This window comes from Caloenas nicobarica, chromosome Z, assembly GCF_036013445.1.
Source record: "Caloenas nicobarica isolate bCalNic1 chromosome Z, bCalNic1.hap1, whole genome shotgun sequence".
Lineage (NCBI taxonomy): Eukaryota > Metazoa > Chordata > Aves > Columbiformes > Columbidae > Caloenas > Caloenas nicobarica.
Window position 1 is genome coordinate 22706710 of NC_088284.1, and position 72089 is coordinate 22778798.

The 72089-nt window shown below is 41.0% G+C and overlaps 2 protein-coding genes and 1 long non-coding RNA gene across 4 annotated transcripts in view; 2 read left to right on the forward strand and 1 right to left on the reverse strand.

Moving 5' to 3' along the window:
- The window catches only part of LOC136001698 (uncharacterized), a 4311-nt gene extending 3228 nt beyond the window's left edge, over window positions 1–1083 (forward strand). The window contains exon 3 of one of the 2 annotated variants that reach the window (XR_010607833.1): window positions 307–1083. This is a non-coding gene — a long non-coding RNA (uncharacterized LOC136001698). The remainder of the gene's footprint in view (window positions 1–306) is intronic. The other variant, XR_010607834.1, reaches the window with a different exon arrangement.
- A 10739-nt stretch (window positions 1084–11822) lies between these two features.
- On the forward strand, window positions 11823–36307 carry C7 (complement C7). Its single transcript, XM_065656111.1, has 18 exons — window positions 11823–11992; window positions 12287–12342; window positions 13078–13153; window positions 14086–14227; window positions 16012–16153; window positions 16970–17108; window positions 17754–17888; window positions 19227–19470; window positions 20142–20255; window positions 20682–20848; window positions 21112–21340; window positions 21882–22053; window positions 22423–22510; window positions 24025–24157; window positions 25054–25245; window positions 27558–27654; window positions 32701–32885; window positions 34892–36307. Exons 1-18 carry the CDS (start codon window positions 11987–11989, stop codon window positions 35077–35079), a joined length of 2505 nt encoding a protein of 834 aa, XP_065512183.1. The 5' UTR covers window positions 11823–11986; the 3' UTR covers window positions 35080–36307.
- Window positions 36308–49193: 12886 nt separating this feature from the next.
- The window catches only part of C6 (complement C6), a 23082-nt gene continuing 186 nt past the window's right edge, over window positions 49194–72089 (reverse strand). The window contains exons 2-17 of the mRNA XM_065657268.1: window positions 71187–71343; window positions 68721–68865; window positions 67922–68063; window positions 66345–66483; window positions 64065–64265; window positions 61934–62174; window positions 61104–61226; window positions 59957–60123; window positions 58793–59018; window positions 57450–57621; window positions 55688–55799; window positions 55157–55289; window positions 53959–54150; window positions 53358–53448; window positions 51302–51543; window positions 49194–49375 (exon numbers count right to left, since the gene is read on the reverse strand). Of these exons, the coding sequence (XP_065513340.1) occupies window positions 49194–49375; window positions 51302–51543; window positions 53358–53448; window positions 53959–54150; window positions 55157–55289; window positions 55688–55799; window positions 57450–57621; window positions 58793–59018; window positions 59957–60123; window positions 61104–61226; window positions 61934–62174; window positions 64065–64265; window positions 66345–66483; window positions 67922–68063; window positions 68721–68865; window positions 71187–71343 (2665 nt within the window). The remainder of the gene's footprint in view (window positions 49376–51301; window positions 51544–53357; window positions 53449–53958; window positions 54151–55156; window positions 55290–55687; window positions 55800–57449; window positions 57622–58792; window positions 59019–59956; window positions 60124–61103; window positions 61227–61933; window positions 62175–64064; window positions 64266–66344; window positions 66484–67921; window positions 68064–68720; window positions 68866–71186; window positions 71344–72089) is intronic.

Sequence of the window (72089 nt, forward strand, 5' to 3'; positions counted from 1 at the left end):
TTGAACACTGCTGAAAACTTGTGTGTGGCATGTGCAGGAGTGATATCCAAGCAATTTCTGTCTAGTGTCACCATATGGCACGACTTATTTGTGCACGAGAGGAGCACCATTTGCACAAGTGGGGATGACTACAAGGGACAGGAATAACGAAGGTTGAAGCTTGATATATACCAGAAGCTAGTAGGTGCTTGATCCCAGTTATCTTCAGAGTTGCAGACAAAGTGAAGTCTTTATTTCTAACTGTGATCTCTTAGATCAAAGGAATGCCTTTCAGTATCCTCATGAATATTGGTCACTTTGATGTAGGTTCTTCTTCTTCTCAGGAAGGCTGCAGGAGAACTGAGGAATTCAAGGACAACATCTTCATGAGAGTCAGTTTGGATGCCTTTTGTTTCTGGGGCTGCAGAGGTGGACACCTCAGTTGGAATTAGTGGAGAAGAAACTACACTGAATATCTGTTACCAAGCAGCCACAAGAAACATAACTTTATTTGTATGGTGCCCAGATTCTTCAGTTTGAAAATAAAACTTTAATGTGTGAATTTGAACCAGAAACATTGGTCACCACAAGATGACAGTATAGTTCAACTAAAGCTTTTCTTCTAGACAACTCAGTAAAAACGCTCTAGACAGCAACAGTAAATTAGGTTAATAAATTGAAAACAATATCATCTGTACAGTTCTTAAATCTCTATGACAATAACAGAAAATATGAGCAAACAGCAATGCTTATGAAAAAAGCTGTTGCGTCCTGCTACAAAAGGCTTTCTACTTGTTTGAAATGGAAATAGAAGAAAATCAAACAGCTGTCACTAACTTATGAAATTGCTTGTTAAAATATAGTGTAAATGATTAAAAAAAATCAAACCTCTTTGTATAACAAATCTTATACAATATGTATGAAATACATTGGATACTGTTGCTTCCTATAGCCAGTCCTGAATGGGAAGGGAAGGGTCCCTTTGTCACAACTACATACTCTTTCCATGCATGGAGACTTTCCCATAAAAACCAGCACAAAATATGACCTAAGATGTAGCACACTGAAATCAATGCCAGAGCTTAATAATAAAAATAAACTCTTCCAACACTAGAGAAAGTCTCTTGAGTGTTTTTTCTCAATACTGAAGTTCTTGTAGTCAGTCGTCTTTTCTGTTAATGATGGCATCAATAGGTTCACACTGATGATCACATAACCTCTCTTCTGCAATGCTCAGTGCTCATACGGGTAAGTTGTATTAGAAAAGTGATACTTTTTTACCACCAGTCATTAGCATTGGACAGAGAGATCAGATAGTGTTCTTCAGACCACTGACAAATGCTTAGAGGGTGGCACTAATATTCAGTAGATCATGATTAAAGCATGACTACCATCACAAACATAGCAGGACCAAGAGCTCCTACTCACTTCTTCAGCTGTATTTAAACTTTACCTCACCATACCTGGAGGGATCCTGGGTCCTTCTCCACCAGAAACCCCACTAAAATCTTTCTTTGTTGTTCCATGTAGCCAGGGGAACTGGGGCAGATACCTCTGTATGGCAGAGGTAGCTACAAGCCTGGAACAAAACTGTGACAGAGTGCAATAGCATAATTCAAAATTTTAAAATTTCTCTATATTTTGGTTTTTATGCTTGGACTACAGGGTTGTAGTGCATTGTTGCACCAAAGCAGTACATCTCAGGGAGTTTTGCTGGCTAGCCTGAATCTTGCAGAGGTGGCTGCCTGACAGTTTGGACAGAACACCAGAAGGGGTGCATAGGAGAGAGCCACAAGTTCCTTTACAAGGTGACAGCCATTTTCTTCTCAGCTGTATAACAACTAAATATTCTTGTCTTGTTAGTATTGTTTTGATAACAAATAACCTAAGTTGTTTGATACTGTTGTCTTAAACCTTTGTTGCAATATTTACGCACAAATATATGCACACACAAGCCTAGAACAAAATTTTCACTGGAGATGCACAAAAAAGGATTTGAGACACCAAAGTCCAGAATTGTAGGCTGCATTGCATGCCAGGGGGAAAGGCCCAGCTTCTAACCACTTTCCCCTTACACTGCAGCAGAAAATATCTTACTTAGTCATTAGGAAAATTTTTGTACCAGTACAGGCTGCAAAGCACTGCACTTAATTTTCCTTCAGATCATTCTGGAGCTTTTGGGAAGAGACCGAGTAAATGTTTGACTGAAATGGCTTAGGGGTAGCAGATCTTGAAGTGGTAAGGCAAATAGGCTGGATGATCTTCTGAGGTTCCTCCCAGACATATTTCTGAGATTTATTATAAGAGACTTCTAAGTATAAAGACATAACTGTACCTCTCATCTCCCTGTCTGTCATGTTCTCAGACAAATGCATTTCACCAATTTTATGCTTGGAGAAAAAGGTCCAATCTTCACGAGTTCTGCCTTCGAATTTTGTCTGCTTTTCCCATCATGGCAGTTGGCCAAATAAATGCTACGGCCTCTGCCTTACAAGCTTGCCTTGTGCTGATGGGTCTGCATTTTAAACATCCATCCTTCCCAAGGGTAGTGTAGGTCTCTGACTTGTATTTTTTAGAATTATACTAAACCACAGTAAGCCCAAAAGATTTATTACCGACCGAAGCAAAACAAATGTCACCCAGTAGTATGTGTATGTATGTGTGTATCTCTCTGTGCAGGTGCATACAAATGGACTGTACACACTTAGCAGTACCAGCAATATTTCCTTCCTTCCTTCCTTTTTTTTTTTTTTTTAACTAAAAAAAATATCAAAACCTTCTCTGATTCATAGCGAGACACAGCCTATATTTAAGCCCAGACATTATTGCTGAAATTTGCTAACTTGGAAGGTGACTGTCTAAACAGAACTAACAATGTCAATTCTTTTATACTTCCAAATGTTCTGGTATGAAGGATACATGGGCATACTCTTTGGAAAATAAATAGAATTTCAACTGAATACAAAAAAACCCAAACAACAACCTTCCTGTGGAAATGAAGTCAATGTCTTTGCCAGAAGCTCAGGAAGAGAATGCATCTTAAATTTAAAGTTAGATTCAAACAGTTCGCTATCTTACCCTCTCAGTTTTCTCACTTTTTATGTGGAATTACATGCTTGCCTAGATATATCTCTGCAATCGCATTCCCTTCATATGTTACTCAGCTATGCTTCAAGTGCATATGTGAATGATTTTATCTTTAGTAAAAGTATGTGAATGATTTTACTTCTCACCAACCATTTCTTAGAATGTGACTCGATGTTGTTCTTCTCCCGGAATACTTTTGGGTAGCTGGAGAAACGCACACGCATGCCTTGTAGTGCCTTCTGTCTCCAAAGGTAAGCAGGTAAATCAATTTTTACATAGTCCATCCAGGTTTGCTACCTGTTAGTGTTAAAAGTGCTGGTGCAGTGTGTAGATGGTACAGTACATTTTCAAATTTTTCATGTATGTTGCAATTAGAAGCATTCAAGTGTGTGATTAAATACAAAGCTGTGCACAAAATGTGCATTAGGTAAATATAACGTATCTGATTTTCTTTCAGAAATATGTATTTACTTCTCACAGATGTTTACTGTTTATACATTCCAAGTTTTACTTTAGATATAAGATTCAGGGGAAAAATATGTATGTTTGCAGTAAAGTAGGTCAGAGAAGAAAACATTGGAGAAAACTGAGGCACTCGTGTTTAATCTGAAAACCGATAAAATAAGCCTAATATATTATTTGTTATTTATTTACTTTATCTCACATTGCAGTTCAGGCATCCTAAAGAATTTACATTTATCTTGCTCTGTGATTACTGCAAATGACTGCTTTCTCTGGTCACTCTGCCACTTCTCTAGAAATAAACATATAAGCTCACTTCAAAGTAGAAAAACCCATCACTTGTACAGCACTCTTCACCCTGTATGGAATTGCGAGATTTGCCTTTAATATTTGGATGTGAGACACAAACTGTAAGAAAAAAAGGCTTTGCAGTGAAACGAAATGGACAAATGCAAGTTCTATATTTATTGAAGATAAAGCCCGTTTCTCCAGGTAAAATAAGTTTTCCTTCCTTCATCAAAATCACTGTTGCATTTTATTATTTTTGCCAGCTGAGAACCTTCCCTAAGTACAAATGCTTTGCTAACAAAGGTCAGCTCAACTCTGCGGTTACAAATGTTATCTTGTGTTTATTCTGGAATATGTTTTCCCTGTATCAGGCATTTTCAGCTTTCCATTTACTGGAACTGAGGCACACTGTCTCTGTCAGGGAATTCCCCTAACATCCATACACAATTTCCCTTTTACACTATTTCACTTTAATAAAAATAGAGGACAAAACAGTGCCCGGTCTTATTAGTGTGTGCAAAGAGGACACAGAAAATAAATTGAGTTTTTGAACTTTTTCTTATCTGATCACAACGTGGAGGTCACGATCCTGTGGCCACAAGACCCGGATTAGACCAGCACATGCAGCACAGCCAGTCTTCTGGAGGGGGGCTGTGCACCATTCAGCAAGGCACAGGGAGATGCTGGTCCTGGTCTGCCTGCTGAGAGAGCAAATATGCAGAAAGATTTTCCAAAATCTCCCGTTGTTATGCTTGGAGCCACTACACCTTAGCACCTTTCCGTCTCTGCCTTTGGATGGAGCAGAGCAGACTCAGCTTTGCCAGCACTTGCGCTGATGGTGGAGAACATGCCAGAACTTATGATTTTAGATTTGACTTATTGTCTTACTTAGTAGTTGTTAACTAATTGCTGTAAATTAGAAATGTTTTTCAGTTGTGCTTGAACATATGTTAGGGAGAGATGTAGCCTAAAATGTGACTGCTTGAGAAGGGAAAAATGCCTGAGGTAATCTAGTGCTATAAAAAGGTCACAGAACTGTGACAAGTTGAAGCCTACTTATTCTGTCTTACTGTATTTTAACAGCAGAATAAAATGTGGTAATCCTTGAAGCAAGAATATTGGTAATTAACTTTCTGTTGAGTCTCTCAACCATTTTACAAGTTTGTTATCGATTTCAGTCAAAACTGACCATCAGCCTTTCTCAAGGTACCTTTCTCATGGCTGATGTGTTTTTTATCTGGCAGTATTTCCCTGCTCTGGCTTCATTACTGCCTCCAAAGACACGATATATAGTCACCAATAAATGGGCAGAGGTGCGTATCTCTCTTGTCATGAGCCCACAAAAACGAGCTAACAGGAAGCTTCCTCATCTGTTGCTATCCCAAACCTCACATTTTACATTCTTTCCTTGGAATAATCAGTGTCGTCTCTTTTTTTGATCTTTTATAAAAATCTCAAAGCCATTTACTAGCTCTAAAAAGTCTGGACATTGCTGTTTGCAGAATACTGTTTCCTAGCTATTAATTGTTCTATAGAACCTCTGCCCATATTAGAGACACCACACTTTCATTTATTCTCATTTATTCTCATTATTTCAACCAAATAAACACAGAATGTGTTTACAGGCTAATTAAGAACAAGCGCCATCTCCAGAAATGCATACTGTTTCTGAGATACTTAGTGATATAGTCTCCATTACCAGATAAAAACATTTCCAGTTTAGGCAACTCCAAATCAATTTTTTCTATACTAATCAAAATTGGTACATACCAGTAATTGCATAGCTTAATAGGCAGAAATTGTCTGAGAGTTTTATATCTGCAAATAACAAAGTGCATCATTAATACAGGCACAGAAGGAAATACGTATTCACCTACACACACAAAAAATAGATATGTATATAAAGGGAGTACTTTGACTATGCGTAAGTGCTGCTCCTTTGAACTGAACTGCAAGTATAGATGGAAGCCAGAGTAACTCACAAAAGGACATCACACCAATTTAAGGGCTTACAAGCTTGTTGTAGAAGAAATAACAAAAGTTGAACACAACTAAATTTCTCTGAAGCTCACATGAATCTCTGCAACTATATCAGCTCTTCTTTATTACTGGTATGTGTTTTCATTTATTTCTGTCTGATGTTTGTTGTATGCATAGCCAACCCAGAATCAGGGAGGGCAGAAGTCAATGCTATGTTATTTCTATTTCTACACAATCTTGTCCATCTCCATTGTCTCTATGAAAGTTTGCAAAAGCTTACTTTATTTGTTGAACTTTGGTTCCAGCAGAAAGATATCTATCAAAGCTCGTTCTAGAAAGTTTCACAGTAGCAGCTAGGGTTAATTACTGTCTTCTTGAATAAGCTGAACAAAATTTTAACGAATTTCAAATGGTCCTAAAAACATTGTAGCTCAAAAAGACATCCTAATAAAATCTGTTTCTTTGAAGTCCTGCCTTCATTTTCTTCCCTAACTATCCTTTCTAAGAGAGGAATTTTTGTTCCAGTTCTTGAAAAACATATTTAGGTTTTAATTTCAAGATACTTGGAAATTTTCAGAGGGAAACTGGTGGATTTTGATGTAAGATTTTTGTTCAAAGTTTGCTGCTGGAAGCATTTTAGCTTTCCAATGAGTTACAATAATAATTCTGAAATATATAATACACATACACCACTGATTCAGAAAGAACCAGAAATATAAAAGCATGGACAGGGTTGTTAATGGCTGATATTTGACATTCTGTTCACTCTACAAAGAACAATTAGAAAGAAATGACATTTTGAAAAGCACCAAGACATCAGGCTAGAAGAGACCTTCAAGGGGATCATCAGCTTGAGATACTGCTATCTTGGGCAGTCATATAAGGCTGCTTATGAATTTATTAAACAGTAAGAATTAAATTAAACAATCAAACAATGTAGAAGAATGCAAGAAAAACATCAACGAAAGCTTAAATCATCGGATATTTGTGAAAAATTGACCTTGCTTGTCTCTGAAGACCAATTGCTTGGAACATGCTCTGCGATCATCTATGTTATTTAACCTCTGATACACCCCTTCAAATACTATGTGTGGTTTTGTGTCACTATTAAAACAAATGCAATAATACTTCCACTTTAGCCCATTTCATGTGACTCTTTCACTGTTAGCTTATTAGAAGTGCTAAAATCATGAGACCAGCTCTCTGGTTCATGAAATTCACCTATTTTATGTATAAATGTACCTCTGTGCTGCTGGGCAGGCGTGTGGGAGCATGTAGATCTGTTGTAGACACAGAGCCTCTGCTTCTGCACACAGCTGGCAGCTGCCCCGGTGAGACCTCATCTGGAATATTGTGTCCAGTTCTGGGCCCCTCAGTTCCAGAATGACAGGGAACTGCTGGAGAGAGTCCAGCGCAGGGCAACAAAGATGATGAAGGGAGTGGAGCATCTCCCTTATGAGGAAAGGCTGAGGGAGCTGGGTCTCTTTAGCTTGGAGAAGAGGAGACTGAGGGGTGACCTCATTAATGTTTATAAATATATAAAGTGTGGGTGTCACGAGGATGGAGCCAGGCTCTTCTCGGTGACAACCAACAGTAAGACAAGGGGTAATGGGTTCAAGCTGGAACACAAGAGGTTCCACTTAAATTTGAGAAGAAACTTCTTCTCAGTGAGGGTGACGGAACACTGGAACAGGCTGCCCAGGGGGGTTGTGGATTCTCCTTCTCTGGAGACATTCAAACCCGCCTGGACGCCTTCCTGTGTAACCTCACCTAGGTGTTCCTACTCTGCCAGGGGGATTGGACTAGATGATCTTTCGAGATCCCTTCCAATCCCTGACATTCTGTGATTCTGTGATTCTGTGATCTCTCAGAAGAGCCCTGACTCCTGTGAGCAATGTGGGCTGGATTTTCAGTTGAGAAGGACTCAGAGTGGGCCTAAGCCTGCTCCCAGCCCTCAGTTATGAAGGCCATTGAAAATCTCACTCAAATTTGCTATCCATAATTTGGTTGTGGTCACCTCCAAAGACAGGTGGTCTGAACCTGAGCAGTTTTTACAATGAGGATGGTAAAACACTGGAACAAGTTGGCCAGAGAGGTGGCAGATGCCTCATCCCTGAAAACATCCAAGGCCAGGCTGGATGGGGCTCTGAGCAACCTGATCTAGTTGAAGATGTTCCTGCTTATTGCAGAAGGGTTGGACTAGACCTTTGGAGGTCCTTTTGAACCCAAACAGTTCTACGATTCTATGATTTTTCAGCCTGAAAGCGAGATGTCTCAGGGAGGCAAATATCAGTAATGGTAGAAATGAAAAAGAAATATTCAGCTTCAGTGAACACCTAAATCAGGACTGTCTGGGCAACCAATCAGTAGATAGAATGGTGAATTTGGATGCCACCATCCTGTCCAGGGAAGTTCTGTGAAGCAGCGAGTGGTGGGGTGGTCTATATCTGCTAGCGTAGGATAAGCAGCAACTAGAAGAGTTTGTGCAAGGTGGTGGTTCACTGATGCTTGCGCAGATGCAGCGGCTGGCTGCATATGCAAGCAGAAGGCTTTCCTGCTCCCCTCCCTCCGCTCACACTTCCCACCTATTTTGTCACCTCTCTCTCCTCCATGGCTCTATGGTTTTACCTTCTCCCTGGGTTTGTTGCCCACCAGACCTTCCTGGGAGATGATCTGACTCACTAAACCAGCACAAAAACACCCAGATTTTTTTTGGTTGTTGTTGGATTTATTTTCTGTCATTGTAATAAATTAAACTGGCTCACACAGGGGACTGAAGTGTGCCCAAGCCAGCACCAGATGTGCAGAAAGAACACATGGTGGGGATTGGAGGTGAAAGCAGAGAAAGATGTGGAAAAAACAGGATAGTAACTCACCATTTGGGGCAGTTTCAAGCTGCTAAATTTGTTCACCATGTCTTGTGTTCTAAGATCAGAACCTAACTCTAAAGTAATAATTTGTTTGCCCAGTGATGACCTGTGTATGCACATAGGCTGAAAGGTCTGTGCTTTAGACAAGTCTGATTTATTACCTATATACTACTAAAGCTCTCTGAATTTTGAATTATTTTAACATGAGCTCTTTTCTTCCAACCCAGTTCACACAGACCAGAACTCTAACAGCCCCTGTTTGTTTGGCGTAGTTTCTGCAGTGTTAGGATTGCAGTATCTGAGGCAATATCCTTGTACAAGGTCCACTGAGAGAGAATTATTTGCACTACATTTAGCACAGCATTAATGCTATTTGACATACTTCATTGATACACATCCCTAGGCATTGTCATTATTCCAAGAAAAGTGGCAAATACATTAAAAGCAAACCAGGCAATTAAAATTTTGTGTTATTTTTTTTTTAAGTGAGACAGCGTTAACAAACAAAAACAACTCCAAAAACTCTCCAAGTCAATTTCACAACTTAAAACCATAATGACAAGATGTTCTTTCTCCACTCAGTTGTCACTGGATCCTTGGCATTTGCAGCAGTCGCAGAGCACAGACTGTTTTTAGGGCTGTAACACATAATGAACTTGGACAATGAAGACACAGGACTATTTAAAGTTTGGTAAACTATTGAGTAACCTTAGCATCAATCCTATAAAAAGCTGGAAGTCTACAGGGAAATATTGCTGATATAATTATATTCTGGCTGACTTTAGTGTGAAGTAGAATACAGACAATACCATTTCATGCTGTCTCCACACCAGGCAGGATATCATTAACCCAGCAAGTGAAGCACTGCGTTAATCATTCTTGTGCTGGAATTATCATTTGGTGCAAGACAAGAAATGCCTTTTCTTATGGCTAACCCGTTGTGTCTCTCAAACTACTCCTCTTTTACTCCTCTAAACCATCATTTTTAAGCCTGAAGACAATTTGTGTCTGAATAGAAAGTAGAAATGTTGAGCAATAACTTAAAGTTGCTATGATAAAACAGATTTTTAACTCCAAAATGGTTAGTAAATTGTTGCCATTTTCACTAACAGTAAGGGAAAATCAGCCTCATCTTCTCTTTAAGTTACACTCTGTCCCTCAATACCACGCAGACAGGAGAGGTAATTGGGGACCTCCCTCAATCGGGCCTTTTATTATAATTTATGTAATTGTAGAAGTGCCTGTCAGTCAGACTGGGACTGTGCTAGGTGCTGCGTAGTCCCTCATCACAAAATTGCAGTGTAGATTATGATGCAACTGCACATAGCCTTAAGTACGGATAACACAGAAAAACAGGAAACTATCTAAATGGGCCAGAGCCTAAATGCTAAGTAGGAAAAAGTTACTATAAGTACCCTATTAAATGAAACAAGAATCAACCATTCACAGTCCCACTGTTGTAGAGGAGACTGAACATCCATCCACTGCAATTCAGTAAAGTGCCACAGGACCTGTGCACTTGCAGTCCAGGAACAACACAAGTCCAGCTCTAACCTCCCTCTCTTTTGCATCTTGTCAGTTCAGTCTTTTTGCTCTTGCTACTACTGAAGCCAGGATCAATAAAAAAAAGCAAGATCCTGTTTCCAAATGAAAGGAGACAAAGTCTTTAAGCTGAGGTATCTGAAAATGTGTGCTACAAGGACTATTATACAGCATCTGCCAAAGCAACATTTTTGTCTTGCTGAAATGCTTCTTGCAATAAGATATTCCATCAATATAAACTCACAGACTTTCTTTGCTAGGAGTATTTGCCCTCTTTTATGTTTATTTGCATGTTTCATTTGTGAGCAAATTAAGGTATATCTTTACCTTGAGGATTATTATAGCTAATGATGTACTTACAGAAAGTGAAATTGCTATCTAAGCCATTAAAACAGCTACCTGCAAGATCAAGATATATGCCTGGAGAATTAAAACATTCTTCAGAGTTCCTGTATTCTGGGCTGGCTATTAAAGGGCTTAACTCTGTTTTAATAATTTCATTCATAGGCAAATGACCACTGACAATGTTGCACAAATTGGTCATAAAACTTATTAGGAGCAGGAGGATTTCGATCAAAAGCAATAAAATATGTACAGAACGGATGAAAGCATATGAATTACCTTATCACAGAGTTTCATAGTTACTAAATCTGAAAAGTCTCAAAGACAGGCTCTGTCTGAGCTCTGGGTTTGCTTACTTCAGAGTATTTGACATAGGCATCCCTCTCATGGATGGGGTAATGTGATCCAAGATCTAGGCATCTTTCTTAAGGAAAGCAAACCATGCCAACAGAGTGCAGGGTTTGAAAGTCACCATGTACTGATGCTGTGACATGAAGCATTTAATTTTCTGAGGACTGTGTTAAACTGTCCAAAATAGATTTAGTATCTGAGATGTATATGAAGGGTTATCAGATAGAGATGCTGCTTTTCCATGGGGGCTTCATCCAGGCTCCACTAGGATAAATTCAAGTAAATTTCCGCAGCAGTGGCATTTTCTTGCTGTTACTGGAGTGGATAAGCCCTGGAAAGTGAAAAAAATACAAAAGAAAAATTAAGAAGGCATGGCAGGGTGAGGAAAAACTGAAGTGCTCTTACTTCTGCAAGAGCATCCCTACAAAAACCCAGCTATTGTGTCATTGAAACTAAGGGCCGTGTGTGATCTCAGGAAGTCTTTCACAGGCAGGACCATACCAAAATTGGCTAAAACTGGTATTTAGATCTATAAAATGATTTCCAGTGCAACACCTGATACACAAAAACCAGAATAACTACAGAAGTGGAGACTGAAGATTGATTATAAAAATTAAACCTTATGAACATCACCCTGATTCTGGAGTGTCTTTTCCTATTGAAGCTGGTGACTCAGCTCTGGTCCAGTGTATATGACACCAAGATGGGCCAAGGATCTCTCAAAAGTCTTGTTCAGAGGACAGAAGCTGTGAGAGAGAAGATACGGAAAAGTTAAACGTTTTTCCAGTAAGCTCTCCTCACAGCTTTGTGCCAGCCCCAGTCAGCACAGCCAAGCCTTGATTTATATGTCTTAAAAACACTGAGCAGGTCCCAAAGCAGACTGTGTCCCTGGAGAGGACTAGATGGATTAAGATAAAAATTCCTTGGCAATATTCAGCCTCTTTGGGAAAAGAAAAGCTGAATAGCAAGGCAGAGAGAGAAGAGATGTACAGTAGCAGACAGACTGACTGACTCCTTTGGCTGCTGAATTGAGTGGAAGTGCATTTTCTGTGGTAATTGCTGGATATCTGAGTATTTCATCTAACATGAAGGTAAGACAATTACTTACTTAATTTGTACTGATGAAGTGAATATAGTGAGTGAAATGAAATATTAATTTATATGGAGAAATACTTAGCTGAAAATGTAATTGGGCAGTATTGCAAGAAGGAAGAAAAGTAAAGAACAAGAGCTTGCACAACAAAGCTGAGGAAAGTCAGTATGATGCTGTCCTTTATTTCTTAAGCTGACTAATGTAAAGATTGCAGAAAGTTGGAAAAGCTACATGAGCTAATGGAGAAAGCAGAAAAGTGGAGTAAGTTTGCTTTTGCTTCTCTTTTATTCAGGTGCTGGGGATTTTTCTGTTGCTGGAAGTTTCAGGCTTCTTTCCCATTTTTTCCAGGTGAATATTTCTTCAGTAAATTACATGCTAAAAGCTAGGCATATGTAATCTAACAGACAGCTTCTGGTGCATGACATGGGACAGGGCTTGAAGGGGTTTTCAGATGTATTTAGTGGGAGAGAAGACACTGTTTGGTGTCAGCACTGCTGTCAGTGGTGACAGGAGCGAGGCATCAAGATGTCCCTTACCTCTGCCTGGAGGAGTCAGCTGCCCTTTGGGAGGAAAGCACATGGCAGTGGTGTGAGCCACAGCTGCTCACATCTGCCAAATGGGGCAGCTGACCCCAAGCCAGCCCTGATCCCCGGGGGCAGGTTGCACCCCGTGTGCCTCCCAGGAACACACAGGCTGTTTGGGAGCTCTGCCCCACGCCATGGCACGCACAGCCCCTGGCAGCCCCTTCCCGACTCTGAGCATGGTCTGGCCTCTCCTGCTTCGCCACTGAAGCTGGGCTTTGAAGCTGGCACGAGGTTGCACAGAGTTCTTGCTGATCTTCAGACTAGGTTGATGTGTCTCGTTTCTTCTGTTGTTCCATGACCAGAAAGCCCAAGTAGGAACTGCTTTCATTCCTACACATGACAAGCAAATCCCAATGGTTTTAGAAGGGGTCTGATCATGGACCTTATTTTTATTGGAGACTTATTTTGCTGTCTAGGATAGTTTTGCACTAATACTCATGGATGGCATTCCCTCATGATTTTTTTTCTTTTATAATGCAAAAAAATACTACCGGCACAGCCCATCCCGTCCAGTCCATTGCCGCTGGAATTCTTTTGGCCCTTGGTCCGAGTGTGATGGCTGTACTCAAAAACAGGTATAGATGGACGCACTTTTTCTCTACCATGACTTCACAAGACTATGCTTTTTTCCCCATAATTGAGGAGCCACTATATCTTTAAAATCACAAATCAAGTGTCAGCAGAAGCCTCAGAAGAACAAGAAGGAGCAACAACAAAGAATTCAGAATGGAAATCCTCCAGTGTATCTCCTTTTTGTTCCCTTTCAAAACTATGATATTCATATTATAAAATAATTTGAGCACTTTTCAGTTTGGTGATAGTTCCAAAAAGCTCAACTGAACTGTTTGGTAAACTGAGACATTCCTCTGTTGATGCTGGTTTGTACCAATTCCATTGATTTTCCATTAGAGGAGTCAAGTCTCAAGGAAAGAAAACTTGGTTGCAAAATATTATCTTAAATAAAAATAAATTGATGATTTTTAAAGTGCAACTCTCTTGATGTGCAAGCCACTTACTTGTGATTTTCTTTCTCATTTACTTTGATGTTGCATCAATTAGGGAGAGAATAGTCAAAATTAAAGATGCACCATGAGACTGTCCTTATTATTTTTAGAAGCAAAAAGTAGCCCACTTGATGTTAGATTTTATCATCTTCCTTGATGGCATTGTTTACTTTGAAGAACTTTAGGAAATTCATATTAAAAATGTAAAATAAAACTGGAATTTGTCAGCAGCTTTCTCTTGGTTTCAGTTATGTATGAGATTTTTGAACAAACCAGCCAAGGTTATGGTTCAGTCTAAAGAGCTTATAGACAAAATAGTTGTCTTTCTATTAACTTGAGAGTTTTTTAACATATTGTGGTAATACCAAGTGGTGTTGTTCTCAGAAAAAATGGTGAACGTCTCATTTCCTTATAGCAGTAGGATGGTAGCATTGTCTTGACACCAGTAAACTAGTCCTGCTCTGCATTTGGATTTTATAAGATCTCCCTTGATTTTCGTTCAGATTCGGAGACGGACAGTAGCAATTTATGGCCAGTATGGGGGAAACCCCTGCTCTGGGGCTGCCTTTGAAACCAGACCATGCACCCCAACAAGGGGCTGCCCAACAGAGGATGGCTGTGGTGATCGGTTCAGGTGTTTCTCAGGTACCATTCAAGACCTTTTTCACCGTTTTCTGGTCATAAAGTTAAGAATCTAACCTTGTTATCTTTGAAGTTCAGTAAATGGGTAATGGCTTTGCAAGAGCCCTGACCTACACATAAATTTGATTTAGCGGGATTTTTGCTTTTTTTCAACCTACTACAGGTTTTAATTTCATCTGAAGTGTTGCAAAGCTTTGCAGATAATACTCTGTAGCCCTGGTAGCCTCTTTAAGTCGTTCTGGTTTACTAATTTGCCCCAGAGTACAGTTTTTTTCATTATGAGAAGGTAATGGAGGAGGCAACCTTAGATCACAGAATCACAGAATGTTAGGGATTGGAAGGGGCCTCAAAAGATCATCTAGTCCAATCCCCGTGCTGGAGCAGGAACACCTGGATGAGGTTACACAGGAAGGTGTCCAGGTGGGTTTTGAATGTCTCCAGAGAAGGAGACTCCACAACCTCCCTGGGCAGCCTGTTCAAGTGCTCTGTTACCTTCACTGAGAAGAAATTTCTTCTCAAATTTAAGTGGAACCTCCTGTGTTCCAGTTTGAACCCATTACCCCTTGTCCTATCATTGGTTGTCACCGAGAAGAGCCTGGCTCCATCCTTGTGACACTCACACTTTATATATTTATAAACATTGATGAGGTCACCCCTCAGTCTCCTCTTCTCCAAGCTAAAGAGACCCAGCTCCTTGAGCCTTTCCTCATAAGGGAGATGCTCCACTCCCTTCATCATCTTTGTGGCTCTGCGCTGGACTCTTTCCAGCAGTCCCCTGTCCTTCTTGAACAGAGGGGCCCAGAACTGGACACAATATTCCAGATGAGGTCTCACCAGGGCAGAGTAGAGGGCCAGGAGAACCTCTCTGGACCTACTAACCACCCCCCTTCTAATACACCCCAGGATGCCATTGGCCTTCTTGGCCACAAGGGCACAGTGCTGGCTCATGGTCATCCTGCTGTCCACCAGGACCCCCAGGTCCCTTTCCCCTACACTGCTCTCTAACAGGTCATTCCCCAACTTATACTGGAACCTGGGGTTGTTCCTGCCCAGATGCAAGACTCTACACTTGCCCTTGTTATATTTCATTAAATTTTTCCCTGCCCAACTCTCCAGCCTGTCCAGGTCTCTCTGGATGGCAGCACAGCCCTCTGGCGTGTCAGCCACTCCTCCCAGCTTGGTGTCATCAACAAACTTGCTGACAGTGCATTCTATTCCCTCATCCAAGTCGTTGATGAATATATTGAACAATACTGGCCCCAATGATGCCATTGTTAGATGCCATTGTTCAAGGCTGTTTTAGGCTATATCCAAACATCTTGGAAATCGCTTGGATCATAGAAACTAATGCTCCCTAAAATAGTGGTAGTATCCAAGCAGCTTCCATTACCTTCACAAAAAAAACACATTACCTCAGTAGGTAGATATTTTTTCACAGAGGAATATGATAAACATGTTTTGGTGCTACCAGTGAGATAATCATAGTTAATCACAAATGATAGGGTCAAAGGATGAAAGCTCAGAAAATAAATCTAGAAGTCAAATGTTTCATTAATGTATCACAAACCTTGAATGGCTGTGATTCCCTCAAGTGTACTAAGCACTATTTCTTTCTGTCTACATTTACTGTTGTTTCATAAGACCTCCTGGGTCTAGACTCTTCATCATGTAAGTGGACAAGCTAATTAACATAGTACATAAGTGAGACTTTTTCTTTGGTTTTAGATTGTTTCTTTTCAAATGAACAAACTCTACTCCTTTCCCCATGCACTTTTGTTCTGATTTAGGTCAGTGTATTAGCAGATCTCTTGTGTGCAATGGAGATCAGGATTGTGAGGAAGATGGTGCAGATGAAGATCGATGTGAAGAGAAGACAACTGTATGCGATACTGATAAAACACCACCGAATTCAGAACTTACAGGAACAGGGTAACGTTCTGTGCTGGGCTCAGTAATACTGGTGCCAAACACGTTTACATTTTTGTTGTATTTACAAGCTCTGGCTCTACGGACAGACTCACTGAGCCTATGGGAAAACATCCCACGTGCAAAAGTGCAAAAGTAGAACAGCCTGCACCATGTCAGTGGCTCAGTGCAGCCAGGATGCATGTGCCCCTTAATCTGAAGCAGAGAATAAAGCTTTTTATCTTTCATTCCTGCTATTTAAAAACATATTTTAAGATGTGAAATGAAATGTCAACCAAAAAAACCATAATCATCAGCATGGAAAAATGAGCCAGCAATGCTTATTCTTTTCATTCATTGGTATTGCATTTAGTACAGTCGATCCGTATGGATTTCTGTTTATACATCCTATCTGCAACCTAGCAAAATAACTATCCTAAGTTTCTTTAGCATAGTTGTATCACTTGGTATGTGATACAATTCACATCTAATACAAAAACATTTTGGAATTCATGCCCTGTTGTTTCTGTGTTGCATTAACTGCTGCAACAATAAAATGTAATAAAATCAGTTATGATAGATATGAATGTCTTAAAGTTAAGAGGTACTGACATGTTCATTTTTGTTGACAAACCAAGAGCAACATTTTGCTTTCTATATTTTAAAATGCTGTGCACAATGAAGTCTATGAATCGATATCCCCTTTTCTTGGGTAAATAAGTTCATCATCTTAATCTGTAGATACAGCATTCAGTTATAATGGCTCTGTAATTTTCAGCTCCTGTAATATAATTTGCTGCCTCTCTGTCTTAATGATCTTCCATGTTTTTCTTCTCATAGCTTTGATGCCATTACTGGTGAGACTAGGGGAAGAGTCATTCACACAAAAAGCTTTGGAGGGCAATGCAGAAAGATCTTCAGTGGTGATGGGAGAGAATACTACAGGCTGAGTGAAAGCGTTCTTGCTTATACTTTCCAAGTATGTTTCCACTACGCACAGCTTTATATTTAGGGTCATGATTCAAACTGGGAGAGTAATGCGCAGCTTGTAGGGCCTCTTGGCAGGTAGGTTTCCCTAAATGCAGCTGAAGAACACCTGTTCCCTTCATGAAGTCTCTTATTATTTTGAAATACAAACTGGTGTATATCTGGCTAAAATGGAAGGAAAAAAAATGTAGTTCCTTGGATGTGATTTCTAATTCTTGCACAGTTAGACTGAATGTAAAGCCATCTCTTTAGCATAAGTAGTGGCCTGTTTCACCCTTAGAAGTTTTATGTGCACAAGGCTCCGTGGTGCTTTGTGGATACCTTCCAGATATATGCTTTGTTTGAAGTCACCGCCTCAGAGATTTGGGTTGTCTTACACTTATAAAAAGCATAGCAAGCAATCTGTAATGTAATTTACTTCATAGTGTAAGTACTTAATATACAGTTGTATAAAATATATGTATATGTAATGTTTTTCTAGTATCGTGTGGTACTTTTTATGAAGTCTGAAACGGATTCAGCCTGAAAAGCACATTGGATTTTTTGCTTCAGGAAGGACTTGCTCTATGCTATAAGTTACCATTTTAAACATCTTTCATAAGACTTTTTTTACAGAATTCTATCTTTCATCTTCTAGGTTAAAATTCAAAATGATTTCAGTTATGAGTTTTTCAACAGCAGCTGGTCTTATATGAAACACACAGAGAGGTATGAAAATTCAAACAGTGGACACCATTATTCACAGAATAAAATTCTGCAACACAGTCAAAAGGTGTGTAAAATTTGTCACTGTGGCTCAGTATTTTGCATAAATATTTTCATCATTTTTCTTCATGTGCTTTTATAGTGAGATGAAACTATTTATATTATCAAGATAGTTTTGGCACAAAGCATAAAACACTAACAAAGAGATCACTGGTTTGGTTATTAATTAAGAAGTGTTGGCCGCTGTTTTTTACTTTCTCCATTTTACCTCTTTATTAGTAATTTATTTATTTACTAGCTGTTTTCCTCCTTATTTGAGGAAGAAAACCATTCACTTCTTTTCATAATTTATTGTCAGGCATTGGAACAGGCTGCCCAGGGAACTGCTGGAGTCACCATCTCTTGAGGGGTTCAAAAGATGTGGAGATGAGGTTCTTATGGACATGGTTTAGTGGTGGACTTGGCAGTGTCAGGTTAACGGTTGGACTTGATGATCTTAAAGGTCTTTTCCAAACGAAATGATTCTATGATTCTATGAATTTCTTCCAATGATTTACTGCACTTTTTTTTTTCCTATTACCTCTGTCAGCATCTTAGAGTGACAAAAAAATGAAATAATTCTGTGGTTAAAGCTAATTTATTTTATAACACAATTTCCACTAGTAGAACTCCATTAAGATGAAGATCTGGTGTGTTAAACAGCGAGGAGGTCACAGTGCTTATGCCTTTGACTTGTTTAAAAAGGAACATTAGATAAACAGTCTGAGATAACTCTCAATTATGAAGTATCAATTCTATCTTATAGCAAATAAAATCAAGTCATGAATTTTGTGGCCCCCAAGCTGACAGAGGGCAAACTCATTTTACCACACTAACGAGGAAGAATTTTGAGACTTAGCATAACAAAGTTCGAAAGCAACTTTGAGAGGCTGAGGTGACCATTATTGTATAGGCATATAGGATTTTATAACTCAGCAGCAGCCTCAAAATGCCTGGAGCCCGTTACAAAGAAAGGCTTCTCTTGGCAAGAAAGGGTACAAAGAAGTACTCTCTAGAGCCCCTGATTTGCTTTCAGACAAGGCTGGTTAACCTGCTGCTGCAAGGCTTCCAGTGTTGGAAACCCCGAGTAGCTTTGAAGAGCGATATTTTCCTTTCTTATTTGTCCTTACGCTAGCTTTCAGGTACACAGGAGGAAAATAAATCATACAGCAATTATAAATGAAGGTCTGAAAGATGTTTCCTAACTTCAGGATGTTCATTTTGCCTTCACCAAATTGTTTAGATATGTCTAACAGCTCTGTAAGAGCTGTTGGTTAGTAGATAATATAATGTGCATGTCATCTGGCTAGTGGAAACCACCCTGACAGTGACACGGAGCATGACTGACATATTTTCCTTCCCCCAGAGCAGGCAACTGATGGTTGTTGAGAACAGTGTGGAAGTTGCTCAGTTTATTAACAACCGCCCAGACTTTCTCACTCTCGCGGAGCCCTTCTGGAAGGAACTGGCCAGCCTTCCAACTGTCTATGACTACAACATCTACCGAAGACTTATTGAACATTTTGGGACTCATTTCTTACACTCAGGATCTCTAGGAGGACATTACAAAGTTATCTTTTATATGGATACTGACAAAATGAAAGCAGAAGGTAGAGTACTATAGTATTTGTTACGAGAAACAAAGTGAGTAAACAAATACAAAAAATTATTTGCATGTTCTCCCTGCTGATATCTAAAATCAAATAAGAGGCTTTACTAGTCACCACGTTCTCTTCATAGGGAAAATTTAAAAGGTTAGAAAAAGAGACCAAACCACAACATTCAGTTCTAGATCCACATCTTCGACCTGCAGTGCTGTGGGTGGCAAAGATTTGATGGTTGATTCAGGACCTCATCAGGCTAAACTTGAATTCTACTGCCAATCTAAATCTCAAGTAGTGTTAAAGCTTAAAAGTTATTTGAAGATGTAGGTTGGGTAAAACTGTGTAAAGCAGAAAAAATTACAGAGTGAACACCAGAGTGATATGTACGATGGTACTCAGTGGGGAGCAGTGCTGTAGGATTAGGGGTTGCTGAGAAAAGAGATGAAAGAAACAATAAGCTTTTTCCAGATACACATCCCATCTGTCAGCCTCCGTCCACAGACTTGAGCAGTGTATGTACCTTCCCACAGGACGTGCTAGTTAGTTGCCTTCTAATTTAGGGATAATACTTCATGCTTCTTTTCTTTCTAAAACACATCTCAAGACAATGAGAAACTTGGAAATTAATCCAATGCACTTTCTGTGTACAGTATTTTTAATGGATTGATTATCTGCAGGTTTGAGCATAACAGACATGTATGAGTGCACCACATCAGGCTGGAATGCATTCATTGTGAAAAAGAAAAAAGTAAAGTGCTCCAAACTGGATGAACTGCTACAGACTTCTTCAGGTAAATGTTCAACAATGACTTGTACAGTTGTCATGTCTCCATCTTTCCATCATCTCCTCCTAAATAGCTGTCAAAGTGAGGAGCAGATGTTAATAGCTCTGTTGAACTTGGTGTTAACATGCTGAACCCAGACACCAGGTGTCTAGTTTAAAAGGCCCTCTAACCACCCATCAGTCATTACAAATGCTTTCCCAGTAACTAGTACCTTTCTGGACATCCTAAGTCAGGGCTGCTAAGACACCTGCAAAAACAGATACTTCCTATATATTATCCATATAGGAAGTCTCGATCCAGGCACAGACGTTGATCTGCACCAATGAGTCCTTTCACTGCTTGCTAGTATAGTTTTTGTATATATTGTTTCTATTTCCATTTGTAAATATAGCAACACTCATGTTTTCTGTGCTTCCCATCCTTAATCTACAGGAAGCAGTGGTAATAATATTAAAGGAGATCCCTACATAGAAGGAGGAAGCCCAGGTGCTGTTGCTGGCCTTAGTTATCTAGAGCTGAATAATCCTGCTGGGAACAGTCAGAGATACTCCTTTTGGGCCAGATCAGTGACAGACTATCCCAGAGTAATTAAACAAAAGGTAAGGCTATTTTCTTGAAGCAGAGATGAGCAGATGGGATCACCTCAAGGGAGAAATGATTGAGCTATAGCTGATGAATAATCGGGCTGTAGTCTGCAATCATTTTGTTTTCAGATCACTTTATAAAAAAAGAAAATAAAAATTCACAGGAAAATTCCATGAGGCTAAAATGATCAGCTGCATTTTACATTACAAAATGTGCTCATAAACTCTTATATCCCAACTATAACTATTTAATATAAATGTTTCTCTACTGTGTGTAGCTAACACCATTGTATGAGCTGGTAAAGGAAGTGCCCTGTTCCACCGTCAAAAAGCATTACCTAAAACAAGCCATTGAAGAATATATGGCTGAAAATGATCCCTGCAAATGTCAGCCTTGCCAGAATGGTGGTGAGGCAGCTGTGGAAGGAACTCAATGTGTGTGTTACTGCAAGCCTTACACCTTCGGAGCAGCTTGTGAGCTGGGAACTCTTGTGCAAGATCAGCCAGGTCAGCACTGTTTAAACTTGTGAGAGTTTGGAAGTGGCAAAGTGTGCTCTCCTACTTCCAGAGTGCATCTGCCCCAGTGCATAACCCGAGTTGGCTGCTCAGGTCAGATATCACTGCAGATACGCAGCATGCGGAGGGTTATCCTAAGCCTGAGTCTTTGCTTAATATGCCCGAACAGCACTTAACAAAAAACTGTTTTTATTATTGTTGCTAAATGCAATTCACAATGCTAACCACTAAAAAGGTGACCTTCTAGAAATCAATATATGTAGTAAATGAATAGGTATCAATAACTTCATCAGTTTTTACTCTTTAATTTTTCTGATTATTTATATTTGGTGAGTCTAAGAGATTATAAAAATAGCTAACTTACAGAATCCATGGAATTATGCTTAAGTAAAAGAGGAGTTTGAGTAAGATTAGATCATTGCAATCTGGAAGTCTTTTAAGGTCACAGTTTGGACCATCACTAGATTTTTTTCTTAGACAACGAAAACCCTGCAAAGTAGTTTAATATGAAATATTCCCAAATTTTGCATAGGTGTTGTTGATGGACACTGGAGCTGCTGGTCTTCCTGGAGTCCTTGTTCAGGGGGAAGGAAATCAAGGACTCGAACCTGCAACAATCCCTCCCCGCATGGTGGAGGGAAGGCTTGCATAGGTGAGCAGCGTGAAAGCAGAACATGTGAAGATGAGGAGTTGCAGCATTTGCGGTAAGAAGAAATAAAAACCAAAACAGTTGGAGCACAACTATAGGAAGGTTTAAAACATTTCTTTCAGAAGGGTGCCTAAGCTATTGAATTCAGGGACACTGTCACTTACTGAGCTTCCATATTTAAGTTGAAAAAAAATGAAATTCCAAAGCTGTGAATCTGATACAAGGTAAGACTAGAAAATGGTGTAAAAGCCAGTAAACTTGGCACTATTCTATTTAGCATTCTCTCTGATAGCCTGGTGGTGCGTAATAGTGATGTAAATGAGACGCATAATAATCTTGAAAACGGGCTTCACTGAGAAGAGTAGAATTTTTAAAGGAAGGGAGGCTAAATTCAAACTAAATCGTACTTTTGTTTGCTTCATAGCTTGATTGAACCACACTGTTTTGATTTATCCATAACTCCTACAGAATTCTGTTTGCCTCCTCCTCTCTTGGAAAATGGATTTGTTCAAGTAAGTTATTTCTTGTACTCTATTACAAGCAAGTTATTTCTAGTACTCTGTTATCTGTCTTATCTGTACCTGCAGTGTCTCTATTACAGCTGATACAGATATTCACTTGCAAATATGTATTTATCGTGGTAAGCTTAGTATCAGAGCTACTGTATAGCAGCTCTCCCAGCATTTCTCTCTGACTGAAGTTTACATGACATTAGCCAAGACTTCTTACTAAAAATAAAATTTAAAAAAGTCTGAACCCCCAAACTGGAACAAAATCTTTGCTTTTCTGGACCATGGTACCTACAGAGAAAAGTAATCTATTTGTCTTTTACCCTATACACATATTAAAAATTTTGTCTGCCACGTGAATTACATATTAAAGCACAAGAAACCAGAGAAAAAACAGCACAGAAAGTGAACTGTGGAAAATCCCCCAGCAAGTCTACAGCAAAAGTATAAACAGATTTTAGGAATCTTCACTCTACACTCCGTAACTTACCATTGCACTTCCTTGTTCCCTGGTGAAAATATGATCTGGCAAAGTATTTGACTGACTATAACTTGGGCCTATTTAACACGGGAGACTAAATCCCTCCCTTGGAGGAATGAATTATGCCTTCTCTATATTACGAGGCCATCTGGATACCTTCCTGTGTAACCTCACCTAGGTGTTCCTGCTCCAGCAGGGGGATTGGACTAGATGATCTTTTGAGGTCCCTTCCAATCCCTAACATTCTGTGACTCTGTGATTCTGTGATTTTTGCTCAATAAATAGATAAAAGGATTAGTTCAAAATCCGTTAGTCGTCTGCACAACTGCAACCTGAGGCAAGATCCAAAATTGTGTGTCCCTCTTTTGCCAGTGATTTTTTTTTTTTGGTAATCAATAGTTGCCTCCCATATTGATATTTTTGGTTCACAAACTAAAGTTAAAACCCTGCAATTTGTGTAATGCTCTCAATTTTTCATAAGATCTCTCGTTAGAACAGATTGGGATGTAAAATGAGAAAAAAAACCCCATGTCCTCAAGCCCAGCCCTTCTGAGTGACCATATCACATTAGCCTTCAGCAAGCTGATAACATGCCCTCCTAAAAATTCGCAAAGCCATATACTCCCCACCAGTCCCCTTGGAAGGCTGTTCAGGAGCTTATGTTCCCCGCTTAATGCTTGATGGCAGACATATTTGCAGTCAGTCTGTCACTGGCAGGAGAGCACTGCTCCATCACTGATATACCACTGCCAGACCCCGGTCAGAAGGTACCACCAGCTCTAACTCTCCCTTTGCTAAGTTCAGATAGCCTGCAAGTTCTGCATTCTACCAGCTTAGTTACATCATTGTCTCCGTTTTGATGACATTTACTGACTACTGATAATCAGAGTTGCCCCAGTATTCCAGACACTCTCATCAGTGGCATTAGTACTTCTCACTGTCCTCAGCTACTGCCTCCCAGAATTAAAGGGAGTTCAATGCTGCTGGTGGTTCTTAGATTGTATATCAAAAATTTCAGCTGTTCCTTTTCTTTCAGAATGCTGAAAACTCATATCCTGTGGGGAAAAGCATTGTTTATGCTTGCAGACATGGATATTCTCTTGTTGGTGATCCTGTTGCAAAGTGTGGCAGTAATTTGCAGTGGCAAGTTGGAGACAGATATTGCAAGGGTATGTCTAAATGATTCTTGTTTTGAAATGCAGCTCCATTCCTGAATTCCAGTGAAACATCTCTGAATGTCTGCTTTCAAATGACAAAGGTGGAGAAATACACACCTGCGTTTCCCAGTTCCTAGACATAATTAAGTCTAAACTGACCTTTATTTTCAATCCAGATGCTGTAATATTGAAATAGAAATGTGTCCATGAAGTCTGGTTTTACGGAAGGCTAGAAGTGAGGGAGACTAAACTCTAGTCCAAGAATTACTTCTTGTGGAAACAAACTTGGCTGCTTAATTCAGTCCTGTGGCTATGTCCAAGAACCATGAGGATGAGTCTACGGCTAAAACAAACTGAAGAAAAGGTCCAGTGGGCAGCACTGGGAAACAACAAACTTCTCAAGTAACCACCTTATGATAAGAACACAACTCCAGGGATCACTTTACATATTGGATAATCACCCCATTTCACTCTTTTCCTCTAATCAAGTCAATAACCATTAGGGTGGTGTTTTGGGTTTTTTTGTGTTTTGTTTCGTTTTGTTTTGTTTTGTTTTGTTGCCCCTGCACATATTATTTGTGAGTCAGCTTTGAGTGTGATCAGGGAATTTTCAGACCTGTAGTTCAATGCCATCCTTTCCTTCATCCTAAGAACACAGAAGCCCTCTTCAAGCTAGGGCTGGACCTGCAGTCAGTAGGAGAAGATATTGTCACTGTGTCCTTGGTGTTGCATGTTTGGCTGGTGTGATGAGTTAATATCCTGTGCTAACATGATTGATATGATTCTACAGGAAAATCAGCTAAACTTACCATTCAGTTTGTTAAGGAATGTAGGAGAAGATAAAACATGTGATTGCTTTCTGCAACCCACTGATTAACTGTGGCTGTCTCAAATGCTTCAATTCTTAGAAACCGCTTGTCTCCTGCCTGTCCTGGAACGGAGTTTGCAGGGAGAGCCATGGAAACCTGTGTATGAGATTGGTGAGAGAATAACTCTGTCCTGTCCTCATGGCATGCACTTGGAAGGGTCACGCTCTATTTTGTGTGAGCCCAGCCTCAAGTGGTCTCCTGACATGAAAACTATCCAGTGCAAGAGACCAGGTAAGACATTGCAGTCCTCCAAACGCAATGCAGGAGTTTCTTTCCTGGACAGACTATGGCTGTTGTAGATAAGATATAGGCAGCGCTTATAGCTGATACAGTGATAGAGAAGCCATACTTGTATCACCAGCAGGAAGCGCAGAAAACATGAGCGTATGTTTTCTGTGGGTTGTCCAAAAAAGATGCCGTAAGACATTTCTTCTGAGGTTTCCTTATGTCTTTTTGCTTCCCACTCCCCTATTTCTATCAAATATTGTCACTAAAAATGCTTTAAGAGCTTACCTGGGATGTACACTGCCTATTCTGTCACCCAAGTATACTTCACTTTTCACCCATGTTGTGTAACACCGTCACCATGTGAGCTGCACCTTAGAGATGTGGCTTTTCTGTCTGGAAGCTGTTCAGTGCACCATGGCCTCTCATGGCAGAGAAGGACAGAGCTGGATTACTCCTTTTGTCATCTGACCCTCACATGGCTGATATGGGGTACTGGCAGCAGCTGACAAAGGGGGTTACAGGCTATAGCAGGCAGCAGCTCTAAGTCATCTTTTCCAGCTGTGGAAGGCAGACAACACTTTCTTCTGTGCACTCCTGTGTTACTGGTCAGTGACATGCAGACATCCAAGCGGCTTGCTGCTTCAGGCCAGTCACATCCTCACTTGAGGTCCCAAATGTTCTCATAACCCTGGGGAGACCCTTGTTTGGGGACAACAGTCACTGCTGTAGAAGACCAGGCGTGGATCCTATGTTTCATGTCTGTGCTCTCTTTATCGGCCAACTGCTGCCTGAGGTTGCCTGACCTGAAGGAAGAGGCAGGTGACAGTCAGGCTTAGACCTCAAAAGGCAACTGTCCTGTGAGATTCCCAGTGTAGAAGTTGTCCGCCCTGTGTCATACCCACGTACTCGGGAACCGTAAGGATTTCAGAAGGAGTAACATAGCTGTACCTGAACAGCTCACTGCTGCTGAAGTGCTATAGTATCAGTGCTGAAGTACTGTTGCCAATTACTCCTTAGGCTGAGTGACTGTTTTTCTTCATTTTTTGTTATATCATGTATTCAAATTCCAGTAATAATTAGAACCAATTTCAAATGCTTCCATCTTTAGAAAAAGCTTGTACCTGGTTCTATGGGAGCATTACACCAGAACAAAAGTTTTAAGAAAGGCAAAGCCAAAACAAACAAACAAACAAAAAGGGACAACAATTACGTTAGAATAATGATTATTAATAGAACAACAATGTAAAAAAAGGCAAGGAATATGAAATAAGAAGCATAAAAATTAAGAAGATATGTATACCTAAGATACAGCAGCAAACATACATTTGGATTTAGTCAGCAGTAGTGTCAGTGACAAGCAACTATGCAACCAACAGCCCCAGTGGTGGAGACAATGCAGAGATTTTTGGTGGAAATTTCCCCTCTGGAAGGAGGCTGGGCTACGTCTGCTGTCTGTATTGCAATACGCTGCAACTCTTCTTTTTTTTTTTTTTTTCTTTTCTCTGACAATTTCTGTCGGTCTCTATAGGGAGATTTTTTAAACTTTTTATTTAAAGGCAATGATGTTCACAAGTATTAAAGTTTCATGTTAAAGTAGGAAATAACAGACACCTAATCTAAAACACAGATCAGGATAAAGCTCTCTCATTTGCCTGTACAGATTCAGCAAAGTCTTGCCATTACTTGATCCAGAAATCTCCAGAGGAATGTTTAGCAAAGGCCTATTTCATTTTCAAGCTTGGAATACAACTCAGCACTCAAAGAACATTACATGCACAACCGTAAAAATTCCCCAAGAATCACTATTGCTTCTACCTTGAAAGTTAGTGCAGATTGAGAGCTAAGGATGGAACTTGCAGTTTTCATTACCATAAGTGTATAAAGATATTCAGGTTCACATTTCTACATAGAAATTTGGAACCTCAGGTTCAAGAGTGAAGCCAGTAACTCTGAAACGTAATGATAAAGCCGTTGCCAGCTATGATTCAACACTGCTAAGTTTAGCAGCAACAAACGGCTGCTGCAGAAATAAGATGAATGTTTAAGTTTGAACATAGTAGCTGTCTCCTTCCATCTGACACCTGACCAGCAGATAAATTACTGACCAGTATCTTTGCAAAGTGTATCATATCTTTTTAATAGTGTTGATTCCTTCCATGCAGTAGATACTTTTATTGAACACGAAGGATGTGAATTTATGTCATGGTGTACGGTTCAGTGCCTTTTAAGATCAACTGATAGGATACTTTCAGAGTCCTTTACCAGCCCTTGTACTTCTGACCCTTAATAGCACTGTCTGTGTTCTTTTACTTCAGTGCCGAGTGTGAAACCAGAAGTGACAGAGCCTAAATGTCAGCCCTGGGAGAAAGTGCATCAGTCGCAATGTGTATGCAAAATGCCCTATGAGTGTGGGTAAGTTCGCGCTGAATTTGGCAATGACTTTCTCACTTTATTCAAGACCAATTAAATTTTGTACGTCTTCGGTCCATGACAGATGAGAAAGCTTTACTCATATGAGAAGGAGGCATTGTACTTTGTTTGCTTTACAGCTCAATCAATGTCCTGTTCATCACTTACCTGCCTTGTCAGAGCTGTCAGTGGGTTTTAGCAGTGACGAAATTTGGTTGGATGACAGAAGGTGAAGGGATAATTTCAGCTCCACTTGAGCTGTGAAATAGATGGAAAAAGATGAAATGATATTTTGAAGATTTAGAAGATTGAGGAAAAGTCAGAACAGAGGCCCCTGGGACATAAACCATCAAAGCAGTAAGCTACTGAAATAAAGCAGAATTATTTTTCCTACTGAGAGACTGGGGAGTTATGAAAGGCACAAAAATCTAATGTCCCATTTACACAGCAGTTTGCACAGACCAGTCACATCACCTTTCCTGGCCTCATAACTTGCAGACCAGAGTTTATTGTTTCCTGTTTGATCTAAGCCTATATTCTGCATCAAGCAATGCAGGAGAGATGTAAGGAAATTAGTAACTCTCTCAGTTCTTTGCTAAACATGGAGGTAACAGAACCAAAACAGAGGAGTGACAAGAAGACACCTGAGACCGCCTGGCACTGATGGCCAGGTGTGCCAAAGAGCTCAACACTCAGCACCTGGGCTGTTTTTCATAGACTGCATGAAGTCTGCTGTAAAGCCATCACAGTGAGTGTGTGCTCTGGATATGAAATCTGGCCAGGTTTATGTCACAGCAGGAACTGAGCAGTTCAGAAATTGTAGGATAAGACACCACATTTGCCTTTTTCTCCTATAGCAGGCAGAAGAAACTTTTAAGTCATCTCAAGTTATATCAAGGTAGCAGAACTTCTCAGTGGAGTAAGTATGCTTTCCATCAGCCACATAGTCCAAGGGTGCCCTGCACAGTGACTCTGGTTCTAAGCCAAAATTAGCACACTTTGAACATCTCAAAATTAAAATTGCTGAGCTTAATTCAGGTTTTGTACACCCACTGGGCAGTTGCCTAGGATCTGAGGCCATTGTCTTGCATGTGAAAATAAGTGCCAGGTTTGTAACAGCTCTGCTAAGACTCTATTCCTATCCTCAAACATCTAAATATTTTAAGTACTCTGGTCCTGCCCTTTTTTTCCCAATACTCATTAAAGCAAGGCAACAAACCCTCGTGTGGTTCATGGATGTATTGAGCTTAGTTATATAGAAGACAAGGGGAGTCCACAACGCTAGGAAAGACCATCAGCAGAGTCACGATAACCTTGGAAGTTAAATGAATTACACTTAGTTACGTGTTCAGGCATCAGTTATAATTAATCTACTACTTGCTTGTTTCTATTTTTAAAAATTATGTTCAAAATGGCAGGAAGATAGATAACAGTCATTTCTGTTCCCTGATGCCATCTTTTCACTCTGTCTGTTGAAATAACACATCTAATAATAGAAGGATAAATCATAAGCTGTCACAGCAGACTAATCTGCCAGCCTGTTAAGGCTGTAGGAGAAAGGCAAGTAAGCAGATCTTGGTCTTTCCTCAGAGATTAGAAGTAACTTGGCTTGCTTCGGCAGTGGCTTGCAGCAGCAGCCTCTGCTCAGAAGAGAGCTGGGAACAGATCATGTGGGAATTCAGGAACACCATTGTTTCAAACCCATCCTACCTCCTTTCGGTTTCCAAGAGGCCAGCAACCGAGACTTCCCAGGACAGCACAAGAACCTCACAACAGGCTCATGAAGGTTAATTTGTCCCTCATGATGTGGTGCCTTAGGCTACATCTGTCCACATCTGTTAGAGCAAGGGAACAATCTTGGGCACCAGAGCTGCTGAATTGCTAAAGCAGCTTTGGCAGTGGTGAACTCCTGGATGATTCCTAGACACAGCACAGGAGTTGCTAGGGCCAGGGGACATTCTGGTCTTTTTGGGACAAATAGCTTAACAGTATGGACACCAGCTCTTTCGTATGAACTGGCCTTAGTGCAAGGAAGAGGTTGGAGTACAGTTAGTGTATTAATAAAGATGAAACCTCAGCCTCCAGTAACTGAATACTATCTCCACAGTGAAATGTGAGATTTGATATTTTTTAAGTATCGTAACCTCTTTTTTTCTCCACATTTATTTGTGTAGCATCTATGTGTCTCTTAAGAGTTGACCTATGTTATATTAAAACTTAGGGCCTTGAATATAGTTTTAAGGAGTTAAAATCATTTCCAGCATGCTGAATTTTTCACTTTTTACTTTCACTGGAAGTTGCCTGCCTCTCATTGTAGGTGAAAGGGAGAGAAGATATTTGCTGACTTACACCTGCTATTTAATTTCTCACAATATGTGCTTTAGTAAAAGCTTGTTCTTACCCAAGCCTTCTTTTTCAGGTAAAAGGTATTGAATTCCTCACATTCGCTTTTCACAAGGACTCTTTCTTGCCTCTAATAATTTTTATTGCACTCCTGTGATGCTTCTAGCCCTGTCATAACCTTTCTCAGCAATGATTGCAAGTTATTAATTTCTCTATGAGTACAGATTCTCCATCCTTTTTCTTATGCATCTGAACATGTTGACTTCCACTGGCTTTCTTCCAGCTATAGCAAATATGTGAAGCACTCTCAAGACACTTTGAGGGATTATACTGTAGCTAGAGATTGGCAACATGGACCATGAGCTCCTTGGGTTGAACCTTCAGCAGCTGTTTAAATTAGCCTCCATCCCCCACTTTAGCTGTTGTGAAAGTGGTGCAAAGCAGACAGATCAGTGCACTTGTGTCTGGCCTTAATCTTTTCAGCTATATCAAACTGCTTTGTATACAAGTTTTTGCCTTAAGACTCAGATATTGAGATTTATCACTCAGGCAAATAAAGAAGGCCTCTGAACAATTTTAGACGTAATAAACAACTTAATTACAGATTAGAGGCTTTCCCTGGGTCACACTTTGTTCTTCCAAATTTAAGATAATATTTAAAGGTGAAGTTTTCTTATACCTCTGTCTGTAAAAATAACTTTCACATTATAAATCAGTGCACCACTAATTCATAGGCTGTGCAGCCAGACAAGCAAACAATAGAATGCAGATAAACGCACAGGCTTCCCTTGTCAACTGCTTGGTCTTGCGTATCCATTGGTCTGCCCACTTGTTGTGCCTCAGAATAAGCAAGTTAACCTCATTTTCTATGTTAACAAAAGAACATTCAGGAAAATTCAGGCAACAAACTTTGCTAGGGATTTAGTGGCTGGTATTTTGACTGAGCACACTAGTGAGGGAACCACCGTAGTTGAGGGTGCTAACTTAAGCAGGAGATGTAATACAGTTACTATTATATGAAGACATATTTGGTTGCAGGTAGATGCAGTGAAGTTTTCAGGCTCAGTAGGTGAACTCTGGGCCAAATTTTAAATATCCTAAAGGTGCACTATGTTACAGGTAGTTTAAACTTCTGTAAATCCAGCTCTTTTAAGAGGCTTCAAAAGCATCTCTCAAAGAAGCATTCTTAAAGTTTGGAGCGGGCACTTTTCCTCAGTGCCTTACTTGTAGATCTATCAAAACCCACTTCCTAGTTCCCAGGGGAATAAAAGAAAAATTACTATAACACTTGTCCAGCAAGCAAGATTTGAGCCAAGAATTTCTTACCACGCTTTCCTTCTTCCAAATTCCTCTTCCCAACTCTGACAAGCCACTTTCACAGGGAGTTACCCTCCCCTTCAGGCAGCCTTGTGAAGCTCATTAGGGCCATTTGCCCATTCCTTGTTGGCCTCTCCTCCCCTCAAAACAACTGTTTAGCTGAGACTGACTGTGAGAACTGATCCATTAGACACTGAAAGCCTCTGTGGGAGGGTTTGTGAGCTCAAAACGAGGAACTGTGCTGAAAATAAGCCTTTGGTGCCATATTTCAAAGCCCTCCATCCTCTGGGAGCACATCTGTGCTCTCTCATTCCCTGCACAGCACCTTACCTGTGGCTGTAAAGTGCATCCAGGGGAACACAGGCATGCAGCAAACACTGTTTGAGGTTATCCAAGAATCGTTATTACCACTTCTACCAGCTAATTTTTGTGGGTGTTAGAACAATATCTGAGCTTCAAGAAATAAACAAGCAAATTCCCTGGGTAAACAGAGTGTTTTATTCATAAAATTTCTGTGGAGACCTATGCACATTTCCAGAAATATCTTTGGTGTCTGATGTTGAATCATAACATTTTATTTAGTAAAGGCTGACGCTTTTAAAGGACAGCAAAGATCTTTAAGTACATTCTCATGTCTTATAATTAAGAAATACTTATAAATTAGATTAATATATGTGCATACGTGTATATATAATTATATGTATATGAAATATTTTCTGTGTATGTACTTAGGTACAAGCATGTGTAGCGTATTAGAGAATAATTCAGGTCTGCAGTATTTTTAACTGAAGTCTCGCTCTCACTGCTACTGAGTTCAATGGCAAATCACAGAATCACAGAATCACAGAATGGTCGGGGTTGGAAGTGACGTCTGGAGATCATCTGGTCCAACCCACCTGCCAAAGCAGGTTCACCTAGAACAGATCACACAGGAATGTGTCCAGGCGGGTTTTGAATGTCTCCAGAGAAGGAGACTCCACAACCTCTCTGGGCAGCCTGTTCCAGGGCTCTGGCAACCTCAAAGTAAAAAGTTTTTCTTCATATTCAGATGGAACCTCCTGTGCTTCAGTCTGTGCCCATTGCCCCTCATCCTATCGTTGGGCACCACTGAAAAGAGTCTGGCCCATCCTCTTGACATCCACCCTTGAGATAAGTATTGATGAGGGGACAGATCCTGGCCCTGCTGAGGTGCAGCAACCTGTAGGAAAGAAAGGAGTCTGAATTATTCCTATGTCTATGTCTTGACTTCCCTTGCTGCACTCTTAGAATGCATTTCAATGAGTGAGGTAATTTGAACTGGACCTTGAATGTTTTCCAGTCCTTCAGCTCCTTTTAAGAGGTACGAGATAAAGCATATTTAAATAGCATGATCTCTGCTTTCATTTTCAGTCCTTCCCTGGACACCTGTGCTACAGATCAAAGAACCAAGAGAAACACACCTTTAACTGTTTGCAAGATGCATGCCTTGGAGTGCATGGGCAGAAAATACTCTCTTACTAATGCAGAAAACTGCAAAATACCTCAGGCAGCTGATATATCATGTGGATCATGCCGCGCGTGGGAAAAATGCAATGGTAAGAGATTCTTCACAATTGTAAGCAAAATTGTTTATATGACCAAAATGAAATCTTTATCCCCATTTACTCATTAAGCGTAGGTCTGTCCTGGTATGGTGTCTCCAGACTCTCACAGGAGCACCAGGCACTACTAAGCTCTTCAAACCATCAGCTCAGTGTTTCGTGTCCAAAACCAGCAGGAAGCTCATAGGAAAAAACACCCCAGAGGATATCATAACAAAATGCACCATCTCCAGGAAAACCTTATTCCTAGTCCTTGTTAAGAGGGTTACCTGTTGGTCCCCTGGAAATTTTGCGTGAAACCCTTTCCCTACTCTTTTTTCACTGTATCCACCTATTTTAAATTCCTTAACCCAGTAACTGTGGCGGTCCTTACTGCTGACAGGAATAGCTAATCCTTTTCTGAAATTTGCAGAGCAGTCTCCTCAGCAGTATCTTGTAGCAAGGAATTGAATGTCTTATTCTACACTATCTAGGAAAGCCACTTACTTTTGTTTGTACTTCACTGCATATTCCATTTTCTCATATTATGACGAAAGGTGACTGTCTCTTGCCTCAGAGGAAATAGTCTCAGTCTTTTGCAATCTGTCTGCAGTGCAAGTTTTTTCAAGTGCCCTGATATAATTTCCCTGAGTGTCCTACACTACATTGCGTTTAATGGAGGGTTGCCAGAAATGGGAAGATAAAGAAGTAAATTAGATTTTTAGAAGTGCCCCAGATAGAGGCACAGTTATTGTCGTATTTTGAAAACAAAAAAGATCACTTGATAGGAGTTAATCTGTTTTGTCTAACAGGGTTGAACAGACAGAAATAATAACAGCAACAAAAAAAAGATAATCGAAACCGGCTGGAGCTTCAGCAGAAACAAACATAGGCAAAAAAAAAATAAACATACAACACCAAAACAAAGACGAAGTTATGAAAAATAAATTGCAGATGAGACCTTCTTCTTATCTGTTTATTTAGCTGCTGTCACTGAAACAACTACGCACATTTATTTGTAGGAGTAGATCCTTTAATCTTAGTGAAACATCCCATATGTAATTAAAGATGCTGGCTGTGTCTGTGTGATCTATTTGTTGCTGTTCAAGGACAGATCTCTCATCTTACATGTTATGTGGGCTCTGGAGTGGTAGATACATGAATCAGTTCAAGCAGTAACATCAGAGAAATCTTTGAGAGCAATATCTCAAGCACCTTGAGCAAGCTTTTCCCACAAGCACAATCACCCTCTCTGAGCAGAGAATGCCCCATCAGAGCACCACTCGTTTCCACTTCTAGCTTTTCCACTGAACCTGAGTATCAGCTCATGTTACTTCTGGATAGGAAAAAAAATCATAAAATGACAGAATAGTTCGTGTTGGAAGGGACCTTCAAAGCTTATCTAGTCCAGCCCCCTGCAATGAGCAGGGACATTTTCAACCGGATCAGGTTGCTCAGAGCCCCGTCCAGCCCAGCCTGGAATGTCTCCAGGGATGGGGCATCCACCACCTCTCTGGGCAATGGTTCCAGTGTTTCACTACCGTAACTGTAAAAAATCTTTTCCTTACATCTAGCCTGAATCTTCCCTCTTTTAGTTTAAAACCATTACCCCTTGTCCTATTGCAACAGGCCCTGCTAAAAAGGTTAGGTTATGGTTGGACTCGATGATCCTGAGGGTCGCTTCCAAACAAAATGATTCTATGAAAAAGTCTGTCCCCATCTATCTGAGAGGCCCCTTTTAAGTACTGAAAGGCCACAATAAGGTCTCCCCGGAGCCTTCTCTTCTCCAGGCTGAACAACCCCAGCTCTCTCAGCCTTTACTCACAGGAGAAGTGTTCCAGCCCTCTGATCATTTTTGTGGCCCTCTCTGGACCCTCTCTAACAGGCCCCTGTCTTTTGTTGTGCTGAGCAGCCTGCAGAGAAACTGCCGTCAATCCTACAGTTTTGCTGGAAACATTTTAGTCTGGTTTTTGTTGATTCGGATGCCGTCCTAAGTGTTTTTCCTCTGTGTTTTTGCACAGTGCAATCCAACAGCTGTGTTTGTGACGAAGATGGGTCATGCGATGAGGGAGGCATCCAGGTCTGTGCTGAAGTGAGCGGCTCTGCTGCCCGTCGGACCATGACCGAGTGCGAGGCTGGGCGGCTCAGATGCCAGGGGGAGAGTCTCACCCTTGTCAGCATAAGGCCCTGCGATGTACAGAGCAAATAATATATGTTACGGTTCATCTTGCCTATTGCCATGGGATATGTCTAAATGTGTCAACTCTGGGGCAGGACACACTTTGAACCTTGCTCTATCAAATGCAAGCTGTGCTGTGAAGTCCACTGCAGCGGATGGGGCTGTGTGCATCAGCTCTGGCCAGCTCTGAATCAGGGCCCAAGGCTCTTCCTCGGGCAGAGCTGCACTCACCACTACTGCTCATGACAGGGCTCCTTGCTGAGGCCCTGGATATAGCACTGCAAGTTTACTTCACATTTCCACCAGAATCAAAAAACGTTGCTGAGGTGTGATTGCCAAAATAGCATTTATAGTGATGGATCACAGTGTCTGACATTGTAAATACATTTTTCTTAAGGCCACACAAATGTATGCATGCACTGAGTAGATTTAGATTTTAAAAAACCCCAAAGAACAAAAAACAAAAAACCAAAACAACAACAACAAAAAGAAAGAATAGGCTCTGCAGAGTAAGAGGTATGATTCTTCTTTTTTAATAAAGTATCTTCTTCCTCCTGTGCTTGTTCAGTTGAGCAAACAGTACATGCACCATTGAGCCTGTCATTGAGCCTGAAGCTCTTAAAGGTCAAAACAATGTGCATTAATAGTAAAGCCAGCTTAAAGTAATGAGAAGCGTTCTATGCTCGCAGCTTCTTGTACACAGAACCACATAATGAAAAATCACCATTTTACATTGCCATAACTATCATCATGAGCTACATTTGTAAGCACAGGTAACTCAGTTGTATTTGTCACGTGCATTTAAGTTTGTGCCAAGACCAGTTTGCTTACAGACCATTGCACACAGAGGCCTTCTACCACAGAAAAACTTTCTTGAAGGCAGCGGTTAGGGAATGTATATCTTCACAGAAATGGAGACACTCTGCACGCAATCCTCTTGGAGATACCTTTGGACAATTTCCTAAGCCTGTTCCTAAATAAAAGAGGTCTCTTACACTCTTTCCTTACACAGCTAAGCATGCTGTCTAGTGTAGTCAGGGAGGGACATCTTTGCTGGCATATGATATACCTTGCAAGTCTATTCAGGTACCCATTCTTGCAGTCTGATCCCTTCTGCCTAGTCTCAGATGCAAATAGGACAAAGGGTTGGAGAGCAGGTGGATGGTCAGCCAAGTGGAGCATTATCAGTAGGATGCCTGTATTCCTTCTATGTGACAGATTTTATTTCTTACTATCAATAAATACCTACCAGATAAAACACCTCTATTGGTTTTAATGTTTCTACCTGTAGCATCCCCACATAAACCCTACCCTTAGCTGGAGAAGCTTTGCTTTCTGTGGTGCTGGCAATGAGGCTTAAGCCAGAACAGGAACAGCATGCTTTCCCTTGGAGACTCCTGCTCCTAGGTGCAGCTATGTTGGAAGGCAAGGTTGCCACTGCACTGACTGAAAGGCCCTCTTGACCTTTATGTTCTCTGCCACTTAATGACACTTTTTTGCTTTTCAGCAAATTATAAATTTGTTTTGCAGACAGCTTATAGCAGGTAGCATAAAAGCAAAATGAATTTAATCAGTTATTTGCTCTGAATGATTTGCTCAGGAGTAGCATGTTTGGAGAGCAGCTGGATATTTACCCCTTGGATACTCCCAGCTCTCTTGTCCATAATTGCTAGACTTTTTCTTGTGGCAGCTGGCACAACATGTGATTTGACCGTGAACTCACTCTGTACCAAAATCTTCTGTAACTGCTAGAGGCAAAAGAAAATAATCTGGAAATTTCCTGATAGATAGCACGGAAATAACAGTGACTTGGTGATTCATGTCTTCAGACATAGGGAAATGTAGAAAACCAGCACAGGGCCTCAAGAAATGTTGAGAATTCCTGCTTAAGAAACAGTTCAAAAAATCAATAGTGTTGCCTGATAATGACATCAATATATCAGCAGGAAAATACCTCCATGGCCATAGAATAAACTAGTCTGCAATAAGAAAGAAAAAATATTAATGAAGGCTACATTTCAAATGCTTCATCCAGTCCTTTATGTTTCACCGTTTACCTGGCCTGTCTAATCTTTGCAGGGATCTTCTTTCTTTGCTTTTTCTTTGTGATTACCCACTCCATCTTCTCTCTTCTTACTTCTCAGCCCAGCCAGCTCCTTCTTTGTAGATCCCTCATAGACCCTTTTTTCCCAGCCACCTGCCCATGGGTGTCTGGCGAGGCTCTGAGCCCCTTCCTGCTGTGACACCACAGTCCTTTCCCTGCCTGACCTCTGCCACATACTGTTTTCAGTCTCATATCTGCCCGGGTCAGAAAGTACTTCTGTTCTATCATCCCTCCTGAAAATTTGAGGACATCTTACAGCATTTTAGAATAGACATGATGCTTTTCTTTAAACAAACAAACCAGCTGACTGTCTAATGCTGCCTGGGGGGAAAGAAGAAGATGAGTATGTAGACATTTTCTTCAAAGAAATGGGACTATGTAATGAAGGAAAAACCTGTTCATGGAGGACCAGTGGCTGGGAGGACAGATTGCTGTCCAATCATTCATTCACCCCTGTGGTGCACACATCTGCTGGCCACACTTTGTCCCTTTCAGTACAAAAAAATCCCCAGTCACTGTGGTTCACCCCTTTACCATACTGTTGTTAAACTAACACGCAACAGCAGGACATCTTCTCTTGGTAAGAAAGCAAAGTCTAATGAATCAACATCAGATGAGAAGAACAGAGAGGGGACCATGGTTTCATAGAGTCAGTTTAGCAAAATTAGCTGGCAGAGAGTGGTAAACCCTTTCATTCTACCTGAGCAGAGAGTGGTAAACCCTTTCATTCTACCTGAGCAGAGAGTGGTAAACCCTTTCATTCTACCTGAGCATTGGGTAAGCATTTGACCCATCACCATATGTCAGAATACTTGGGAGGAATTTGAAATTAGATGATCTGTGTTTTGGGCAGCTGAACTGTGAAGGGCAGAAATAGAGAGGCGCAAGACACTTCCATGGCAGAAACCAGGCTTTTACAAGAACTGGGCTCTTTTAAGCTACTGAGAGCCTCACTCTGCCTTGCTTTTGCATTTCCTGGTCTATTATGTTAGGTCTAACGAGACCTGCAATGCATACATTTCCTAAGGGGGAGCACCTTAATGCTAATGTTCATGCAGTATTGTACATTTCTGCCCCTGTTATAGATGAGATGAGACTGTCCCAGGGATGTGTAGAAGGACCAACAGTTTCATATGTTATATGAAAAGAAAAGGAGAAAATCGACAAAAAGTTGGTAAACTTTTGCGAATGACGTTCAACTAAAAAAACCCTCTAAGATGCTTCTGAGAGACAGAAACCAACTGGGAAACTGAGTGATGCCATGGCAGATGAAATTTAACTCTGAGATAAGGTAAACTTGTTAATTATACTGATGAACCAGACTCATGGGATCATTTGAGGCCAATGAGTTGGAAGATATTGTCACAAACTGTTCAGTAAAAAGGCTTGCGTGATGCAGAGCAGCAGGTACAAGGACAGAGTGGAGGGACCTTTATAAAACAACAATGCTGAAAGAATTCCTCCTAGCTAACACTATTTAGTAAACAGTACTAGCCTTGGTTGCTTCCTTGCAATAAAGTGGTCCCCTGAGCAGCACCACTATCAAGATTAGTTTTCCTAGGAATTTATTTTTTTGTATAGATTCTCTGATGAATAAGAACAAGTCTGCACTGCATCAGTGTCCTTTGGGAAAGATACAGGAGCAATCTTTCTCTACCTAGCTGTCTGTTTGCTTGAAAGATAGTAAAGAATCAATACCTTTGGGATGACTAACCTTCAGTTACGTGTTGTAAAAAATAGACAACGGGTTCAAATACTATTGAAGAGACAACTCCTGCTCAAATGGCCCTGTGACAGGCTCCCTTTCTGAAAAAAATGGCAAGCTGGAAAAGGAAGAATGAAACACACCAGAAGCAAAGGTGGGAAGTATCCAGTGGGACTGGCACAGAGCAGTAGTGGTCCCACGTTAAGCATAAGACATGGAATATTTCCAAGCATAAGAGACAAGTATCTAGCAGAAACTTAGGAAATAATAAAACTCGTCTGATGTACCTTTTCCTAATCTAGGAACAACAAATCAACACCTGAAGAGTGACAAACACTTCGTCTTCCTATACAGTAACGTGGTAGAAGCTTCCCAGCTTCCTCCCAGGTGCTAGCCTGTCTACATGGAGTGTTTCTCAGGGCTTTTTGAGTTCACCCTCTGGCACACATAGGTATCCTCCACCTCTCAGGGTGGGAGACAATTGCAGTGGGAGGCTGTGGTTCCCTGCAGCCCTGCCCAGAAATCTCCCACGTGACAGTGGATCAGCAGTTTAGCGCCCTGCCAAAAGCAACACACTGCTAACTAAAACAGAAATATTTTGAAGAAAAATATAACTTGAAAACATTTAAAAGCCAGTGTAAATAACATTTACAAGTTATATTATTCCCTGCCATTGAGAAATTTCTTTTCTCTCATGTTCTATTAATGTCTTCTTTAGACAGCCTTGGTCAAGTACACTTTTCTGATTCCACCCCTCTTCTCATAGGGCTTAACTTGCTGTTGTCTCTCACTTGCTGGTTCATAACCTGATGAAACATGCTCTCAGTTTTCTTTGACAGATCTTTATACCTGATGATTTTGCTCATCGCTTTCCGAACTTGGAGCTGTTGTATTGCTTCTTTGTTCTCTCTCCAGCCCCGACAGGAGCTTAATCAACAACCTCCTGTCCTGGTCTTGTCACCACTGAAAGCCATTGCATCACCATATTCATAACATCATTACAGATCAGCTCGATTTCCACCACACTGTGACTCTGCGCATTGCTCACTGTGATGAGCCGCCATGGTAAGTAACAGCAGAGCCATTACTGTGTGTGACAGGAGGTGCAAGAATATAAACTGCTATTGATTTCTTTCTCTCTCTATGGCAAAACATAGAAACGTTGTCTTTGACCAGCAGAAGAATGGTGCTGACACCCTGGATCTTCTGGCGAAACTCGGGAGACATATTAACTGCTCAGGGCTCAACTGTCAGGTCCTGCATGTGTTCCTCAGGCAGCTATTTTCACTTCTTGTGGTCAGGGGCCAGTGGGCAGAGTCCTGCCCCACAACAGGCAAGAGAAAACTATCAACTCACTTCAACATTTCTGCAAATGGATTTTTATTATACTTAAGCTTCTAGGAACGGTATTAAATGTGAATATAGAAAACAATATTTAGGTAGATGGAAGCAGTGACAAACAGCTGCAAATGGTGCTTTTGAGCAGAGTGATAGTTTAATAGCTTCTGGTAAAGCAAAGTCTGCTGCAAATCCTCTCCAAATAGAAAAATATGCCAACGCTGGAATTTCTTGAGTGAGAATGAATTTATTTGGATCATCTCCCAGGACATATACATACTGATATCTCCCTGAAAGCAGGATTGCTGTCTTTGTCTCAGTGCATACCATTGCTCCCAGCACACAAATACTGGATATAGTCTTTCTGCACAAAGATCCCACCAAAATGCAATCAGACTTCTTCTAATCCTTGGAACGCTGGCTGAAGCAAGACCAAGAGATATTGTGACTCTCAGTGAGAAAATTTGGGGGTGTTATCTACAGAATAGCTGGAGTTTTATTATTTTCTTCTGTCTACGTTGTTTCCTCAACCAGACTTTATGGAAGCTTATCAACAAAATACCTTTGCAAGAAGGCCAAATCCCCGTAAGTCCCACGTGTGGCCTTAGGCTGCACATGTCTACTCTCCTAGCTCTTTAAACTGTCTCAACACAAGATAGCCTGATCTGGGGACCATGTAGCTGTGCTAGGGTAATACAGTGACTGAGCTAATAAGCCCTGGGAAGACCAGGATGGATTAACTTGAGCACAGGGCAGTGCTTTGAAACTTGAGACAGCTTTTAGGCTGAGAAGAGGTGGAATAAATAGAGAGCCGAGGCCAGCAGTGCTAGCCATGACTGCATCCAGCAAGGACTGACTGCTCGTGCTGTTCTGCTGCTGCACTCAAGATACTTCTCAGTATTCACAAGTCTTGTTGATTTTAGACAGAGAGGATATATATCATAAGGCTAAAAAGTAAGCTAAAAATGTCCTGACACTGAGTTTGCACAGAGGCAAGAACAATTAAGTCTTTGGTAATGTCTCTTGGTTTTGCACACTCACATGCACAAGCTATTATAGCTGCAGCCTAAACGGGGACTGCAGTATCCGCGGCTATATCAGTGACAGGAGTATGTGATGGCATTGGCCAGTGCTAAAGCATGTTCTGTCCCCTTCAGTAAATGCATGTTTTTGCACACATGTGCAGACACATACCCGCACACACACCCAAGTGCGCCCATCAAGCCAGTAAGGAATGCAACCGTTACCGAGCTTTTTCTTGGCAGAGCTCTGCATATTGTGTCAACCAAGAAAAATTTCACATTTACAGGAAAACTTCATTGCTGTTCTCACCCTGTTACACAGTAAATAAAAGCATTGCACAACAAATGTTGACACTCTAACTCTCAGAGGAATTTCACAGACAAAACAACCATGTACTCACAGATGCTAGCAAAATAGCATGGGATTTCACATGTACTTATTCAAAAATGATTCCCTAGTGACCTAAACCAAGGATATGAGATGATTATCACATATCATTTGATACATCAGGTATTGTACTATGCAGACTTAAGAGGCCCTGAAGGAACACATAGAGTATTGCTTGAGGTTTCAGCCAATACTGAAAAAATAACTTAGTTTCTTAAAATTTCCCAGCCTCATTTAGAGATTCCAGATGACTGAAACACTACTGTCAAGTTTCATTTATACTTCAAAAACTGGAACGTTTCTCTGGCTCTGAACAGTGACCCTTTGGACTATTGTCTTTCCCTAGTGCATACTAGAGAGTTTCAAAACAGATACAGGCATGTGGGTAAAGTAAATCAAGTCTAGGAACTCCTGGGAAAGAGCAAATAACTAGTGAATGTACCAGTAAATAAAACTGGACAGGACTCTTTTACAGTCCCAGAGGCAAAGCGGTACAGGTCAGCTCACATTCAGCCAGCTAACCCCCGGCCTCAAAAACAGTTGTCTTGCGGGAAACAGTCCTTGGCCCATGTGGGTGGTTGAACTGGGCCCAAATGCTCTTTGGGGGAGGACTAGCTATCACAGAGCTAAACCATGTTAAATAATTCAACAGGCAGGATAATCATGTGGCCTTTCCTGAAGCCCATGGCCTGGTTATCTCTCATTTAGGCAGCACAGACAAACCCAGGCTGCTCGGCAGAGGACACAAACAGCTGCAGTGTTATGGTGACTCCACTCTGCTACTTCTGAGGGCACGGGACTGAAAATGCTCCTCTCCAAAAATATTCTGAGTTTATAAGAGCAATGAAATCTTAAGCACTACTGCTTTATTAATAAATCCAGAAAATTAACCCATTTCTAAGGTCCAACTCTAAAGTTCTATTTATTTTCTATATTATTTTTATTACTTAGATGATCGCTGTTAACAACAGTAGCTCCCAAAATGGTTTCATAAGAGAAATACTTACTTGTCAGACTCATCTCTCCCTTTCAAACCCCTGCAAATGAAATCAGCGAGTCATTACATGCAGTAGAAAGCTTTGTAACCAGCAGTCACAGACCTTTCATGAATCCAAGGACTGACCATCAAACTTAACTTTGAAAATGTGAGACATAAATCAAGGCATTTGAAAGTTATACCTAATGCATTTCCCAGTGGTAGCAGGTGTCATACCTGCATGGCTGTTGCCTTCCAAACCTCACTGATGACTTCAGCTTTTCACTAGCCCAATTCATGTCAGTGCTGTGATTACAGGGACCAGGACACAGAAAAGGGTGTTAATAGTCATCCAGACATTTTCAACCAAATACTGGCAGTGTGGCTTTATTCTCTTCTATTTTGCAACCTTGACAAGGACACACATCTCCAGAGCTGTCACTATCAAAAGAGAAAAACATTAAATGAGGCAGAAAAAATCCATAGTCCCTAAAACTGATAAAAGGCCAGTTCACTTATGCCTCCTGAAATCTAAAACATGCTTGTTGGAACTGGCAAGCTGACCAGTGTTTGTCATAGTTTGTTATCTCTGCTCCTGTTGCAGTCCTTGGATACATTTTTTTTTTCATAAATAATTTTCCTGCTGCATGGCCCTGGTAAACCAAGACGTCCATTTTTCTGTAATGCAATCTATCACTACCTGGTACATGTTCAGGTTTGAAATCACATCACCCTAGCTGTACATATGGTTCACTTTTAATGCATTATTTTAGAACAGCAGTTTCAGGACTTCTGGCTGGTTTTAGCTCATGCAGTAATGACCTCAGGGAATGGAAACACTAAGCTTCCCCACATGCTCTTAGCCATAGTCTTCCGGTGTAGACACGCAAATGGGTTGGGATCCAACCCACCTTGTCCAAAATTCCGGTTATCCCTTGAGCTTCCCTGAAAGGCAGCAGGAGATGGCAGCCAGCAAACGTTGCAGCTCCTGGAGGGAGCATCGATGGGCTTAAATGCAGTCAGGGCCTTCCTCAGTCTTGCACTCCCCAGAGTGGCTGATGGCATATCCAGTGACTCATTTCTGGAGAGAGACTGTGGCAATGGCACCTATGCCACCTGCTTGATATAACCTGCATCACCCTGATTTGCATGTGCATCATAAACACTAATTGCAGAAATTAGAAAAAAAGAAAAAAAATCAAGTGTTTTCGACCAGTTATGGTTTATTCTGCTCTGAGTGTCAATTAACTCTAGCTGAGCTGATTTCCAGGAACAGATCTTCTAATTTCTGCTCTGCTGTTAGTTGCAACCCTCTCTCTGGACTGGTAATCTCAAGCTATGCATCAGCTGCTTTGCAGTGCTGCATCAGAAAGCCTTCTTGAGATACAAGCAAACAGCAGATAATCAGCTGTATTTTCTCCTCGAGTGGTTTTTAACACACAGGTCACATTGACCAGGGCCTGAAGTCTCTGAGACAGCATTTGACAAGACCTGCTTGTTCATCAGGACCCTGAAATTCCCAGTTGGTGCCCAGTTACCGCAATCCTTTGTATGTGATACGTTTTGTGGTTGACTTATATGAAAAGTAAGATATCACCATGGGAAAACTAAGGGTCTCCTATCAGCCCACGCTATTTACACTCTGCTCACAGGAGGATTTAATAAAAGGGGAACACAGTTCTTATTGTTTTAGCAAGATCTCAGCAGCAGAGAGCAGTAGAGGGAGAAAGTCCCTGGTAACTGGGTTTTATGCCCAATAAAGAAAATAACACTAGAAGTTTGCACTTGCTGAAACAATTATGAGTCATGGCTAAATGTGCACTTCTTTACCTTCCTGTCAGGATGCCACAGCCCACACCCAGGGGGCCGGGCAGCCCCAGCCCTGGGCACCTCCCTGGGGATGGGGACTGGCCAGGCCCCAGCCAGGACATTGGCCCATGGGCAGAGATCTCAATCAAGGAGGTCCATGGCCAGGCGGGACAGGGTCTGGTGGCCTCGAGGGGCCAGGGTCTGATGGCCTCGAGGGGCTGAAATGGGGTCTCAGGCCACGGACAGGGTCGGGAAGGCCTGCAGGAGGCTGGTCTGGGCCATAAGTGTGGCTGGTGTCCTCAGGCCCTGACCGTGGAGATACATCTGAATGATTTTGTCACCTAAGGATGATGCTGGATGAAAGGCTCTGCTACTCTGCAGGTTATGGGAGCAACAACTTCCAAAGGCCTGTTTGTGTCAGGCTGAAGACCACTGAGTCTCAAATCAGGATGTAACAAGGCTCTAGGGGGAGGAGGAAAAAATAAAAAAGGCAGCCAGGCTTCATCTAAAAAGCAACATTTTATAATCAAGTCCTTTCTGCTCTGGGTTTAGTTATTGCAAGTCCTGGAACAACCGGGCCCCAGACTCCATTGCATAATGAACAAGGTGCAATACACTAAAATCATCCCATGCCCAGTTTGCTGGTGGCTGGCTGTGTCTCATAAAGACAAGCTTATCTCTTCCACCCGCATGTAAATAACACTTAAAGGTTTCTAGCTCACAGAGCGTGCAATGGGAAGGAAGCACAGGCTCCTCCGTTGATGCTCAGCACTGTCTTGGGAGTCAGTCCCCAACCTTGAGTTATCACAGTGCCGAGCCCCACAACAACTGTGGTCCTTTGTGGATGGAGCCACTCATTCCTGAAAAGTGACAATATAAATGGCTCTGATCTGGAAGATGAATAATCCAGTGCTGAAAATTACATGTTTGGAGTATATGTATGTGTTTCTATATTTTAAATGTTTATACACACACATGTTTTTAAAAATAGAAGAAGTAGGATTTATTTCATCCTCTTTTAGACATGTGTGGCATTAATATTTGTATTTGGCCTAGTCACCCCCAGGCAGCTTTGGGTCCTGACTTGTCCAGCCTGGTTTTAGATGTCAAGCTAAGAAGACAGAAGTCGTGTTCTCTAAGGTACTGTTTCACTCCTCCACTGACTAAAAGGACAGCCATAGATTATTAGCTTGGATACATACATACACCTTGAGAGGCAACTCATTCCCAGTAACAAATGAAGGAAGATCAGCCTACCCCTCTGTGTTAGAAATCTTCACCCCTACTCACACACGAACACACAGAGGCTTGGGAGACTCCTTATAGTAAAATTGCCACCTTTGAGCAGAGCATTTATTAAATCTAGTTAAGCTTTAACTTATAAACAATGTTATTTGTAGCATCTTTATCCCATAACACTCCACCAGCAGAGCTGACTCAGTTCTGTTACAGATATAGCTGAAGCCTCCCTTTTGTGAGACAACTAGCCAAAGCACGTTGCTCAGGGATCTCTGGGTGAGCAGAAACATGATGGACCTCTTCCTCTAAATACATAAACCAAATACGTTGAGCTGGATCTATCATGAATACCACAAATTATGCTGCTGCTGGAGATGCATCCCTTTTCCCCCTGGAGTGCAAGCCCACAAGTGAGTTAGACAACAGTGAGCTCTGCAGGACCGCAGTGGGAAAAAAAACTAGCCAAGATCACCTCTGGTTTATCACTCACTGGGAAAGTGGCACTAGCAAAAGATCTGGTACCTATCTTCCACTGTACTCACTGCTTCTGGCAACTTTGCATTTGATAGTCACAGTCATATTTTGCACCAAATTCTTGAATTCGGAGCTGTTTACCTCTCACATAGCACCTGAAATAAAGACATCAGGGCTCAAACATTTAATACCAGATGTTTTCTCTCATAGCTGTAACAGGAAACAGTAATTGCTATAACTAAGCAGTGGTTCATTGACAAAAGTTTAGCAGTTAGTATGTAAACCTATATATCCACCTTATCTTTAAACCCTTGAAGCAATCTCTGGATTACCATTTTCTGAGGCTACATAAGGATAAACATTTTAACAGTCACTATATATGTATATATGCAGTACTCTCCTATATTTGGTCAAATTTTGCTTTCTATATTAAAAGTGCAATAACTATTTATACAGAAGCCCACAACAACAGCTAGTAATTGTCCAGCCATTGAATTGTGCCTCAGCTGTCTCACTGTGGTGAGTGTATTCTACAGACACTTCACATACTCTTGTGCTAGTGAGAAATTAGATATGCTGGGATGTTGCATGGAACTTTACATCAATGGAAAGGCTCACTATATTCATTTTTGGTGAATATAATGTTCCTAATGTCCTCTCTGACGTTAGGAACAAATAGATGGGATATTTTCTGTGCGATAGAGAAGCTGCATTACTGAGAAGACTGTCCTTTGAGGACTGGTACAGTCTCTGTGATGCTGGTTACCCTGACAGATTCAGTTCAGGTTTTCTTCATCCTCCCCTGTTATAATTTATGACCCAAGGCAATGATCCATCAAAGCAGATAACATTTCTTGGAGCTTACAATGGCAACACAGAGAAAGCATTTCCTGCCACCAGCAAACAAGAAAACTGTATCATAACCTAATATAAGTTATCACAGTAGAAGCGGAGAGCTTATCCAAGAAAAATCTAGGTGCTGCAGGAAACATTAAAGAGCTGCAGTCTTTGATGTAAGGGTTGGGGTCCCCTGTGACAGAGCATCGCGGCAAACCCAAAGTCCTTGTGACTGCAGTCCTGACTCTACTGAAGCCAACAGCAAAACTCCCACCAATTTCAGCAAGCTGAAGATTTCCTCTGGATTCAGTTTATGGCTGAATCACCACTTTATTAGTCACTGGAAGATCATGTTTCCGCTCAGGAAAACAAAAAATCCTCCTATCAGAAACACTGCTAGACAGTCACACTAGAATCTGAGTCTTGTAACGAAAAGCTAGTATGAAATTTGGAGGGTCAGGAGCAAGAAGTCTTCTTTGCTTGTTGAGGGTGCAGAAGGCATACACAGCCATTCCAAATGATTGTTCCTTCACAGAATGCCACCAGAAAGAAGAAATAATGGCACTAAAAACAATCTGGGGACAACAAATTTTGCAGCCTTCTCCTAGACAATCACCAGCATATTAGTGTGTATCTTCAGCTGGACAAAAGACTTGTAGAACTACGAAGGCAAACCTATCTCAGACTTTTATTATAATTTTTACTACACATTTTAAGCAAGAAAACGTAATGCTTTATTGAATTTAGCAGCAGGATTAATTGCTTCTTTTCCTTGAGCTCCATCCAGTTGAGACTGGCTGCTGATTTAGGGAGCTTTGGCAATATCCCAGACATATGGGTCTGATACTTCCTTCACGGGAAAATAACTGTTTCACATCCAGCTGACTCCCAGCTCCCAAGTGACTCTGCCCAGCCCCTGGTAAGATGTAATGCAGGTTATTCACCAACCACCAATGGACACTTCTCATTTGTGGGTTTTTTGGTTTTGTTTTTCCCCTCTGATTTTAAGTGTTCTGCTGAGTGCTGGTGAAAAAAAGTGACTTTCAGCTTTCCCCTTCTTGGAAGGCAGGTTTCTAATCCTCAGGTTTGTGAAATTCTAGTGTTGAAGGGGAAATTCTAATTGTAACTGCTCAGCAGTAGCAATTTGTGATGAAGAAATGTTGTGGCATGGAGAGCAAGAAGGTCCAAATACAAGAAGGGGCTAAACTGGCTGGAAACAGAAATACCAGAGGAATAGTGGCTCCTTGCAAGGGAGCAAAGTTTCCTTTGGCAATGAGGTAAGAAACAGCCTCAGCACTGTCTTGTAGCCATCCTGGAAGGGGAACACTCAGGGCCTCAAGCTCAGTGGCACTCTTTGGGCAGTAGAGCTGGGCCGGTGGATGGGCTCACTGGCTGAGGTGCCCTGTGCATCTTTTCTCAGGATTGGTGCTGGTGCAAGTGTATTTAGGGAACCTGCTTGTGGTGCACCTTTGCAGACTCCTGGTAGAATCACGTAGTATTGCAGTAGGACTCTGCCCAGTGCACTGTTCATTAAGTTTTTCTTCTATATTTAAGCACAATATGTTTAATTCACCTCAAGGGGTACTGTTAAAATTCCCCAACAGTGTCTAAGGCACAAAACCAGCAAACCAACCCAGAAAGCAAATGTTTATTCCCTTCAGTTACTCTGATTTAAAATCTCACGGTTTTGAAGCCTTCATTCAATCATCATATATTTACAGTTTTCAAAATTTTGTATTTCTTCCTGCATTTATACCATGAGTACCCAGACAGGTAGCCTTCTTCATGACCACATTAGGTGTCAGAGGGAATGTGCAATGATGCTGAAGTCTGCCTGCCTGGATGACACAGCCGTTACTCAGCCAGAGAGACGAGCAGGGTGCACATCAGTCACAAGTGCAGGAACAGATCAACGAATAGCTGAGGAAAGGTAAAGTCTCATACAGCACTAGGGGAGAGCAGAGGCAGTGCTCCTCTTTCTCTATTCCCATCTGCTCCCCTCCCTCCCTCTGCACACCCACGATTAACAGCAGTGAGAACAGCCCCTATAATCCACACCCCAGGTAATTTTCAGACAAAAAAAGAGCCCACTGCCACCTTTCTCCCAAAAATATACTAAGCGATGTCCATTTTTGTTTTTCAGCCTTTGTTTTTGATCTACTTGTGCTTTCATAACCAGCCAAGTTTTGCCCAGGGTGGCTCAGCCTGCGCAGGGTAGGATGATGGCTGTGGCTGCAAGGAGAGCTGACACATTACACCAGGCAGCTCCCCTGCTCCAGCACCTCCAGTTTGATGCCAGCACACTTCATGGCTGCTAGTGTGCAATGACTGACTGTCCTCCTCCTCCCTGTCGACTCCATATGGATGCAGTGAAGGCGGCTCTCTTCTTTGGAGCACTGGTAAGGCATCAGGCAGGAGCACTGGGTCTGTGTCTCTGGGAATGAATGTGTTGGAGTTTTAGCTGCAAATGGCATGACTAAAAACATATTTTATAGTTTGACAACATTTCAGAGTCCAACAGGGAAAAACAGTATTGGAGGTTCATGAAATGTTAGTTACGGGAAGCCTATAGCGCATATACTAGATGGTAGAGTGTTAGGAAAAGAGACAAAAGAAGCTCTAAATATCTGGTTTTGCAGCAGTGATACATACAGAAGCAGAAATGAAGCATCTAACTATTTTTATCCACTGGCTTTCCCTGACCTTTCTTCTAAACAAAAAGATATTAAGTTGACTTTCTGTTCCCAATTATCCTTGCGCACAATGTTGCTGTGAAATGGAGTCTTAAGGTCCATATTGTGTCAGATCCTATTTCATTAAAGTTCCTTTTATGAATAAGCTACCTGCTGCTAGCCTGTGGTAAAGCTCAGTCCTGCCAGTTATTTCATTACCCATTTCTGATCTAATAAGATACTGACTCTTTATATGCTTTCCCAGAAATTCCCAAGGCAGGAGACTAAGTTTCTGCCTTTGCTTTTTTAAAACATATGAAAAATATGTGTTTTCCTCTGTTTAGCTGATTTTACATGGTACTGCAGTATCTTCTGCCTCTATGTTCATACCAGGTACTCATTCCCAGGAAAATCAAAACTTAGATTTCCTAAATGTTTGTGCATACTCATGAGAAAGAAGACCTTTGTGGACATGGTGAGGAGGAAAGTCCAATTCAAACCTCTTTAGCACCACAATGAAAACTTATTTAATGTCTTTTTCTCCCCTTGCTCTCATTTTTCGTCAGTGAACAGGACTCCTCTGTAGGCTTTTGAGAGAATAACTCTGAGGTTCTGGCACAGGATCCAGGTTTAAGCCACTTGCACAGTGGGAGCAAATCTAGGTTTCTTAGGGGCTCTGGAATAAATAAGCCAAATATTTTTTTAAATTATAACAACCTTCCCAGGAACCCAAGGTACCCAGCTGGTCCACCAGAGCATGTCCCTCAAGAGGCACACCTGGTCATGCACTCTGCTTCAACCCCACAAGGAACAACATCTCATGTGGTAATTTTGCAGCCACCTGTCTGAAATCCTGTGCTGCAGAAATCTTGCATCTTCAAAACAGGGTTTTAGGACTGCTGCACACTGCTGTTGCTGTATTTATCAAGAGTAGACAAGCCATGATAAAGATCATATTTGTCTCTGGAAGCAAGTGAAGCAATGAGCATGGCTGCCACTCAGACTTTTCTTGGCAAATGCTTGATGTGCATGGAGCCAGCCAGACATTTACAGGAAAACTCACTGCTCTTATCACCAAGTTACACACCAAATAGCCAGGTTGCACACTAGTGTATTTAAAATAATCCTCTTAGAGATTTCACCAGCTTAGCTAGTTCATTAAAACTCTTAATAAACACAGTTTCCACATACGGGTATTTGCAAATTTTACCATTAAAATCCCATTAAGCCTGATGGCCCCTGTCTTGCTTTTTAAGTAATATCATGATTTAATTTCATAATTTAATTATATGCTATAGAAACTGTGGCCCAAATTAACTCCTGATGTATGAACTAGTGGTTATAATAGCCTCACTGGGAATGGGCAATGACATTGCTGACCACATTTTTGTGACTGAAGATTCAAATGTTAATTCCCCTGAAATGGTTCCCTTAATCTCCAAGTTCCTTTTGTGCCTTACTAAAGGGAAGTGGCTACACCACCTTTGCTTAAGGGAAAAGGCACTTATCTAAGTGTAACACCTGTTGGGAGGACATGGGACTGACCACAATTCCACACACTTCTCATCATAAATTGCTCAGATGGACCACAATGCCTGCAAATCCTGTTCCTGGAGCAGCAAAAGAGTCAGCACATTTTATTTTTACATCAAAAGGGCTGGATAAATTGCCCTGTTCAGAAGTCATACCTGGACACTCCTCCCAGTCATAGCAGGTATCATAGCCACAGGGCACTTTCTTCAAGCTATTTGTAGAGAGCTTTGCCCTTTCAATAGCCCAGGCTAGGTTGGAATCACCATGGCAAGGGCCAGCATGCAGGAAATGAAATGACTGCTCTCCAAGGCACATTTCAGCTGAATACTGACAACTAGGCTTCGTCACATTCTGTTCAGAAACAGCATCTAGCACACAGATGTCTTCTGAGTAGTGTCTGCCCACAGGAAAAAAGAAAAATTGTTTTAGCAGGCTGTGGAGCAAGTCCATGCATATAAACTCTCCACCAACATCAGATGAAACACACAAAAGCCATGGCCAGGCTGGATATCTGACTAAAGACCTAAGGCTGTCCCAGCTGCTGCAGGACCTGGACCTGATACAGCACAAGGCTGTGAGATGTGGAAGGTTTGGTCCTGTCCAATAGATGGGAGGTGAAGAACAGGTGCCTGCACGAGAAAACAGGTGGTGCTGTTACCTCCACAAGGTGTGTGAAATTTCCACAGGCCCTGGGGTGGTTTGTCTGAGTTGATGCAGCCCTGCATCTGTGTGTGTAAGTCTGCCTCTGGGGCAAAGTTAGTTTGGGACCAATAGCAGGTAAACCCAACCATGCTTCTTATGGTTTATTTCTGTATCGCTGTTGGTTCCTGTGTGGATTCTTTCTCAGCAAGTGCAGGAGTTTCCAAGCAGCATCATTTTGTGCAGCTTAGTCATCTCCCAAAGAGGAAGAGAAATGCAGTTCACTTTGTTTGTGTCCTGGAGTTAAGCTTATAACTTTAGTCAATAAAAGCTCTCTAGTTTTCAGAGGATTTAGCCTATGTGCTTTAGACAATGTCTATCACCCTCTGGACATTCTCTACTCAAGGACTCTTGAGAGAGAATATACCTGGTTATTTGGGTGTTAACATGAATGAGATATATTCCATGCCAAGGGACTTGCCTGTGGTCACATAGGAGCCCTGTGGTGGAATGTGTGTTGATCTCAGCCCTATGACTGCCCAGCTCATATTCAATCTATGCTCTTCTTTCCTATCTCCAGTCCCACACCACACCTCCACCCTAGCCAGTCATTTACTAAAAATCATCTAGGATAACCTGATACCTGTATTCCTAATTATTAGACTGTATTTTAAGGAATAATAGAACTCATAGTTTAGGAGTATATTAAGGTAGCAACCTTAAAAGATTAACCAACCTTGTAACCATGGAATCTTTGTACTTAGTAATCACACTCTATGATTAAAATTGATGTAGATTTAAGACATATTATTTTAAAACAGGTAAATAAGAAGTAACTGAGAAACATGCAAATGTTACTTAACATTGCTTAAACAGATGACTTGTGTTAGAATAGGCGTGGAATATATTAATGGTTGTCAAGAATTGTAATGAATATGTAATTTTTCTGTCAATATGGAAGACATGTATGACCAACCTGTCAGTGGTGGACCTATGGAGGGACACCTCCAGTCTAGCCTCAGCGCTGAATAAAGAAATGCTACTTCTAAAACCCTAAAACATGGTTTTAAGAGTCTGTAACTTTGCCAATTTTATGGTATAAAACCCTCTATTCCCTGGAAGGCTCAATGGTCTCTGCAGGTCATCTTGTGTCATATTTTTATGTGCTCTGGAGAATGAAACATAATGTATATTTTACAGCGTGTTCATCTGAAAAAGGTGAATCTCAAACACAAGGACAATGACACACTATAGCAAGGTGATGATAGTGAAAACAAAGACATTAGAGGAATAAAGAGAAGAAAAGAAGGACTTGGGATCTCCAGTTGCAGATCATAATGTAGGTTAGAAGGAAGCATCATGGCGTGCCATGTGGTTAATGTCATTGCCGTTTATTTCATAGGCTATAAATGGGGCTGTAATTTGGATATAGAGGCATAGCTGGCTAGTAGCTGAACAGAGGGCAGCCCTCCACTGCTGTTGTCTCTTGTTACTCTTTCTGTTTTGTGTCACGATGGTCTATCAGCAGAGAAACTTCAACTTTTCTTTTTCTAATTAAAGTACTTGACTTACCCACAATCTTCTTCTGGAGACATGCAAACACACTGAGATCCAACCTGCTTTTGTCCTGGATTGCAAACACCTCTAAGTTTAGTTTGTACATCTGAAACATAAGAGTGAGAGTTATCCTAAATAGTAACAAAGTGAACAGAAATATCTTATATTCATGTCATAGAATCTGAAATAGATTTATTTCTGTTTATCCCATATTTCTCTCTACAAAAGCTGTCATGGTTGGGATTCCACAAGAACATATCAGTCTTTGCAAAAATCACTGGAAAATTCTGAAGAGAAGCTGAAGTTTCAACACCATGCATTCTCTTACTTTGCTTTCATAAAGCCTTGTTAATACAGCTGGGCTTTGTTTTGTTTTTAATAAAACAGTTTCAGTACCTAGCTCTCATAGTTACAGTACATTGTACCCAAAAATTCTGAACTTAATGCATAAGTTTGGGGCTGAAATTATACAGCACTGTGGTAAGCACAAAGTAAAACTGAAATTGATGAACAGTTGCTATATGTCTTAAAACCAGTCATCTACCTCCTAGTTCTAGCTAGCTAAAATAAACTACTAACAGTATAGAAACAGTAAAGTATCTGCAGGTGTACTAACCTTTTCCACATGTAATAGATCTCAAAATAGGAGGTGTCCAGGACAGGTCTTTCCCACAGGTATACTGTGTTTGACCAGTGACTATAAACCCAGCTCTGCAGCTCAGCTTCACAGTTTCACCAATGTTGTACTGTTGCTTAAATGGAGAAATTGTGACACTGTCAGATGTTGGTGGCCTGAGGCATACTGAGGCTGTAATAAACAAGAAAAAAGAATATTTCTTGTTGTTTTTATGGTGTGTGGGTATTTACAGCAAGTCACAATGCTTCAGCTGAAGAGCCATAAAGACACTCAATAACACTGAATATTTGACTGACATTTAAAACCAATAAATATTTAACATAATTAAGTCTAGAAATTTTTGGTGCACCGTCATAGTCTTTAAAAATATTTTTCAATCAATGACTAATTAAGATGTGTTTCTAAGGTATGCTAGTATAAGTAATTTAATTTTAGAGTTTAAAATAATAAGAATGGCATTAACAGCATATTTTTATTTTTCTTTTGCAAATGAAGCTATTAATAAAATAATTAAAATTAATGGCAATAGAAAGCTCGTGAGTATATTCAGGTAAATTTGTTTGATAAAAAGAACATTAAGTCAATGAAATCACACTGAGTTCTAGAAAGCTACCGGAGTGTCTCCTGTTAGCAAAGCCAAGTCAGTTCTAATCCTTCATTCTTAGTTGGACTATAAATACTTCAAGGCATTGATTTATTGTGGGGATTTTAAAGGCAGCCTGGGGGAATTGGTGGTGGTTAGAGACACATTATCCATTTAATAAAAAAAAAAAGTAGTAGACAAATTCCTCTAAGAATGCTTTCTTTAGCATTACTGTCATCAACTTAAAGGTATCTGTATAAGTCTGGAAAGAAAAAATTGAGTCCTTCTGTTAAAGGTGCTTAAAACTAGACAAGAGAAGGACCTCACGGCATCCACCTGAGGTTTTTATAAAGTGTTGAATATTACAGCATCCTCACAAAGCACATAATAGTAACGCTTATGATTGAAAGAGGAATGATGTAGTGACTCGGCAGGTTTTTGACATCTCTAGTGTGAATACATGAAATACCTTCTTCAGATGCTTTCTTTTCGGGTATCAGTATAGATTCTTTTGTTAAAATCTGCATGAAAATCTATCATGTGTCTTTTTCTTCCACTTCTGTTTTGTTGCTGGGCTAAATCAATTTTACTTACGTTGACATTCAACAGGTTGCTGCGTCCAGGTTTGATCTGGCAGACACCGAAGGAACTGATAGCCACTGAGGACATGACCACTCACACAGACAATTTCGGCTTCTTCCCCTACAGCATACTGGTTCTTTTCGTTCTACAAAAAAGAAACAAAAAAGCCCCACACCCAAATACTCGATAACAAGACTGGACATTATCAAAAGAATGTAATGTAATGAATGCTTGCTTTTCCTACTCTGAACTATGAGTCTCACCTAAATAATGATGTGTTTGTCCAGCTACACTAACTGATGTCATGGTTGCAAAACAAGGATTCAAGGACCATTGTTTGAAATTTATTCTACCTTGCCTTTGCTTCAGTTGCTGGTGGGCTTTGGTGGACTTGAGTCCCACAGCATGCCACATATACAGCAACATGCTCAATAGCACAGTAGCTAGCTTGGCTATCAGGCACATGTAGCAAAGAAGCTGTAAAATTTCCCAGCTCTGCAACTACTACACTTTGCTTCTGTATCACTCATTTTTCATGCTTACCCTGATAAAGCCATTTTCTGGTGGGTCTGGCCTGGAGCATCCAGATTCAGGTTCACCAGCCAAGACATCCTCTTCTTTCCTGGCTTCATCATCATTTATACAAGGAGCACCTCTGAAAAGTAAAAATTTGCTGGTAAGGATGTGTCTTAAGCATTAATGTCACCAGATAGCAACGGCAGGATGTTAGGATCTTTAGACAGGAATCACAGAATCACAGAATCACAGAATGTTAGGGATTGGAAGGGACCTCGAAAGATCATCTAGTCCAATCCCCCTGGCAGAGCAGGAACCCCTAGGTGAGGTTACACAGGAAGGCGTCCAGGCGGGTTTTGAATGTCTCCAGAGAAGGAGAATCCACAACCCCCCTGGGCAGCCTGTTCCAGTGTTCCGTCACCCTCACTGAGAAGAAGTTTCTTCTCAAATTTAAGTGGAACCTCTTGTGTTCCAGCTTGAAGCCATTACCCCTTGTCTTACTGTTGGTTGTCACCGAGAAGAGCCTGGCTCCATTCTCGTGACACCCACACTTTATATATTTATAAACATTGATGAGGTCACCCCTCAGTCTCCTCTTCTCCAAACTAAAGAGACCCAGCTCCCTCAGCCTTTCCTCATAAGGGAGATGCTCCACTCCCTTAATCATCTTTGTGGCCCTGCGCTGGACTCTCTCCAGCAGTTCCCTGTCCTTCTTGAACTGAGGGGCCCAGAACTGGACACAATATTCCAGATGAGGTCTCACCAGGGCAGAGTAGAATGCTGCAAGTGTGTCCTGCCCTGCACCCCGTGGTGAAAAAACTTTATCCTGTTAAAGAAAAGATTATGGACACCGAAAGTTAAAGCTGTTGATAGGAGGGAGATTGTGAGAACTCTAAAAAAGTGATAGATAAAAGGCTACAATTTCTATCAACATAACTCATGAAATATTTTTATCGAGTAAGAAAAAGAGGCAAAGAACAGCAAAAAGAGGAAGACTCTAAGGGATCCACGTGATTTGCTTGGGTTTCAGACAGCATAGTCAAAACCTGCCTGTTGCCATTGGGCAACGGCTAAAGGAGGCTTGTCTCTGTAAGTAAGGAGCTTTATAGCCCATGGTGTTTAACCGCGATGAGTGACAGAGGACTGTGGAGTCCGTTGCTTTTAATCCTCTCTTATCCACTCCAGAATCCCCTCTCCAGTCATTACAACAGGGACAATGAAAATCCTGGTTTGGCTCTTGGTTCCGGTAGAAAAACTGAATCTATCCAAAGCCTAGCTCTTGAAGATGCAAGAAACTGAGCCAGTTTGGGGTTGGGGTTATGATTTTTAGTTGAAACCGTGCAAAACTGGTACATCAGATATACTCAGATTGGGAATATGAAAAGCTTGGTAGTTTCAGTGGAATTCTCTCTGACACCGAGTTCATAACTAAACATCTAAGAGAAGAGGATGTGACATTAAAAAATGGAAAATGTGAACTCCCATGAATGGAAATAGACAAGTTTTCTATTGCTTTGGTCAAGAAGCCATGCAAAACAGTATAAGAGATCTATAGGCATACTTTAGCACATAATTCATCAGCCATTTTCTAGGAATAAACAATGAATAAATTCAAACTTGAAGCAAGCTGCAAGGATTTATAGGCATTTCCTTCTCCTAGCCACCACCACAGAAGTTCAGACGGGAGAGCTGTCTGCTGTTTCTCCTTGGTAGTCACAAGACCACTCTGGAGGTCTCCATAACTCTGCCCCATTGACTATGGAGATCATTTAGTCTACGATCTTATTACCTGTTTGTGAATACAGAGACATAACAGTCCTCCTCTTCTTCACGTTCGCCTTCACAGGGCTTGCCACCATTCATTGGGGAGGGATTATTACACTCACGGGTCCTTCTTGTTTTGAAGGAAGCATCGCATGGGCTCCATTCAGACCAGCAACCCCAGTGGCCATCTACAGCAACTGCAGGAAATGAAAGAAATCTCGTCTTTTCATAGATATGTACAATACACAATATTTCTCTTAAGGCCATATATGAGAGGGATGACAGTAAATTTGTAATAGCCATTTTCAGAGAATTTAAAATTTTTACTGTTAAGGGACAGATTGCCTTTGGAATATTAAGGTTTCCAATGAAATAGTCAGCCAAATTCCAGCTGCCTCCTGAAAACTTAAAATATATCTTCCTTTCTAGTTTTGATGACACATAATAATCAAATTCAGAAGAAGCTCATTTTCTACTTCTATTGCTCACACAGATGTTTGAGTTTTCAGCATGCAGACAACCTTTTCAAAGAGCTCAGTATTTAATAAGTTATTAAATAAACCTGAACTCTAACACCATGTCTAAACTCCAAATATACATTTTATGCAAACCCCTCTGGGATGTTTGTCTGTGCCACCATGAAGCACATAGAAAAATTTTTATTTACACACTGCTTTTTTCTTCTGCATGCAATATGCTTTCTACATTCATCTCTATCTGCACATCTTCAGTTGTTTATTTCTTTCAAACTATTTCTTTATCAGGGTCAGATAATGAGACCTGTAGCTACCTAAGTGACTTTCCCTTCTGTCCTCTTTTGGTCCTGTAGCATAAATGTATGTAATAATAAAGACAATACAGTACATCTCTTCTGTTTCCCATATGTATGGCACTAGTGCCAATTTAATTCCAAAACCCATTTACATGAAATTATTCTTTAAATTCTTCAGAATTATGATTATTTTCCCTCTACTTAAGACAACTGAGCTTTCCTTCCACATTGTAATCAGCAATTTTTATCTCCATTAGCCATTTAATCTTAAGCATAACAGGCTATAGGGAAAACTAAGGAATGGGTTTCTTATTTTTTGCGTCAGTTATCTTTGATCTCAACTTCATCCTTATTGCTTAACGGTTCATTTTCTATCATCTTAATTATGTAGCTAAGGAATCTTTTACCAAGTCTTACAATTTTTTTTGAGCCATGCCTATTCAGTTCGATTTTTAAATTTTTAATATATTCTTATACTTCCTGACCATCGCCATGTGGTAAGAAGTGCTATGGATTTAGTAAGGGAAGGTTATGTCAGATTCATCTTTGACAAATAGATACCAGAAGGACCATCATGACAGTGTCACCCCGAATACCTGATTTGTAAACTGGAGCTCGTATCTCACAGTTTTTGCCATAGGTGCCAGCCTGGCACAGGCAGAGACACTCTGTCCCGGAAAGCACAGGTCTGCCGTTGTTGGGGCATGGGGCACACCGGCAAGGATCAAACGTGCCTGCGTATTCTCTCAGGGCTCTCCATAGGTTATGACGTTTGGTCACGGCACATGGCACATTCTTCACCAAATCCACGATGGGCGACACCTGACAGACAGCTGTTCAGTCAGTAGTTACCTAGACATGGCAGGTCCTGCTGGGGACAACTGCGGGGTTTTAAAGGGACTAGAGCCTACATAGGAAGCTATATCACAGAGGAGTTAGGCATATTGAAAGTTATAGATGCTTTAAAGGAGCATGATAGTGCTATACATCTGTATTTTCTTGTTTATATTGGTTTTATTTCCCCAGTTTAGGGACCACCGAGCCAGTGAAAAAACAACCAAATAGGATACCATGTCTAAAAATTCAGGACACCATGGATGATGTGGGGTTTGCTTACACCCAGTCCTTGCCATGTGAAACATCCCTACCCTGCCTTCAGGAGCTCAGCAGCTGCAGCAGGGGAAAGATCACCACATGCTGCATTCAGGCAGGTTTTGCTGTTTGCTTCCAGCACTTTGCCGCTGCTGCTGAGCAGCTGCTGGGCCAGACGGAGAGCCAGGCAGCTCAGCACACTAACAATGGCACTGGCATGCCGCATTAAACAAGAGGACAGTGACACCAGAGGACTGCTGGTTTTTTTCAGTTTATCTCTGTGCCATACCTTGTAAAGCAGGCCTAACAAGGGAAAAAGCACAAGGAAAGAAGAGTCTTCCCAGCATCATGCACTGCTTTTCTGCACAGTAACTAACCTCTGCCCATGTCTGAGCTCCTGATGGTGCTGGAGCAATTCACTCATATTCCTCTGCTTTACTCTCACTGTCCATGGTCAGTGCAAACTTGGTGTGGCTCATAAAGTGAGATGCACAACAAATAGTTCTAATAAATATTTTGTACATTTATATTATGCCCATATGTATATACATTCATATCACACACAGCATCATCCTGATTTAAAAGACAAAATACCTGAAGAGCTCTCTTAACAGCTGCTAAGTGGCAAGTGCTTTACTATCTCAATGTTTTTCTTGTTATTCTCTTACCTCGAAATCAATTACCATGGGGTTGTCCTTTGTTGACTCCAACCAGTTTGTGAAGACTGTGTGTCCTGGAAAAGCCCCCTTTTTCTCCCAAGCCAGAGCTGCTGCATACTCTGACCTGCCACCTTTCACCAGGGAGACTGACTGTTCAGCTGACTCCAAAATGGAACCTGAAAGGGGATTTCATCACAGTATTGTCAGACAAAGGCTTCCAAAGACAGTGAATGTAACAACAGAGTTCTAGGAAAAAATGTAAGAGGATATGAAAGACTACACTAAGATCAATTTATTTGAGCTACCCTTGGAAGAATGAACTCTAAGCTCAAAAAAACATTCCCTGCTATGACAGCAGCCAGTCATAGTCTTCCAAATTAAAGGGTCTGAGACTTCAACCATGGAGATATTCAGAACAACACAAGACATTTGTGGATAATGCAGGGGATACAGAGGCTCCTCTAGAAGAACGCACTGCAAGGAAGAACATTTAGTCCCAACTGTAAACACCCGAGTAATGGTAATTGATCATAAAATGAGGACAAAAACATGGAGGTGATGGAATCCGTGGTTTTAGTGATGCAGAACATGACTCTGGCCATTCTTGCAGAAACCCCACATTCTGCAGTTCCTCAGACACATTTCTGGCATTGCCTGATGCCAGATGCATCCTTGCCTCCTGCACCTAGATGTCTGCTTGGCATGAGGAAGATGGGAGGGGAAGGTCTGGTTATTGCTGCCCAAATCTCTCAATGAGCCTTGAGCAACACTTAGAGAGGATCAATGACTCAGCCATGATTACATGTTTCTAGTTGTGCCCATTTGCCAGCTCAGCATGCCTGGCCCTGGACCCAGGGCCATGGGGAGTGTTTGTCAGATCCATGACAGACTGCAAGAACCAATGCCACGAGATTCCTAATTATGGTGCTCCAGAGCAGAGGAAGAGCACTCCTACATCATAATTTCTTTTTCAAATAAGAGGATGTTTCCAGTGCTTGCTTCAGAGACAAGCAGTGAAACTCTGGTTCCTCTGACAGTGGTGGAAGAGCATCTGTAGTTCAACAAAGCTGGGAGGTCACCTAGGGCACCTAGCTGAAGAGAATGTTATCGCCCAGGTTAAGTAACGGGACACGGGCCCTATTCTCGTCATGGTCACCTTCATGCTTCACAGTCATCCTGTTTGTGGTGCATCTGGTACTGACTTTCTTTTTCTTCCGGAAGAGCACACGCCTTGTTGTTTCTGTTCGGACACACTCTGTTGATTCATCCACTGCCAGACCTAGAAACACCACAGAGCAGCAGCCTCATCACCATAACGATGTTACCTGATGGCACCGCATCCCCAGGCTCCCACATCAAGGTGATCCATCGCAGGTCTGTCTCCCTACTCACTGGTTCCTTTCTGACCTCCGCACTGCACTTACACTCCTCATCCACTACTGCAGGGACCTGCTTCCCCAGGTACAAACAACATTGGACTGAGTCATGCCCTTAGGTACCCTCCCATACCCATGCAAGTTCCCACAGTGAAATTAAGGATCCACTTTTGTGGTATTGCCTTTTCATTTCAACAATCTGGCAGTCAGGGGATTAATTTTAGAGTAATTTCTAACCAATACCAACAAATTTAATGACTGTGTCCCAGTCAAGCCTCTCAGACCTCACTCCCACAGTGTGCTGGAACACCTTTTCTTGATGACACCTGGTTTTGGTTTTGATATGAAGGTCTTAAGAGGTTTTCCTCAACACAATAACATTTACCAAGTGAGGAGCCTCTCTAACTTTTCAAATTAAGACTATGTTGAGCAAAAATGTCTTCTTTTCTATATTTAGGCAGTGTGAGTAATTTCTGGGTCTATGCAAGTCTAAAGGATTCTTTTCTGTTAGTAGGAGAACTTATTATGTGGTGTAAGGCCTGAAAATAAAAACAGTGAGAAGAAAAGCTGGTAAACAGATCATCATATTTTCTTGCTAAAGCTTACATACCCGAGTTCTTCAATTCCTCAGAGCTGTACTGGTAAAGAATGTCATAGGAACCACCCATCTTCCCAGAGGTGTAGTAATGAGTGCCAAACTCATCAAATATTCTGCTGTATAAAACGTAGTTGTACTCCAGGGGCAGGTGGTTAAGTGCTTTCAGAAAGACGTCTGAGAGCTGCAGATCTGACTGTTTCATTGTGAAGTTTGCAACAGAAATGACTTTATGGACTCTAATAAAGTTGGAATTCTAGAAATAAAAAAGGTGATTCTTAGCATCTTCATGGGTAGTTAATTGCAGAAAGTAGAGGGACCAAGAGTATTGCAAGAACTCATTAATCCTGTGCATCATGCTGCTTTCCAAGAGCCCTGTGAAGTTCATGAGGACAATGCTCATTACTCCTTTACATTGTGGGAGTATAAAACATTCCAACAAAAATTAGGACTCCCTGAGCACCTACCAAACAGAAAGTAAAAAATATTTCTGCCATAGCAAATATATCAGCAATTGATAAGATACGTTGAAGGTTCAGAGGAAAGTCTTCAGTTTATAACAATTCATGGGCCATTTGCAACTAACCTAATGAGTGTGTATTTTAGATACTAACTCCTATGAAATTTCACACTTTATTTGTCTACTAAAAGTAAAACTACACCACAGGGATAAAGATCTCATTGGGTTCAAGTGTCAGGCTGTTAATGTGAGAGGAAAAAAAACCCAAAGAGAAAGGTCATAAAATGGAAACACCTCTTACATTTAGAAAAAAATATATGTTTTTGAAATAGCTAATTCTTTTTTTTTTTTTTTTTTGCAAGGCTAGAGGCAGTTTATATGGGAATATAACTAAATAGAAAGGAGAGAAATAGAGAAATAGAAATACTGAAAGAAGGGATTTACAAAATGACAAGGGGAACTGATGGCACAAGGCCAAAGCAAAGAGAACAAGAGCAAAAGGAGAGGCAGGAAACTGGAGCAAATGACCAACCTCCACACAGAAAAGAGTCATTATAAAACAATTTGTAACTGATTTATACTCCAGTTCTTCTGCTGAAGACTCTACTCCACCTCTGTCTCCAGGCTCACTTGGCTTAGAAGACATAAGGATGCCTCTAGACAGGGAGTTCTCCCAGCCAGGACTGAGCAACGTAACACATGAGATGGACCTCAGCTGTCTGCTCTGCACAGCACTGCTCATTTCAGTGCTCTTACTTGCACGTTGTAGAATAAGCTAAGGATACTCAGCTTTCTGCTGCAGTGAGAATAAGAATGGAAGAAATAGAGTATGTAAGGATTTCTAGATTGTACTCAGCTCCTAAAATTTCCTGTGGTAACATAATTTTCAGGATTTTCAGGTGGTTAAAGTTTTGATCCACAATTTTGAGCTGTGCCAACTAACATTCCATTATGACCCATAAAATGACAGGCTATTTCAGGAAATACTGATTCTAAAACCTTAGTTGGATAGGAGGCAAGTGGATGCTAAAAATAATTTTCTTCTCGACATGCATCTCATATTTGCATTTTCTGCAAGTAAAAGTAACATAAGTGCTTTTAGGTTAGTGCTAGCAGTCTACCTTACAGTTGTCAAACACAGTGATTTCTATGTTAAATCCCTGAAGCATGCACAGGAAACTGGATTCCAAAGTCTCCAGTCATTTCTGGGCACATGTTTATTCATAGTGTGAATCCTGGTGTCCGTAGCAAGCTTAACCCATGAGTACCAGGTATTAATACAAAACATTGGTGGATCAGGGATAATTATTCCCACATAAATCCTAGTCTAAATCAGGCATGAGTAGTCAAGTTCAGTGTTGTTATACAAACTACTTCATTGAAAAAATCAGCCAAACACAAGCTGAGCTGGACTGCTTTTTAAAGTGGAATAAGCCTACGATTTCTGTATTAAAAATAGAAAAGCATGTGGTGCTACAGAACGTATGTTACAACCAGGAATGTCCTGTATGTAGTATCAGAGTAGGAACTTTTTTATGGGTAGTTCTAGTGTTTTTTAAAAAGAAGTGTAATGCCAATACCTTGATAAAGAAAGTAGCCTTTTGTAGCTCAGTTCTGAAATGAGCAGATGTAAATTGAATGAAAGGAAAAAATTGAAGTCAACATTCAATCTCAACATTCAGTCACCTTTTCATATGAGGCTTCAATGGCTTTCTTGAAGGAGGAAGATGATGTGACTCTAACCCGTGTCTTTCTTGAAAACAAAAATGGGATACCAGAAGATCTTCTACCACTATGTGTGGATGAACTACTTCCATGAGCGCTATCACTGAGGGAAGTCAAATCATTGTAGAAATCTGCTTTTACATCATCCTCTTCATCTATTACCTGGAGATTCAGTAAAACAAAATGCATTCGGCCAAATAATAACCTGGAACAGAAACCTATTAAGCAATGAATTCTTGATATATTTAAGGCAGAAACATATCTTATTATTTGAGATATGGCAGTAAGCTAAAAAAAATGTGCTAGCACAAAAGATGAGGCTGAGAAAGGTTAACAGATGAGAAGAATACAAGAGAAGAAGCAAACTTACTAATAGGCATTTATACAAGGGAAAAAACAAAAACCAAAAAACAAATCAAAATGAACAAAGACAAACAACAAAGAAAAACCCCAAACCAAACCAAACTGACCAAAAAAAATACCCAAACAAACACACCCCCCCACAAACAAACAAAAAACCAAGCACATAACACTTTCTTCTAAAATTCCCCAGCCCCATGCCACAAAGCTTAAGAATAATTTCAACAAGTGTTTCGACTCCACTTTTCAAAGACTCTCAGACCTTCATGCTGTGTCTGCTCTATGACTAAGTGCCAGTCCCATGGCTTCTATATTGTACAAAGCAAAGAGCTTGATGTTTTCTGTCCTTTTTTCTTAATTCCCAGCTAGAGGAATGAACAGGTTTCCAGAGAGGAGTCTTAGAGTACATTTGCAGCGTGAGCAGCCATACTGCATGGTGGACTAAGGGTAGGTGGAGAGAAACTGGCAGCAAACCTGCCTGATCAAGTTGGTAAACCTCAGTGATGCTGTTGTATAAAACACCAAGACAATTTTAGCATGAGCTCAGAAATGACTGATTTCCCAAATCTTGGGCAAAACCCTGTGGGTGTTTGAAAGATTTAACTTTTTCACCCCTCTAGACTTGTTTAATATGGTTGCTAAGGACCTTGGGAGGTAAGGTGGTCCATTCCTCGGTCCACTTCCATTCTCTAAGAAGTCACATGCTTTTGCATGAAAGAACACTGGTGTTCCAAGGAGAAAGCCTGATCCTGTGACCCTTCTATATCAAAGGCTGCTGTAAATCTTAAAATATACAGATGCACTCTCAAAGGTGACATTCACAAACCCTTAACAGTTCTGCAAATAGACATCAGTAAACTAGTAAACCACGCAGCTTTAAAGAGACCTGGGTAAATCAAGGCTTTTTTTTTCCCCATTGAATATTTCTGCATACAGTAATTTTTCATCATTATTAATGAAACCTATATGTCATGGCCAATCCAATTACAGTTTCCATGGAACATATCAAGGTGCCCTTTGTTCAGTTGCTCCTGTTAAAGCAATACTAAAAACTCACAGCACTTGTGGCAAAAACCGTTGGTTCAGATTTCATCCATTAGTTGAGCTATTTTCACATCCTACATTCCTTCCTTCCCAATACAGCATCGGCTTCAGACAGGGACTGCTGATATGTGCACAACCAGATGTTGTGCCCCAAACCTGGCATTAAAAGCATTTTTCTAAATATCAGTGTCTAAAAGTCTAAAATATCAGGTCTAAAAAAATCAGTGATTCCCAGTCTTTTTATAAGACACAAGCCTGGTTCATTTTGTCCTTGGTCTGTCCTGCAAGACTCCTCCCTAGACTACGTACTTCTTGTTCTCCTGCTTCCTAGACTCAACGTCTGTCTCCTCTCTTTGCTGCTCATTGGAGGGCTGGACAGGAACCGGCAGGACTGACGAACTAAAATGGCTTAGGGTGGAATTATGTCCCAAGGCTACAGATGACTAGAAGGAAGCTGGAGTTAGGGCAGCCATTGGTGCTGCGAAGATACAGCACTGATGCTGAAATGAGCTTTGAACTTGAACGAGCCTCTGGCCAGAGTATGTCAGGGTTAAGAGCAAGGCCCTTGGTACTGAGTAAGAACAAAGACATGGCCACAACCATGAGGAAGCTGGAGAGAAGCACAAGTCCATCATATTGACTCTGATATGCAGCGAGTGAACTCAGATCAGAACAATGTGAGTAGAGCCACCCGAATGATCAATAGATTCCATTTCCACACGTCACCAGGTTGGGAAATCTTGTCCTAAAACACACATTACTACCTAAAATTTGAGCACATAATTTGATTGTGTTTACAGCAAGGATTTTTCAACTAGAGTTGCTGCTTCAAAGTACCTGAAAGCTGACAGCCTCCAGGTTTGCAGGAACACGATAAAATTTCCTTGTGTCATTGCGCTTCACTGTTGTGCATTGTCCTCCATTGAATGAGTTGCCAAGGACTTCCCCTCGGCTCTCTCCTGCCAGAATGTGAAATCTAAAAAAAATATTTGCAGAGATTAAACAATCCCAGAAAGACATATAGACTTGAAACATTTAGTGATATATAGCTGCCTTGAAGATTTTCTAGGGTTGAAGGAATGGTATGAGCATCTGGGTTATGTTACTGCTTTGAAAGAAGTTCCTCTACCATAACTTCTCATTCACACTGAATCAAAGTGAAAATACTGCAGTAGCAAACCTGTTTCCTACTTTCCAGCAGTGCCTAACCCTCTAGAAAACCCCAATGTCAGCATGAGACAGTCACTCTTAAGCAGAGAAACACCCACAAATGGCCAAGGAAAATGGATAAGCAGTTCTCCATTTCTACCCTAAGTGATGTTACTGCAGTGCGCTGAGTTCAAAATTCAATTCGAAAATGCAAGACCACGTGGAACAAGCATCCCATGTTTAGGTTTTACACTGCTCAATTTAGTAGCCTGGAAAATATTATGGTTGGTATCATGTGAGATGTATCACAGTGGGTAAGTCCTAGCCTGAAGGTTTAGGTGCGTTTTTATAATTTGCTGTCATTTTTTATTTCATAGAATCATTTTGGTTGGAAGATACCCTGAAGATCATCCAGTCAAACCATAACCTCATTCTAGCTCTAAACCATGTCCCTAAGAACCTCATCTATATGTCTTTTAAACATCTCCAGGGATGGTGACTCCACCACTTCCCTGAGCAGCCTGTTCCACTGCTTCACAACTCTTTCCATGAAGAAATATTTCCTAATATCCAAACTAAACCTTCTCTGGTGCAACTTGAGGCCATTTCATCTTGTCCTATCACTTACTACTTGCGAGAAGAGATCGACACCCTCCATGCTACAACCTCCTTTCAGGTAGTTGCAGACAGCGATCAGGTCTCCCCTCAGCCTCCTTTTCTCCAGGCTAAACAGCCCCAATTCCCTCAGCCACTGCTCATCGGACTTGTGCTCCAGACCCCTCACCAGCTTTGCTGCCCTTCTCTGAACTTGCTCCAGCACCTCAATGTCTTTCCTGTAGTGAGGGGCCCAAAACTGAACACGGGATTCAAGGTGGGGCCTCACTAGCGCTGAGTACAGGGGGACAATCACTTCTATAGTCCTACTGGCCACATTATTCCTGACACAAGCCAGGATGCTCTTGGCCTTTTTGGCCACTCAGGCACACTGCTGGCTCCTGTTCAGCTGCTGCCAATCAACACCCCCAGATCCCTCTCTGCCAGGCAGCTTTCCAGCCACTCTTCCCCGAGACTATAGCGCTGCCTGGGGTTGTTGGGACCCAGCACTTGACCTTGTTAAATCTCATACAGTTGGCCTCAGCCCAACAATTTGAGACATTGTATGTTTTAATAGGACACTGTCACAAGCCAATTGGGGATTATTTTGTTTATGTTAATTTGTGAGACAACAATCTCAAGTTTATGAAAAATCAGCAAATCTGGCTTACCCATTGCCTATTAACTGCACACCTGGGAGGCTCTCATACTTTCTGTTACACACAGTCTTTTTCTTCCCACAATTTCTTTCATCAGAATTGTCCCCACAATCATTTTCTCCATTACATTCCAATTTTTTTGCAATACAGCGACCTACATCAGAGAATAAGAAGCATCAAGAAACGTTATGCAAAGATTCATCACATCTCAATGCAGAAAAGGGCAGTCTTTTTCCCTGGTAGAGGTGTGAAATTTCTGTAGGAATTATCAGCAAGGAAGCATAATGCCTTCATTTTTACAATAAGAAATGTTTGTTTCATTTTTGCCAGTTTTGCCTTGCTTTGAAGCTCTGAAGGCTTAATTCAAGGTTTAGCAAAAATATATGTGGATAAAGTTATTTTGAGGCTTATCAGGTATATTTAAATTGAAGCAAACAAGAAATACCCACAAATTGAATAAAAATAGTGCAAGTTTATATTCAGATAAATTCTATGGATGTATTTATACATGAAAAATCTGTGCAAAGAAACATAATTCAAACAGTGCTACTGTCTAGCTATCATGGTGATACTGATATCCCAGGCTAGAGATTGTACTTGAATTTCTTTCAATTACAGAAGAAACCATAAACATAAGCTGGTACTAATACATATGAAATCTTTAAGCAGACTTTTCTCTCTGCTTGTTTTCCATGGAATTTGTGCATGGAATGTACAAGATCTGGATCATTTGGATCTTTTTTTTTTTCTCAGTGCCTAATCTTTTGACTATCTAATAATGCAACAGTCATGCGATGAAGATTATCATTACCAGTTTCACACTGAAATTTATTCTTGCAATCAACTTCCACTATGTTGCAGAGCTTAGTTGGGAAACACGGACGGGAATCCACCAGAGGCTCAGTACAGGCCTGACCCCCAAACTGGGATGGTCGCAGGAGTGTCCGGACACGAAACTGAAAGGCGGAAGAGGTAAAACCAGAGTTGTTTGTGTAATCTGTTTTTGTAGCTAAGTGCCTCTCCAGGCAGAGTCACGTGCCTTAGTGCTGCTGAAGCTTTACCAAAACCAGAGCCCTGAAGGAAATATTCGGTTATTTTTGTCGTTGTATCCTACCATGCCATCAGCCCAGGTAACACAGGCAGGCAAATGAAATCCAAGAGCCTCAACAGCCCTGACAGAACATACACGATTAAACACTTGACAACCTGGGCTACATCACACGAGGAATCAAAAGTTCAGACTGTGTATCTTCAGTTTTAAATGTACAGTAAGAAATGGTGTGTGAACAAGCTTATGGAGAATTTCCTGTTCTTTGTCATCTCTGTTGAAATACAAATGCTCTCTCAGTGGCATGTACTCCTGCCCTAAACCAGCTTGCTTGTCTCCCATGCAAGGGGCATCTTGTCTGAGGAGCACTGGAGGACTGGACAGGACAAAAATGTTTTTCCTAAAAGTTTCTGTTACTCAGGAAGATCTGGGAGCAATATCTGGAGCTCACTGGGGTTTCTTTCCCCAAGTCAGTACCCTCCACACAGAATAACAAAGCTGAAGGCTGCTAGACAAACCACTTCAGATACGTTTTCCACTCCCCTTCAAGGGACTGCTGGTGAGACCTGCCTGCATGTGGCTGAACTGTTCCTCCTCTCTCCCCACAGGATAAGCACAGTTTCTTGCAGACTTCTGTTATTTCCCTCCCTATAGACAGACCCTGGAGTCAAGCAATGCAGGAGGATGTCTAGTAAAAATCAGTAACCAAGTCACTGTTCAGGGAGAGTGTGAGGAGTCACATCAGACCATCCAAAAGCTTTTGAACTCAAGATAACACTTCCTTGTACTTGGATTTGAGAACACTCACTACATTATTTGTGTGAGCTTCCACCTCTTCATCCCTCCCCCTCACTGCAAGCTTGCTTGCACTAGTCTTCAAACTTATCTTGCAAGTCACGTCCTCTGTTCTGATGGTTGTTCAGATTTATAAAGGTCACAAGCAGTGATCTTTATAGTTTGGAGGAAAAAATGGATCAGAGTCTACAAAAACACCTTTTTGCTTGAAGCAGCAAATGTGTTGCATCAATATTTAAAGTTAATAAAAATGAACACTGCTTCTATATAGGTGGGTGAGAAGCTCAGCCATTTAAGAGAATATTGATTACAAAAAATAAAAATCAGTTTAATTGAGAGCAATGCCCCCTTTCAGCTCTTGCAGTTTGTTTGCTGTCTCCCACTTTTTCAGAGTTTCTCCCTGCTCTGCTCTCATACTCTCTATCCTAGCTGCAGGATGGTTCACATGTCATGCCCAGAACAGCTTATCCATGTCTTTGCCACCCTGCACGTGCATCAGAAAGTTATATATGTATGTAAAGTTGCACTTATGATATCTCACGTGTTTTCCAAGACAGGTTTTCAGACATGGATTTCTGAAGCTGAGCATGACATTCAGAGGAGAGTTGTAGGCTGTGTCTGCACAGAAATTCAGAGCTGCTATCATGGTCAGCCTCTAAGCTCAGACCCACCAGCCACAGAACTACCCCAATTAATATGTGCTCCCCTCCACTCCCTACAATGGTACATTTGGCAGGGCTTGGAGTCTTTAGGGCAAATCTACTTGAACTAGCCCTTTCACATCTTCCATCTCTGCCATCTCACCCCTAAGTCTTCCATCAGTCAACAGACACAAGCCCAAGAGGAAAAACGAACATCCCGGGGCTTTTTTCCACAGATATTAAGTACATCCACCTGGTGTTTGTGTAGGCTATAAAGGTTGTGGGAATGGTACTCTGGATTTCTTAATAGTAATCTCAGACTGATCCTGACCATCAGTGTAAGATATAATCTCAAAATTTCTAGCCAGTGCTAGTTAGGGTTTGTTAGTTAACTCTTTTTAACAGATTATTTGATCCAATTTTTCTTGTCTTTAGAACATATGGAATGCTATGGATAAGCTAAAGATTCTGTGACTATTTCCTGCTTAAACAGACATGTAAACTCTACGGCTTAATTCATCTTTTTTCTGGAAAACTCATATTTAATTGTGACAATGGGACTTTTGAGTTCCTCATAAATAGATCTACACTACGAAACCACCCTTTTCTGTTTTGATCTGCTGTTTTAACTTGTTCTCTCCGTCTTCTACTGTTATCATGCATAACCAATTTCCCTTGCTAACTTAAACTGTCATTTGGCAGATCAATTGTCATAAAGTTGAATATCTGAAGCAAAGACATCTCTTAAGCAGAATTTCTTGCATTTAATCCATATAATACATTTTCTACCTACTTGTCTTTTAACGCATGGGTCACATTCTGACCAAGGGCCAAAGTCTCCAAGCTGACAGTTGATAGGACATGTTTGCTGGTTACACACGCGTATTTCCTGCTTTGTGCACAGCTGGTCACAGAAGTTTTGGCTATAATATTCATCCATTTTTATTTGCCTAAAAAAATTCAACAAGTTATGCTAGGAAGGAAGCATACACAGGCTGTAGATGTTCTGTAACTGTGGGTGAAGGCTGATAAAGAAAATTATTTGAACCAAATGAAAAAAACTTGAGAGATAATAGGTGGTTGGAGAGTGTTCATTTTAAAAATATATCCCAATATCCCTTAAATTTACAGAGCAAGAAACTTCTGTTTGATTCATGTAACTTGAAATGTCCCAGAGAACAGCCACAGAAAGAGCCAGGAAGAAAAGAAGGGATTTCTCACAATTTTAGGACATACCACTGAATTATATCTAATTCGATGCTGCTGAATCTTTATCTGAGTTTAGCTATTGTCATGAACTTAAACACAGGATGAGGAACCTGCTGTAAGCTTGCCATGCTGGAGCTCACCTCTCCCGTGGCATTGCCCTGCATGGGGCAGAGCTCCCCGAGGAGGTGCTGAGCCCCGGCTGCTCGCAGGGCTGGTGCTCAATGCACACTGCTGGCCAGGCTGTCCTAGGACTTGGCCATTTTCTCCTTGCTTATGTGTATTGGCAGGCATAGGTTTGGTTAGAGGCACCATAATGCTCTATATACACAATTTTGTAATTATCAAGTCTTGCAATTACAATATAATATATTCATCTGGTAAACACTTGGATATCACTTTTTTTTTTCCTCAGAATATAATGGAAACTGCAGCTTCAGATACAGTTTCCTCTGCCCAGAAGTGGTTTTTTCTCAGGGAATAAATAGAA

Bases quoted from the DNA above. Each gene is read 5' to 3' on its own strand.
- C7 (XM_065656111.1), top strand. The intron at 17,889-19,226 runs GTGTGTAAAATT...TCCTTCCCCCAG, and splicing joins TTCTGCAACACAGTCAAAAG to AGCAGGCAACTGATGGTTGT. The intron at 27,655-32,700 runs GTAAGTTCGCGC...TTTCATTTTCAG, and splicing joins AAAATGCCCTATGAGTGTGG to TCCTTCCCTGGACACCTGTG.